The 72089-nt window shown below is 35.5% G+C and overlaps 2 protein-coding genes and 1 pseudogene across 3 annotated transcripts in view; 1 reads left to right on the forward strand and 2 right to left on the reverse strand.

Moving 5' to 3' along the window:
• LOC130233397 (selenoprotein Pa-like) overlaps positions 1–8266 on the reverse strand; it is a 234583-nt pseudogene extending 226317 nt beyond the window's left edge.
• Positions 8267–22546: 14280 nt separating this feature from the next.
• syn1 (synapsin I) lies at positions 22547–51371 on the reverse strand. 2 transcript variants are annotated; one of them, XM_056463429.1, is made up of 14 exons: positions 50935–51371; positions 50324–50845; positions 48929–48986; positions 48168–48259; positions 47700–47856; positions 41312–41401; positions 39747–39809; positions 39454–39596; positions 39262–39336; positions 33749–33851; positions 33514–33645; positions 29887–29959; positions 27064–27637; positions 22547–25191 (listed from the first exon to the last, which is right to left on the reverse strand). In XM_056463429.1, the coding sequence occupies exons 2-14, from the start codon at positions 50632–50634 to the stop codon at positions 25161–25163; spliced, it is 1902 nt and encodes a 633-aa protein (XP_056319404.1). In that variant the 5' UTR covers positions 50635–50845; positions 50935–51371; the 3' UTR covers positions 22547–25160. The 2 variants fall into 2 exon arrangements, with proteins under 2 accessions (XP_056319404.1, XP_056319403.1); XM_056463428.1 differs by having other exon boundaries at positions 22547–25229.
• Positions 51372–65736: 14365 nt separating this feature from the next.
• vgll4l (vestigial like 4 like) overlaps positions 65737–72089 on the forward strand; it is a 7917-nt gene continuing 1564 nt past the window's right edge. The window contains exons 1-3 of the mRNA XM_056463430.1: positions 65737–65892; positions 68467–68590; positions 69474–69705. Coding sequence (XP_056319405.1) covers positions 65826–65892; positions 68467–68590; positions 69474–69705 — 423 coding nt within the window. The 5' untranslated portion in view covers positions 65737–65825. The remainder of the gene's footprint in view (positions 65893–68466; positions 68591–69473; positions 69706–72089) is intronic.

Below are 72089 nucleotides of genomic sequence, written 5' to 3' on the forward strand. Positions count from 1 at the left end.
CTTTGAAAAAGAAAAAACACACTATGCACATTGCAATTTTTGGCTTTTGCGTAGTTGAGGTAACCATGGATACTACAGGAATTCTTTACCGAGAGGTAGGAGACTTGTTCTTAATTGTACATTGTCTAGATCAGTGTTTCCCAACTAGTTTTGCTGCGTATCCAAGTTTTGGGAACAACACATAATAACTTGACTTCTAGTTGATCATTTGGTTAGCAGAAGTGGCTAATATGAAAGGTAAAGGCCTCTGGATTACGCTTGTTTTACCAAAATAATATATGATCATGCCTTGATTTTCAATTATTTAATTAGGACAGTAAGGTCTAACTTTGCTTAGACAAAAGTCTTGTCACTTAACAGAAATTATGTACAGTATAGAATATAAAGTCATGGTGCAGTGGAAAAAGAATTCATATTGTGTATGATTCCCTTGAGCTTGGACGACTCCATATATATCTGGAGTGGCAAAGAAAGCGTTTTTGCAGGACTCCCAGAGTTCATCAAGATTCTTTGGATTCATCTTCAATGCCTCCTCCTTCATCTTACCCAGGGGTGGGCAAACTCAGTCCTGGAGGGCCGGTGTCCTGCACAGTTTAGATCAAACACACATGCTTATAGATTTCTAGATCTTGGAGACACTGATTAGCATGTTCATGTGTGTTTGATTAGTGTTGGAGCTAAACTATGCAGGACAACGGCCCTCCAGGACAGAGTTTGCCCACCTCTGATCTTACCCCTTACATGCTCAATAATGTTTATGTCTGGTGACTGGGCTGGCCAATCCTGGAGCACTTTGACCTTCTTTGCTTTCAGGATCTTTGATGTGGAGTCTGAGGTATGAGAAGGAGTGCTATCCTGCTGAAGAATTTGCCCTCTCCTGTTGGAAAACACTCATCTAGATTACAATAATTAGAATGTTTTTGAGGAAAAGCGTGAATGATTTTCGCACCTTAAAGTACAGACTTTTTTCTTCACCATCTGCTGTTTAGCTGCTATTACTCAAGTAAGAGCTATGACCAACTCAGTTCAAAAAAGAGAGGGATTTTCACCCATCATTGATTTTATGGCTGAGAGGAAAAAGGAGTTGGAAACACAATCTTGCTCTCTGTCCATGCGCCAAATCACCCTGGCAAGATATTTCACCACACATCACCAACCGTCAACCATGGACAGAGGTGGCTTTCATTGACCACTGCTGCATATTCTACGATTCAGGATTCAGTAAGTCATTAGGCTTTCTTTAAAGGCTAAATGATTAACCAAATGTCCTGACAATCAAAGAGATGAAGGAAAAGAAAGAAAAACAGACAGATAGACAGAAATATAAACAGACAGAAAGAGAGAGAGAGAGAGAGAGAGAGAGAGAGAGAGATGAATGGATAGAAAGATTTGAGGGACATTTTGTTTATTTTTGTTTCTTTTATTGGCAGATAGATAGATAGATAGATAGATAGATAGATAGATAGATAGATAGATAGATAGATAGATAGATAGATAGATAGATAGATAGATAGATAGATAGATAGATAGATAGATAGATAGACGGACGGACAGATAGAAAGACAGACAGTTGGATGGAAGGATGATTGGATGGATAGAAGGAAGGATGGATGGATGGAGGACGGACGGACGGATGGACTGATAGATAGATAGATAGATAGATAGATAGATAGATAGATAGATAGATAGATAGATAGATAGATAGATAGATAGATAGATAGATAGATAGATAGATAGATAGATAGATAGATAGATAGATAGATAGATAGACAGACGGACGGACGGACAGATAGAACAGACAGTTGGATGGATGGATGATTGGATGGATAGAAGGAAGGAAGGATGGATGGATGGATGGACGGACGGACGGAAGGACGGATGGACAGATAGATAGATAGATAGATAGATAGATAGATAGATAGATAGATAGATAGATAGATAGATAGATAGATAGATAGATAGATAGATAGATAGATAGATAGATAGATAGATAGATAGATAGATAGATAATTGGATGGATGGACGGATGGATGGGTAGATAGATAGATCATGAACATTATATGAATTTTGAGTGACATTTTCTTTATCTGTTTCCTTTACTGGCTGTTGTCCAGAAGGAGGGTAAAAATACATGCAAATGAAATGCTGCAGAACCGAGTCCCCGGTGAATCCTGTGATCTTAGCGCAGAGCCTAACCTTTACTGGAACACATTGGGCTTTCTGTGTTCCCACTCTAATGCACTTTCCCTGTTCATTCTCTTCATAACGCTCTTGCAGCTGTGGATGGAAAAAAAAGTATCACATTTAAATAAAACATGTTGCATATTCAGCATGCTGTTCTCATTCAGCATGGCTAGCCAATTAGGCTATGGGCAATTATATAATATCATGCTGGTGTTTAATAAATCTCATTCTGGAAATATCTCAGAAAACCATTAGTAGAGAAAAGGAGGAAACTTGTCAGCTCTGTTCTTTTTTTACTACCATCATGCACCTCACTACACAAGGTAGTCATTAGCAAATGCCCTTGTGATGTTTGCACCCAGCAAGAGCTCCTCTTAAAGAAACAGCTCGCCTTTTACTAATGCTACAGCCAATGCACGATTAAAAGCACCTAATGAGAGATATATTTAAAGTAAGCATTTCTAATAAACCAATAAATGTGAAATCTTTCTAATAACGAAGCATGTCAGAAATCTTAACAGGCGGGAATGTGATATTATAATGTACTTAATCAGATTAACAGGCTTAAACATAATGACTCAGCATGAGGAGAAAGAAAATCAATATACCCAAAACCCTTCAAGGCATCACTGGCTAATTCCAGATCATCTGGAAGTTTCTAGCTGTGATTTTTGCTTGTACAGCTGTTGGGTGATTAAGTAACTGCTTGTGAAAGGAGTAAATGGCTGTAATTACTGTTCTTGTCAGAGAAATGGAGTCGTAATCTGATTATCGAATCAAACTCATTGTAGAATGTGGATACTTTGTTAATAAATCATGTCAAGGTCGATCAGACATGTGACGAATACTACTTGACCTGAATACATATTTATTGTGATATGATATGAAATAGCATACATTTAATTAAAAATATACGTTTGTCATGATCAATGATACAAGAAAAGGAAAATCATTAAAATGTAATAAAGGAAATCATACATTATGCATCTTTTTCATACATTTATAAAGTGTTTACAAATATTTTTTAGCAACAGATACTCATTTTTTTCTCCTTTTCTCAGCATATATCCAAAAATTCAGATTTAATATTGAAATGTGGCAAGATGCACACATTGCATTTCACAATCTGAACTCACCTGCATGCATTGCCATCAATAAAAAATATTTTTAGGGAACCTATTAGTATTATTGCAGGGGTCCTATTATGAATTCTACAGTATTTCTATTTTTTCAGCTTGTTTCTTCACATTAGCCGCACTGCATTATTGTAGTTTTCCACAGCATATAGAAGAATTTAGCTACATGCATTCAATAATGTTCAATAATAATCCCATACAGTGCTGATGATGAACATCATGTCATATGCATTCATCTGTTTTAAAGAAAGATTTCAGGTCACTAAAGACCCAATATGTAACGACGATAATTTGAAACATGCAAGCAGTTATATATAATATGACATCTTTTACTTTCATCTTTGGGGAAAAAAAGTAAATTTACATTAATGTTCCAAAAAAACAGTGCACGCTCTCATTAACTGGTGTGACAAAAGCCAGAAATTACACACTTCTCAGATATCACTCTACTTCATCATTACAATATTAGCACCCTTCTGGTTATATTGTATTGACTCAACATGTTAAATTGTTCTCTGATATCTACGTAGTAAATATGTGGCTTAGGGCAGGGGTTCCCAAACTTTTCAGCTGCGGCCCCCAAAATAATAATGCCAGCTACTTGCGATCCCCAATATCCTCTGAGGTGGTTATAAATATACAAATGTGCACACACCAATAGGTCCATTTCTGTTTTTTGTTTGATTTTGGAGAACGCCACTTGAAGACCTCCATGTTTAGCCATGGCCTGTATTCATTTTTAATGTGAGTGCCGCAGAGGTGTTCGAAATTTTAAACTGGTGCCATAAAATTAATCTGCTGCATCTGACGCTATGTCTTTGTCAATCATTAATTTTCTTTTCGGCTTAGTCCCTTTATTAATCTGGGGTCGCCACAGTGGAATGAACCACCAACTTATTCAGCATATGTTTTACGCAGCGGATGCCCTTCCAGCTGCAATCCATAACTGGGAAGCATCCATACACTCTCATACACACACATACACTACGGACAATTTAGCTTACATAATTCACATATACCACATGTTTTTGGACTGTGGTGGAAACCGGAGCACCTCGAGGAAACCCACTCCAACACGGAGTTCGCAATCAAATAAAAAAAAATAATAATTGAAACACTTTTTATTTGCATGTTGTAGTTTTTTTATGTAACTATAGACTACTATTTTGTCTCCTGTATATTATGGATAAATTATGGTCATGATAAGAGTTTAATAAAAAATTACATTTTTGGAAATCACCAAGCAACCCCTCGGGTGGTCCTGACCCCTACTTTGGGAACCACTGGCTTAGGTAACTGCGAAAATAGCAATTCAATATAAGAGTCCCACATACATTGTATGTTTAATACAACCTTAAATAAACATTAAAACACGGGGAAACATATCATCCCCTGCTGAAAAATCCAGCTTAAACCAGCCTTGGCTGGTTGGCTGGTTTTAGCTGGTTAACCAGCCTGGTTTTAGAGGGGTTTTGGCTATTTCTAGGCTGGTTTTCAGCCATTTCCAGCCTGGTCTTAGCTGGTCAGGCTGGAAAATGGCCAGCTAAATCCAGCTAAAACCAACTTGACCAGCCTGGTTTAAGCTGGACATAGCTGGTTTTGGCTGGGCTCCCAGCCTTGCTAGGCTGGTCAAGTTGGTTTTAGCTGGTCATTTTCCAGCCTGACCAGATAACATCAGGCTGGAAATGGATGGAAACCAGCCTGGAAATGGCCAAAACCCCTCTAAAACCAGGCTGGTCAACTAGCTAAAACCAGGCAACCAGCCTAGGCTGGTTTAAGCAGTTTTTTTCAGTAGAGATTGTTTGTTAACATATCATCATACCAAACATCTCATTAGAAAACATTGTGGCCAATCAAATGAAGCCTAGCATGTGCATGCTAATAATACTTTGTGAAAGTCAGTGTGTTCCGATTGGCCTGTTTTCACCTGGATTTTACACTCACTGGATTCACATGAGAAGGACAATTGTGTTTGAGTGCTCATAGAAAGTCATTTTCATATCCAGGTTTTAATTCCATGGCACCTTTAAACAATTAACCAGAGTAATGGTATGCTAATGCTAATTATTTATGCTAATATTGTAATATGCTAATATTATTTCTAAATGGTGCAAGTTTGAGTAAATGTGAGGATTTGACACCATTTTCCACACTTGCAAACTCTGAATGTAGGTAAGAATAGCATCTTTCTCATTTTGTTTACATATCGAAACAGATTACCACAGTTCAAATGGCTGCAGACTTGGTTTAGAACACTAATAGTGTAAACCTGATTGATCTTCTATAGTACAGGCATCTTATTAACAAGAGCAGGATTTGCAGCCAGAACATTGATCTTCCTCTTCCTCCTAAGAGTCTCTGGAGCGGCTCTGACACCTGCTAGCATTCAGCTGATGGACGGCCTTTAATGCCTGTGTGCTTCTTAGAAGGAGTTGCATCATTCATGCCTTGAAGGATCAAAGCCTGTAGCCGAGTTTGTCTTCATGGCCCCGGGTCTTCACACCTTGTGCATTATGGGATTGACTCCTGTCATGCTGCATCATTTCAAACCCATATGGGAGCAGACAGATGGTGGGCAGGCTAAACCAACGGGAAGCTGGGTTGCCATGCCAATAACAGTGCACTATAACAGAGAAGGACAGAGTAGCCCACAGGATGAACGATGATGGATTTTATTGTGCATGTAAAATGTGAGGAATAAAAGCATTGAGTGCAACAGTCACCGCCCACATCTTCAGCAGCCTGACTTCTGTAAATATTGTTTTTGTGATTTTTGTATTTTCATTGGAATTTCTTTAAAAAAAATATTCAGAAAGAGCTATATGCCTTAAACCAAACCATCTAGCTGCAAGATGAATTACAATACTGGAATGCTTCTTGTAAAGCAAACGCGCATCAGTGTTTTTTAATCAGAGTGAATGATTTCAAGAGTTCACACTTAGATAATGCTCGACTATAATAGCAGGTTTGGCATGCTGTCCCGCGAGAAAACCCGGAGCTCGGAGATAGATGAGCCCAAGGTTCCCGCCTGGTCAATGAGCATTAGAAGGGATAAGAGATCTGGTATTTCTCGAGTGCCCCCGATTATGCTTTGGCCAATATGTTGGTTCTGATTGATTCAGTATATATATATATATATATATACATACATACATACATACACACACACACACACATATACACACACACACATCTTTATATACAAGCATATTTTTATATTTGAAGAGTTTAGATGCAAAAACCTCTAAATGCCATTTAATATTTTTTCTAAATTAAGTATTTTTCTCCAACTCCTGTGTGTGGACTCCATTGCCTTTAAAGTGAAATAGCTGAACATAAATATACGAAGATGAGAAAAATGCTCATTTTACATGGCATTTAGAGGTTTGGGCATCTGAACTCTTCATTTCTTTAATTTGAGAATTTAAAGTTCTAATTTCTATGTGCACATGTGTAAATAAAGCAATTTGACAAAATGGTAGGAAAAACTTTGGTACATCAAAAAGTGTAGTTATAATAACTATCCAACTAGATAATCCAGCAAAAATGAGTTCTCAATATGTCAATAAAATGTAATATTTATACCTCAATTAAACAGAAGGAATAATTAATCAGGTTAATAACTGCAAAAAGGTTCAGTTTTTCAAAAAACAAATAACCCCTCCTTTCAATAAGCTGGCTACAGGCCTGAAAGTGTCATGTTAAAATAATGTTTATTAACTGATAAAGAGAGAGTTTAATAAAGACTTTCGTTTATTTTTCGTACAAATTAAACATGTCTCATAGTATTATTAAAAGATGGAGCACAGGTTGTAGTTTTTCTGACAAATTGTTTCTACCGAAATTGGAGATATTACTCTAAGAGATTAGGGGAACTGGCAGGGTCATTTACTTTTACATGTAGGTTTTTATTCTGCAGTTAGTTTCAGGGAATATTGTTCACAGACAGTCTGCTATAATGTTAGATTGACTGTAAAAGCAGTGAAAAACACTAGCAAAGCGGCATTATCATGATGGACTCATTCAGTAGCGAAATTGAGTTTATGTGACTTGCACTTTTCATCGAAAAAAGCACTTTATGTCCACCTCTTTTTGCTACCACCATCCTCACCTGTGTGTGTGTCACACCTCACACACATCTTACAGGAAAATTCTCCCCGCGCAGTTGTTTTGGTGCTGCTTGTATCTGAAAGCAGCCTCTCATATGACAGCAGGGAAAGGCACAGCCAATCACAATGTTCATGTGTTTGGGGGGCGGTGCGACTCGAGGAGAGATCGTGATTTAACCCTTTCGGCATGTCTACTTTTATATTGACAGCGCAATGTTTTTAAGTGAATTAAGTTATTGGTGGGGACATTTCAGTAGTTGGTGGATATTGGTGGGGACACGTCCCCTCCGTCCAAACTAAATCTATACCCCTGCATTCAGTACACCAAATTAGCTTCGCAGGGACATCAAACATGAACCATCTATGATCTTGATTAGCTGTGGTAAAGTTGAACATTGATTGCAGAAGTTTTAAAACCATAATATTAATACATGAGTAAGAGACTTGTTGCAAAACACCCGATTACACATAAAGAGAGAATAAAACTTTACAGTCTTAAGCATGTCTTAAGCAAGTCTTAAGCATGGAGCTTATAGAAGTTGGACCAGGTCTCTGTGTGTCCATTTCTGAGCATTCCTTCGTGTCGTAAATACCTTGGAAACAGATTACACACTGATCATCCAGTCTTTTCCTGGGTAGCAGAGGTTGATGGTGTATCATTTGTGGAATAAAGCGTCTGATCGGCCATATTCGTTACACTGTATTGCAACTGTAAACTGTCCATGTATTAGTCCAATGATGAAAGATGAAGATTCAGTTTGGAGTGTTAGTGACCTGAGCACTAATTGAAGAAGTGAAGAGGACGGCAGGGTGACTAAGGCAGTTAAAGAACTTGTTTTCTTGCAGATCTGCTACTCAGACTAGAAAGTTGTGGTCTTGTCTCATGAAATTCTATAACAGCTCTCAGGGTCTGATATCATGGAGAGATTTAGCCATCCTTACACAAGAAATAAATTCTAAGTTGTGAACTTTTTCTTGCAATTCTGTTATTTTGCAGTACTAGTTTATTTACCAGAATTGTTTATGTCTCAGAATTGTGGATTTATATGACTTAATTTTTTTTCTTCTAAGTTGTAGGAATTGGGAGATACACCTGAAGACATATCATTGAGAATGACACTGAGAGAGAAAAAAACAATATAAAGAGTACTCTTAGTATCAACATACTTTGTTTCTGATTTATTACAAGTGAAATAAACTGGTATGAAGTTATTCCCATAACTTTACAACATTTTACAATCAGAACTGCAATAAATGTTAAGAGAGTTTTTATCCTGAAGTTCTGATTTTATTTGTCATTTGTCAGGGTGTTGTGACTGATTTTGTATCTCTTACTCTTACTCGGACTCTTTTTATTAATTCTAAGAACTTTGTAGTGCATTAATGATTGAAAAAAAAACTGTTAGTTACTTGTAAATGCCTTCATGCTACAATTGGCCTATGGAACTTATGTAATAATTGGCTGTTTGGCTTGAAAATGTTCTCCGGTTCGTTCTTTCTATTCTGATGCAAATAAATAAATAAAACTAACACTGAGAAAGCTGCTTTCTTTTGGAAAATTGGGTTGTAATTCAAAATGACTATAAAATTCTATATTAGTAAATGTGAGATATGACTAGCTTACATTTATTAAGCAAAGTATACATCGCATATTTATTCAACTAGACTCATTTAAAAATTTTAATCAAGAACAAAAAGAACTTCATTGTGACTGTATCTGGACTTTATGGAGGTGTAAGTTTGCTGCTCGTATCCACCCTTTTCATTTGCATAATAATGAAAACCAAGAAACCAAATCCTGTAAATCATTGACCACTAGCTGTTGCTCACTCCTTGTTCCTTTTGGTAAATGACCCTATACAAGTCATTATTATCCTCAATATAATACAAGTTCAGGTATACTCGCCTCTCAATCCTGTTTAACCTGCATCTGTTTGAAAAATCTGCCTGTTTGCCTACTTTTATATTTGTGTCTTGAGTGGGACTCGCTGTTTCACATTTACTCATTTGGCAGACATTTATTTAAAGTCAATTACACACGAAGAGGATACACTATAAAAAAAATGCTGGGCTGTTGTAACACAATATTGGGTCAAATATGGACAAACCTAACTTTTGGGTTAAAAAGTGACATTTAAATTTAATTGGAAAAAATAACCCAACGTTGCTTTTTGTCCATATTTGACCCAGTGTTGGATTATGACAACCCAGCATTTTTTAGAGAGTAAAAGTAATCAAAATAAAAAAGCAACAATATACCATTGTGATTTAAAATGTTCTATCCCTTGGTGATTCTTTAAAAATATATAAACATGTTACATCTACAAGGCCAGAGTATATTTAATGCTTTTATAGATAGTATATAATTATAATGTTGTGAAAAAGGGAATTTATTTTTTATTACTTTGGTCTCTTTTCTTTTTATTAAACATTTGTATAGCTTGAGGTGATATAGTAACCAAACGTCTTCTTTGAGTGTGATGCGCCTTGCATACTAATGAAGCATTTTTGCAGAAGCTGATAGAAATGCAAAGGCCTGAATGTTGAAAATTATCGTGAGCTCTGCAGCTAAACTTCCTGTGAGCAGAGATGGGTTGAAAATGAACAGAATGTTTGCAGTTAAGAAGTCTTATGCTTTTAAAGTTGCGCAGAGAATTGGTAGAAAAAGAGGAAGTATGTATGGGTGTGACCAATGGAGGACTGGTGAATGATCAACAAGTGACGAATTCCACTAATCTCCACCTGTTAAAATCAGCTGTGTATAAATTCGAGTCAGGAAATGCAGAGGGGTTACGCACCTCCTGAATGTTATTCTTGCTTTGCATTGAGAACACCAGAATTCCGTTCATCTAATTATTCATTTGTATCCAATAAATTACTAATATTTTTGACATTGAAGAAAACCCTCTCCTCAGTGCTTAATTTCTGTGTTATCTTTAAGAATCTGTTTTACGATGGGCAATATTAGAATTTTAGCAGAGCAATTAACTGACAATTTTTCTTTACACTTGGAAAAGTACACGGTCAACCCTTTGAACTTTACTGTTAACACTGCGACCTCTAACCTGGATTTCCGTTTACTTTGCATTGCATATAAAAACCACCACCCATAAACCCATACAACATACACACACACACACACGCATCACTTCAGTCAGTGTTATGTCCCGATAAACATGTCAAAGTCTCCTTCAGACTACTAAAAGCCTTTATATCCTCTATGCCCTTTCTAAATATCTTTCCGGCTATAAGATATGATGAACATGGCAGGCCTTAGCTCAGCACTCTTGTCTCTGCCAATTCATTTCTCCTGTGCTTTCCTAAAGCTAGCAGAGACGCTGTCATGTGATCTCTCACTGGTGACACTGTAATGAGTTTGCTATCAGCAGGGCAGAGCCATAAATTCATGTTGGACAAAGAGATAAAGCACACAAAAAGAAAGAGAGAGAGGGGGGGGGGACTCAGGTGTAGCTGTGGCTTCAGTTAGCCTCTGAACAGCTTAGGGGTCATCAGCTAAAATCTTATCATTATCTCACTCTTTGAACGGTAAAATTAATTAAATAAAAATGTCCCTCAATACTTAAAAAGTGAAATCAATGTGTTTAATAGAGACAAGTGGTGTGAACTCAAAATTCGATTTGTATTAGGATCCTGAAACAGAAGCTGTCCTTTTTTCCCACTATCATGAAGCACATCCGCTTGAAACGATCCTGAAAAAAAGTTCAAACGATCCAAAAAGAAATGTTTGGCTTTGCATGATTTAGTTCTGTGGGAACTGATTGGATTGTTGCATGATTTGTGTTGCTAACAAAATGAAAGAATATTGGAGAATGGAGGAAGGCAGGGCGGAAACGAAACACCCACTGATATTCATCCCCTAAAGGAATTCAACACAATCTCACGGCAATTCGTAACTTTTTGATTTAGTGGCGAATTCGTATGATCTAATTCGTACAATTTAGTACGATTTGCTCATCCCCCAATGACGGTTGGGTTTAGGGGTGGGGTAGGTGCCACGCCTCCTTTTTAAAATCGTACAATTTCGTACGACTGAACTCGTACGAATTCGTACAAATTAGCCACTAAACTGACAAAACGTAAAATACTTACGTTTTCTTGAGAGATCAGGCTGAGGAATTCCATGTGACCAGGCAGTGTAGTCATTTGGTGGGGAGAGGGAAGGTTATGGTATTTGATTAAAGTTAATGGGGGCAAATAACTTTTTTACAAAATAATGAAGTACACAAATACATTGTTGTTATATATATATATATATATATATATATATATATATATATATATATATATATATATATATATATATATATATATATGTGAAGAATATTTTGACTGCGTAGAAGCAGAATTCTATTTTTTTGTGTGTTTCAGACTGTATTAAGAAAAGAAGTGTTGAATTTTACCAACACAAGATTACTAGAAACTCCTGTTTCTGCCTACATATTTGTGAAACATAAATAAACATTTGCTAGACTACAGTTTCTAGGTAAGATGAACATTATGGGGCAGTAAGATGCCAACAACATTTGTTTTGTTTTTTCACACTAATGATGGTTACAGAGGGCTGCACGGTGGCTCAGTGGTTAGCACAGTTGCCTCAAAGCAAGAGGTTCACTAATTTGAGTCACGGATGATAATGTTTTCAATAATGAAAACATTGTTGGTTGGGTCTAGATCAGTGGCTTGCTAGATGATCTGTACAACATGCACTAGTTTCTCATGAATGTGTACAAGAAGGACATGTATGTGTCACAAACAGTTATTGAACCCAGCTCTCTGGTGTAGAGAATTGTGAGTTGAACCAATAAGCCACAGAGGCTGTTGTGTCAAACCCAAACCAAACCCTCAAAGTAGGGATCCAGAAAGCAAGGATTTATTTAAAAAAAGTCAACTTAGATTCTTCTCAGAATGAGGTAGCAAATCAGGCAACAAAGGTTCTTCTCAGATGAGGTCAAAAAGGTTTTATCAGTATTATAAACATACAAGGAAAACCCCACGATTGGTGAAAACAAGCAAACAATAAGGCAGCAAGCAACAGGGGAAAACAAAAGAGTCTTACTAGATGTAGATCAGGAGGTCAAGGGAACGCTAGGCAAATTCACAGGGTACTGACTCAAAAACCAAGTGAGGAAAAGAGAAAAGTGACAACTTAAATACACAGACTGGAACAAACCACAGGTGATCGAAATTAAGTACTGTCCTCATATCTTAGAAACGATCCTTTTAAAGGTTTAGATGTCATAATTATGTGGTTGATGTAAACATATATAAGTGGGCTATAACAGCATAAAGCCCTAACACAACTATACATAACGTTAGATGTTTTAGTCAGCAGTGATCCTGTTGTAGCACAGTACTGTACGATAGGCGGAACTAAGCCAGCAACCTCATATTTCACCGGAAGTAATCACGCTCTGCCGTGCATATAGTGCATTCTTCCCATTCAAATAAAAATGTTGTCATTTAATTTAAAACAGTTTTCAGACATGTTTATACTCATTTTTAGACATTATTTTATAAAAAAATTGTAAAAAAAATTATGAGAATAAATAAAAAAATATAATAGCTTTAAAATGTGCTCTGTAAATCAAGTAACTATATCAATCTAGAAATAATTTAACTCAATTAAAAAAACGAATTACTGTTATTTCTGTATTTTACCAGCTTCTGTTTGTATGAAAAAAATCAAGTAGGTTTCTCATTATTACACCAGAAAATCCCTTCATAAAAATTTCATACGCTTTTAGAAATAAAGGTACAGAAAAGATATCAATTGGCCAGTTGTACCTAAATCGTTGGACCTAAAAGGCCCTATCTAAAGTGTACATAAAGTACGTAAAAAGTACAAAGTCGCCACAGTAAAAACAAACCGTCCCACTGACAGCTTTTGTAGCTTTATTTTTGAGAGTCTACTTTAAATGGGATGGGGCCTTTGAGAACTGTCCTGAACACTGGGGAGCTTTCAAGTGAAAAAGCAATCATTTTATCCTTGCGTACCTTGCTGAGGATCTGTACAGTATGTCCTAGTATAACATTAACTTTCCCTCTTGCTTTAAAGTACCATCTCTGCAGTATGACTTTTAAAAGACTTAATTCATAGTCCAAATGAACAGAAAGGGTAAACAGAAACAAAAATTGATCTGCCTTCTAATTAAAATCGACCTCATCCACCTCCTACTTCCTGAAGCTGTTCGTTTTCTTGTCATTTATTAAGCTCAGAATTGAGCAAGACTATATTGGCTGTACTGGGATTTACAATAACTGCTGAGAGCTGCTGAGAGCTTGAAAGAACAGTTTCTTTTAATTGGAGATCGAAAGATAGTCATTTGTTAAAGTGAAATACATGAATATAGACAACGGTTCCATAGTGTTTACAATATTGAACAGAGGTTGCGACCTTTGAAGAATGTAATAATGAGTCTCAGCTCGCTGCAGTGAATCTGACAGTTTTCATGTGGTGCTCAGTTTCTGATTTTCAAAGAGCACAGAGCCTGTGAAACCACAGCACAGATGGGGCATTGCTTTTATTCTAGGTTCTAGTAAAGCCTCCCAGCAAGCACACGTCATAAGATGTTAATATTAGGTTAGATTTAGGTCGTAACTTCAGGAGACCAAAAGTTTATGTATCAACAATGTTGATATTTGGTTGATTTTAGGTTATTTTGGAAAGTGACCAAAATCCAGCAATCCAACTACTTAAATCAACATCGTATTGACGTCAAATACTGACACTTACTCATCAGTTATGGCAACCACAATATTACATCTGATAGACGTCATAGTAGTAATGTCAACGCATTGTCAAGCTGTAACATCATTAGATGTTGATGTTGGTTGATTTTAGGTTGTGTTGGAAACTGAAAAATATCCAATGTCGAGCCATCATCATAAACCAACATCATATTGACATCAAATACTGACATTTATTCGTCAGTTATGGCAACCAAAATCTAACGTCTGATAGACGTCATAGCGGTAACTTCCATGCATCTTCAAGCTTTAACATATTTAGACGTTGATATTTGGTTGATTTTAGGTTGGATGTTGGACATTGATGTTGGCCTGACATTTTCAATTCCAAACAAAGTGCAACGTCCCCACGACGTTGGGGTACAACGTCAATCTGACGTCATGTTGACGTTCTGTGCCTGCTGGGCTTGCATGCAACTGTAAAACATGCATCCTTAACTAGTGTTGGAGTAATGCATTACAAGTAATGAGTGTTTTGTAATCAGATTACATTTTCTAGTAAATAGCAAAGGAACACATTACTTTTTTATTTTGAAGAAAATATCTGAGTGTTTAATTTTCAAAAAAGTTCTGGGTGGCACAGTGGCTCACTGTTGCCTCACAGCTAGAAGGTCGCTTGGTTTGAGTCCCGGCTGGGTCAGTTGGCATTTCTGTGTGGAATTTGCATGTTCTCCACATGTTCGCGTGCGTTTCCTCTGGGTGCTCCGGTTTCCCCTAAAGTCCAAAGCCATGTGCTATAAGTGACTTGAATAAATTAAACTGTCCATAGTGTAGGAGTATGAGTCAGTGTGTGAATGAGTGTGTATGGGTGTTTTCCAGTACTGGGTTGCGGCTGTAAGGGCATCTGCGGCGTAAAACGTGCTGGAATAGTTGGCGGTTCATTTTGCTGTGGCAACCTCTGAATTAGAGACTAAGCTAAAGAGAAATGAATGAATGAATAATGACTGTTTTCCCATTTATTGAGGGAAGCACATTTATTACAAAAAGTGATCAAAACTGACTGGAACTATCTGTGCATTAAACAGTTTTATTTCACACTTTACAGACAATTAGAGTCAAGAATTTCAACAGACCACTTATGGAAGCTTAGTTTGAGTCAATCCCTCAACTGTACACACATAAATATCTTTTTTTTCAGGCTGAGGTTTGTTCAAATCATTTCACATTCGGTGTAGTAGGACCTGATATTTGTCAAAACATAGAAGTTTTATAACAAAACAAACAAGCTTGTCCATACAGCAGAAACAGACCAAAATGTAATCCAAAAGTAACTTTCCTTAAAAAGTAACCACATGACACATTTAGTTAGCTTTTTAAAGAAATAACTAGGGCTGTGCAATTAATCGAAATCGAATTGCAATAGCGATATTAAACATTGTGATTATGCATGTGCGCATGCATTATAGCGTCATATATATATATAAAATATTTACATATTATTTAATTTCGCCTGCCCAGAGCACATGCATGACTGCCATCTGTGTGACAGTCCTACTACGCTCGGTTTCATTCATTCATTTTCTTTTCGGCTTAGTTCCTTTATTAATCTGGGGTTGCCACAGCGGAATGAACCACCAACTTATCCAGCATATGTTTTTAAGCAGCGGATGCCCTTCCAGCCGCAACCCATCACTGGGAAACACCCATACACACTCATTTACACACACTATGGACAATATAGCTTACCCAATTCACCAATAGTGCATGTCTTTGGACTGTGGGGGAAAACGGACCACCCGGAGGAAACCCACGCGAACAAGGGGAGAACATGCAAACTCCACACAGAAATGCCAACTGACCCAGCTGAGGCTCGAACCAGCGACCTTTTTCCTGTGAGGCAACAGCGCTACCAACTACGCCACCGTATCGCCCCTAAGCTTGCTTTCAATCTACCCAATTAGAACTGTGCGACCGAACTATGTGGAAGGCCCAAAATAAAATAAAAAAACAAGCAAACAGGAAAGCGTGGATGAGCGGGACGATGGCGCCTTCACTTCAGAAGCATTAATAGACGAATTTATATCAAAGAAAAACAGCACGTCTTTAATATTTTGGTTTCAAAGTCACAGACACCGAACAAAAACAGGTCATTTGTAAGAGCTGTCACAGAATTGTTGCAGAAGGAAATACAACATCCAGCACCTAAACAAGCACCACAGGTGGCTATATGAGGAGTGTCTTGCTAAAAGTCAACTGAACGTATTGCCAATGACACTCAATCTAGTAGCAAACAACAGCAAAGTACAATTTCAGAGTTGTTTGCAGCTGTTACACGATATGAAAAAACATCACAAAGGCACCAGGAGATAACTAACACCAACACAATCTTACGGCAATTCGTAACTTTTTTGATTTGGTGGCTAATTCGTACGAATTCGTATGATCTAATTCGTGCAATTTAGTACGATTTGCTCATCCCCCAATGACGGTTGGGTTTAGGGGTGGGGTTAGGTGCCACGCCTCCTTTTTAAAATCGTACAATTTCGTACGACTGAACTCGTACGAATTCATACGAATTAGCCACTAAACTGACAAAACGTAATATACTTACGTTTTCTCGTGAGATCAGGCTGCTAACACCATAATTCACTACTGTTCGCTCTAGAGAATAATTTGTGTTTAATTTCTGAATATTTATAAACAAATTTGAATAAATGTTGGTGTAAATTAGTATCTTTTCAGTTCCTTTTTTTTTTTTACTAACATTCACTGCATTTTAGCAGTAAGAAGCTATGATACAGAATATTGAGCTGAAGCTTAACTACAAAATTAAATCACAAATCAAATCGAAATCGCAATATCTGTTTAAAAATGCAATTACAGTTAGTCATTTAGCAGACATTTAGTCATTTAGCAGACGCTTTTATCCGAAGCGACTTACAAATGAGGACAAGGAAGCAATTTACACAACTATAAGAGCAGCAGTGAACAAGTGCTATAGACAAGTTTCAGGTGTGTAAAGTCTAAGAAGCAAAGCATTAGTAAAAAATGTTAAAAAATTAGATATGTTTCCCAAATCCAACATCCCTAGAAGTAACACATTAAAAGTAAGTTGTCCCAACACTGCTTAGCTTCTATTTACAATTCATGCTTAACATATCAGTATCTTCCTTTCCAGTGGATTATTCTTCTAACATGAACAGTATGATGGTTGTGTGCATAATGGTGTTTGGCTGACTGAATGGGTGCGATGTCTCTGCTTGATTGCATTACATGATTCATACTGAGACGTTTAAAGAGACTTTCAGCAATAAAGAGTGAGTGTTAGTTCGATGTAAATGAACAAATGTCACAGACTAATATAAATAATTATACGCCTCCAAAGCACAATCAATGCCTTGATTATGAGTAGGTTGTGTAAAAGAAAACAAAGGAGTTGAATAGAAGCTTTGTTGGAGACCGGACAAAAAATACATAAAGAAAATGGCTTTAAAGTCAAGAAGGGTTCTTAGAAAATGAACTACTGCTGTATTGTGTTGTTGACAGCACTAAAAGCACTTCTGTGGTGTACATGTAGATCTTTGTGGAGTCTGACATTTATGACCAAATAAATTGTGTAAGTAGCCAGGGACTACCAAACTAAAGTAATGCACAATAATTCTCATTAACTGTGTCTGTTTGCATTTATGGTAAAATATGCAGTTACGAATGCAAACTGATCATCTGTTGTTTGTTAATTCAGCACAGTCATGCATTAATATATTAGAAAGCAGATCTCAATGTTTTAAAATAGATCACACATGATGCTGGAAAATGCTGCCGGCTTGCGCCACACTGTGGTCATACTGAGTAAAAGCTTGTAGTCCTTTGATTTAATTGTAAGACTGGATGTCACTGCATAGTGTAGTGTATATACGTTCTTCTGTAGCAAGTATTTCAAATATTGTTGTATCCAACACTCAGGGGCGTAGCAACCAGGGTGACAGGGGGATATGTCCTCTCACTTTTAGAAACAGACCATTTAGAAATTAAGAATTATATGAACATAAACTTTTGGATCTCATTGGAGAGGGGTCTGGATGCAGACCTGGTGCAGTGATATCGGAGATGCATCCAATGCTTTTTAAAGCGCTTACCTAACCCCACCTCTAACCCTACTTGACACAGTGACGTCACTCACAGTGCATTGTGTCTGACATTGCAATGATTGCATCGCTAGGATTCCAGATACTATTGTCAGCTGTTCCCCTTCACACACATTTAAAATAACCACTACGCCCCTGCCTACACTGCAGTGTAATTATAACTAAAACCTACATTACTAAAAACAGAATTAAAGTTTTGGGATTACATTCACAATTACTTTTTGCTTTAGGCTAAAATCTTTAGGTTTCTCTACTGGAAAAACTGCTTAAACCAGCCTAGGCTGGTTAGTTTTAGCTGGTCAACCAGCCTGGTTTTAGAGGGCTGGTTTTGGCCATTTCCAGCCTAGTCTTAGCTGGTCAGGCTGGGAGATGACCAGCTAAAACCAGCTTGACCAGCCAATAACCAGGCTGGGAGCCCAGCCAAAACCAGCTATGTCCAGCTTAAACCAGGTTGGTCAAGCTGGTTTTAGCAGGTCGTTTTCCAACCTGACCAGCTAAGACCAGGGTAGAAATAGCTGGAAATTGCCAAAACCCCTCTAAATCCATCTAAAACCAGTCAACCTGCTTAAGCTGGTTTAGGTTGTGGTTTTTTCAGCAGGGTTGTAATTTAATTGTAATAAAATTGCTACAATATTGTTGAATGCTTTGTTCTGCACAGCTAAAGTTCCAGTCAGGTTTTGATTGAAGTTCAAAATACATAATGCCACAATGTTTTCAGTCTATTTGAGTTTCAGTTGTTTACTTTACAACTATTTTATCAAAAGAACAGTATTAACAAAAAAAAAAAAAAAAAAAAAAAAACCACAACTGAAGACACTTAAATGCTTGTCTTTGTTGTATTTGCAGCAGATCGATGATGTCCGTCCACAACTTCATGCATTGGGTTAAATTAGGCTGTCCAGTGTCTCTGTTCAGTCCGTTACAAACCCAGACAGGCTGTCAGGCAGCATAATACAGAGAGTGAATCAAAGCGCATCAAATGATTGGTAATTAAAAGGGGAAAAAAGAAAACTAGAATAAATATATATACTTTTATATTAGACACACATCTGATGCTTGTATTTGCAGCAGTTCCACGTCTACAACTTCAAGCATTGAGTTAAATTAGGCTTTAGTCTCTTAGTGTTTCTGTTCAGGGCAGGGAACTCAACCAACCCCGTGACGTCAGACACAGCGACATTCCAAGATGGCTGCGCCCTAGGTCTAAAATCTATAGTCAAACATGCCGTTTTCTGCTAAATGGTTACATGAATAATTTAATATATTTTCATTGAAGTGGAATCCAATGTACAAAAAAAGGTAAACATGACTGAGTGCTTCATTTCCCCTTTAATAGTAGCTGTATTTAAAATAAAACACCTAAGACAGACATGTTTACATATTATTAAGTGTATTTGTCCGTTCACACACTAGAATCTCAAAGTAACCACTTTCTACAATCAGTCTGCTTATTAATTTAACTAAAGAATTAAAAATTGGTGTAACAATATGTTCGAGAAAGTTTCATTTTTGCTTTCTAACATTATAATAATATTATATAATACTATAATATTATTTGAAACGTAGCAGATACCATTTTGGTCTCTTCCTGATCAACTTTATAACGTGCTAGTTTGGTCTTCAAAACGTCCTCACCACGTTCGCCACACCGAATATGGGAATCATAAAATTACGTGTTGGGACGTTATTTGGAACGTCGCAACGACCATTACAGTTCCTTCCCAATACGTCTTCTTCAGCACTACAGCTCCCTTTGAAATCTCAAATGAAAGGAAAAAAGAAAAAGTTTGAAAACTCACACAGCGTCTCCAAGCACTCCTCACTCACACCGCCCGTCTCACACTCACGCCGCACATGCGCACGAGAGAGATAGAGAGGTTTAGAAATCTTTAATAAATCTATCATTATGATCTATAAAAATAAAATAAGCAGTTTATTCACAAACCTGATACATGCCTCTTTTTCCCATTGTTTGGAAATTTAGCCCCTTTAATCGCTCTAAATGTAACAATTTTCCAACCTGGCTTCGAGAATTACTACAAGTGATAAGCATAAATTAGGAATAGCATGCGTGCTCGGTCTTTCTTGTGCACAATGTTTAAACTTAATTCATACCTTACTCCAATTTTATTATGAGATGGTTTTGAATTTTAATATATTTATCTTTTGTTTTATCTGACTCCAGTTATAAAAGATTACGAAGGTTATTCCACCGCAACACTGCCAATTCTCTTTAAGTTTGTTTGATATATTTTTAGGTGGTTCCTATGAAAATGAATAGTACATCAAAGCACATGAGCACATTATGGTCCCTTCCTGATACGTCTTCATAACGTGCCAGTCCGATGTTCAAAACGTCCTCACTATGTTGGCCATGAACAGTATACAAGCATTAATATTTATTTGAATGGCATATTTAGAGTTTATGAATTGGGTTTGTTTTGGGATAGTTTGATTGGCCATTGGGCTACTTTTGTTGTGAAAACCTGTCATCAAATTACATCTGAAGTTATCACGTTATGTTAGTTATAGCAAAAAGTTGCTGGGACATAATTGTCCAATAAAGAACCTAATTTTAGGTTGTTTTGGGAAAAAATCCCCACGTTCGCTTCCAATATAGGAACATTAAAATAAGTAAAACTATCTTTACCTATTGTCGCATTGAAAATATAAAGTTCTATCTGCATTAAATGATTTTGAGATATTGAGCTTCAAAGTTTTTGCATTCTATATAGCAGACTCTCAGAAATGAGTTGTCACTGGAGTGGTACCTTTTGAAAAAGTACACATTTGTACTTGAAGGGTCCAAATTGGTACCTCAAAAGTAAATATTGGTACCTACAAATTTTAAGAGGAACACTTTTGTACTTTTTAGGTACTAATATGTACCCTTGAGGTATTAATATGGGCCTTTTAGGTACAAATTTGTACCCCTAGAAAAGATACCACCACAGTGAAAGCTTGCGTACCTTTATTTCTGAGAGTGCAAACAATATGTGTGTAGCAGTTCTCTTTCATAAATTAATATGACAGAGACCCTAAAAGTACTCAAAATGTAAATGAGCAAAATTCTTCTCAATTTGCAAGTTGGGGAAAACAAACAGGGCAATTGCAGATAGAACCTTCTAATTCTAAAAAGTCATTTTTCGATTGGAATTATAAGGTTCTATCTGGCAAATCATTATTTGAAGCATTACTTTTCAAGAAATACAATCAGTCTGCTTATTAATTTAAAGGAAAAAAAAATTGGTGTAACAATATGTTGATGTTCGAGAAAGTAAAATTTTTGCTTTCTAAAACATTATAATAATATTATATAATACTATAATATTATTTAAAACGTAGGAAATATCATTTTGGTCTCTTCCTGATAGGACTTCATAACGTGGCAGTTTGGTCTTCAAAACGAATCATAAAATTATGTTGCTGGGACTTTATTTGAAACATCGCAAAGACTATTATGGTCCCTTCCTGACATGCCTTTGTCACGTGCCATGGTCTTCAAAAGTTCCACACCACGTTCGCCACAACGAATATGGGAACCATAAAATTACATTGCTGGGACAAGTTTTGGCAAAAAAGACATGTAACCAAATTTTAGGTTATTTTGGGGCCGTTTGCTTCCAATATTGGGAGTGTAAAAAAAAAAAACTATTTTCACCTTTAACAGAAGTGTAATATTCATTCATTGATTCATTTTCTTTTCAGCTTAGTCTCTTTATTAATCTGCAGTCGCCACAGCGGAATGAACCGCCAACTTATCCAGCTCATGTTTTACACAGCGGATGCCCTTCCAGCTACAACCCTTCTCTGGGAAACATCCATACACACTCATACACTATGGACAATTTAACCTACCCAATTCATCTGTATCGCATGTCTTTGGACTTGTGGGAGAAACTGGAGCACCCCAAGGAAACCTACACGAACACGGGGAGAACATGCAAACTCCACACAGAATCTGACTGACCCAGCCGAGGCTCGAACCAGCAACCTTCTTGCTGTGAGGCAACAGCACTATCTACTGCGCCACTGCGTCGCCTAAAAGTGTAATATATCAATTATTAATTTCTAATCAATAGTATACAATTTACCATTCATATATTCAGACAGAGATCCTCATTAGTCTTTTATCTTTTAAAGAACTCACAATGAACTCTGTAGACTGTCAAAACTGCAATCAATGTGATGCGCTGCCTTTGTACTTTGACTTTCAACTTTATTAATATTCCAAAGTGAGCCTGTAAGAAAAATGTGATGCATATTTATTTGATAGACTTTATTGATTATGTGCACATTTTAGCATAGTAATTTGACACCATTATTAAGCTACATTGAAGATCACATCAAAGTTGCATCTGTTTGTGTAATACTACACAATGTTTAACAATATTTCTCATTTTCGTAGGATTTAAGACTTATTCTCTCTATATATTTATATATCTGTGATTTCATTTTACATCTTCCTTTCTTTATACAACTGGCAGGCATGAAACAGACAATAAAATTCACTGAGTTTCAAACAGTCAGAACAGGATAAACCTATTTAGAAATTATAACTCATTTCAACACATTTTCTTTAAAAGGACACAATTCCTTTGTATATACTGTATAAAAAAAGTACACAAATGTAAATGCCACAAAAAAATCAAAGTATGAACTACAAACCTCAGGCATGGGTTCCCCGCAGGTACTGCAACATTCAGATAAAATCACCCACATTTCATTTGCCTCCAAACTTGATTGGATCAGTGAAACAGTTATTCGTTAGACATTCATTAAAGCCATCATTTAACATACATATTATACTAAAAAACATAAACCACATAGAAGAGCACTGAAAGTTTGCCTGAGCCACAATAAAATCATGGTGGACCATCTACATTACCACATATGTGAACCAATCAAGCCACTTACAATCATATCAATGGACACACTGAAGATTGACAACTGCAATTGACACAAAATGAATAAAGTAAAGAACACGTACCTGTTAGGTTTAGTTTACAGTGGAGATACTGCACAACCTAATTCTTATCTGATTGAGGAAAATCCAGTCACACAAGACCCACAACAATCACCTTTTTGGGAGTAAAATCAAATACAGGACGTTTGCATCGTTTGTTGAGTTAAGATCTGTACAACACTTCTATTTGGTTTAGACAGATTACGGTACAACATTACATTATACATATATATATATACACATTAACGCACCATTTGTCACAAAAGGATCACTGTGAATACACAACAGGCTGGTGAGCGGGAAGCAGGGCAGGTTTCGGGATGGGTCGGGACTCCTGGAATGACCTTGACTAAATATATTGCCTAAAACACACCAGTGTTGGGACGTTTCATCCTCACTTTGTGGAAGACACCGCCGACTGAGCTCTAAACTCCTTGGGTATGGCGAAAAGTTTCAGGAGTGTGTACCACATTGTGTAACTACGATCGCACTACTAGCTGCGGTTTAGTCTAAAACCCAACACAAGACGAGCATCTTTTCATCAAAAGATGATCATTTTATGAAGAGGTTTGCATCCTTGGCTTTGTAGTTTGGCTTTGCGTTTTCATAGGGCCCCAAGCGCAATGGACAAGCAGCTCCAAACCCCTACATGCTCATCCAGGCATGCAAAATAGACCTTCTCTTAATGCAACAAACCTTCCTGAGCTGTTCACCCATCTCATATGTTCTCAAGTGTTCCAGTATTAGTGTGCAAACATGTTTATGTAGCAAACGAATACATTCGACAGATTCCTCCCGTTACTGGCTTTCGCAGGCGGTGACACTCTTCAGTAATGGGTTGGAAGACCTGATCAATGACGCCTAAACAATTGCGTCGTTCTCTTCAGGACATCCCTGAGACATATGCGATTGCACAAAACCAATCTCTTTATGTTTGCCTGTCTGGCTAAGGCATGTTAAACACGTCAAAGGGTGTGTATTTAGTCAGGAAAAGGGACGTCGGGGAAGCAGCGACAGTTTGCTCACGAAAATGAAACAACGTTTTTTACTACAACTACCTTATCTAGGCGCAACGACACGACACAAAGCAAGACCACCCACATTGTGCGACTACGTTCTCCTTAAGTGACATGCAGTTTCAAAGTAGCGCTAACAGCCGCGGGGGTTCATTTTTGATGATGGAAGCTTATGCAAAATTTCATACGGTGGTTCACAATCATTGCAAAAATCCAAATCTTAAGCGGGTACGATAAACTGTTTGCGTTACAATGTGGCGCACAGCGAGTAAACTCATTAGATGGTGCCCCTTGTTGTAACAGAACATGCTTCTGAACAATTAGCAGACATATTTCAGATATCTTATATATCTGAGAAAGCGTGGCGGTGGATGATTCTACAACAAAATGTCCACCAAAAACGTTTCATTTGCAAAAAGAATCTAAGATTACCAGCAAGTTAATCATAGGAGACCGGAATGGATAGGCAAGTATTAGCACGTGTCCAGTCACTGTGTAGGTAGTGTAAAAGTGTGCGTGCGAGTGTGTTCAGTGTGTGTTATTTTATTTTCACACCTCCCTCTATGAGTTGGACTCCAAAACTGGGAATGTGTCTACAGAATTAAGTCGTCTTAAAAGATTTCATTGCAATAATGTTGTGATATCTCACCTCATATTGCAATCTTTAGCAGTGCAGGCAGTGTTTGATCAGTGTTGCATTGCAAATTGACATGCACCGCAATGTGCGATTGGTCCTTTCTTTGTGTATTTGTTAATATATTTGTGTGTTTTTTTTGTCGGAAAGACTCTCTGTGTATGTGTGTTTGTGTGTTCATGTGTGTGTTTATTCCACGGAGAAGAGGCTTGCAAAGGATTTCCGAAGGTTGCGGATGGTCTCAGCCTTGGCTTCGTCCTGACTAGGACTTTGGTGCTGGGCGGCCGGCGTTTCTGGAATGTTGAATGTATTGGTAAGAGACTGGGATTTGCTACAAAGAGAAGAAGTGGCAATAAAGGAGAGGAAGAGGCTATTAAAGTCATGCAGCAAACCCATGATGATGATGGCTTTATAAAGGTATGGCAGAGATAAAAATAAATAAGCTGTGAGAGAAAGAGAGAGAATGAAATCCATGTGCTGTCTTTTGTGTCGATCTTTTAAGAAATCATGACTCAAGTGCAATGTTTACATCAGCCCTTATGGGAAATGGCATCTCTGGATGTAGATACATGCACTTATCGTCATTATTTATTCTCGTGCACTATTCCTAAATGAAGAAACAACTGCGTATGCATTTAACAGTGATGTAAATTTGGAAAATTGTGGAACATTTTCTTAGTCTTCATTGAGGAATAGTGGGAATAAGATGATCACATTCATACTTGTTGACAAATGCTTGAAGGTGAAAATAGATTGAATGCACATTTCCATTGAGAAAAAATGCAATTTCCACAATCAAGTGCATGAATGGTTTGGGTGTAGGACTGAAGGAAGCCATCTTTGGCATGCAAAATACCAGATCTAGTGTGCATACTTCTGTATCTCCTTTGTTTTAATTTTGCATCTGCCTATATGTATAAGCCATATTTACTGTTATCATCATTATAGTCAAATGTCATTATTATTATTATAATCACCATAGTATGATTTCTAGAATCTGTTCAGGAGCCTTTGGACATGTTTATCAATTAAGCTGATGTGCAGTTTCGCCTTTGATGCCAATATATGGTATAAAGATTGGTTTTATAATTATTTAAGGCCAAGTTCTAGTTGATTTAGGCTTTATCCAATTATTATACAGTTTAAAAGTTTCCTATTTTGAGTAAGGTTGATGGCTGTGTGAATTAGATTTCGTTTAAAGAGTTGAAGAAAGTAATGCAGGTTTTTTCAAAGTGCCAACAGCTAATCTGGCATGCATGATACATTCGTTTTAGTTATTTTACAGGGATTGATTTGACAGTGTTGTTGCTTTATTGTTGCACTTTTTAAAAAAAAAGGCATTGCTAATACATTATTGATGTGTTTTTTTTACTTCATACAGCACAATTAGTATAGCTAGATTTTGTTTTATTATTATTATTATATAGTCCCAATGCTGTATAATTATTCTTTACTGAAAAGTTTAGGGTTGGTAAGATTTTTTTTCAAAAATGAAGATAAGGGAGAAATACTAGACGGGATATTTATGGTGAGTTGGAATTAATCTGATTGGTTTGCTAATGATTAAGGATGGGAGACCAGCCGCGATCAATCATATCACGTGCTCCTCTCGAATTATAAATAGAACCAAATCAATCAAATTAGACTAGAACCAATTGAATATTAAATCAAATTAAATAGAGAGCTTGTGAATCACACTGTAAATTAAGTTTATTTATCAAAGTACAAGAAGACCAAGTTCAGGTATAATTCAAATAATTAGCACAAGAAGAGACCTGTATATTTAGCTATCCCTGACCTCTGTGTCCCATTTCGCATTATTTCTCCTCACCCCAAAATCTCACTTGTGGTTGTTCCGATCCCAAAATTCTGAGCTCAGTGCATTTAAATCTGATTACAGCTATTTTTGAAGTCTGTATTCATACCTAATAGCTTTACCCTAATTCACACAGCCACTGTCAATCATACCATCATCTTGTCATGTAATTTGAGGCAAGGCAGAGAAAAATGGGCACCATCTGGAGTATTCACTTGCATGGGTTACGAAACAACATCAATAAATGGAAAAACATGTCCAAATGCTTATGAATCATCGAAACCTTCACATCCAGTGAGTGGAACCAATAATTTCAAGCCGATTACACAGAGGACAAAAAACATCTTACTTAAGCTGCGGCGATCCACTCAAGGCAGGGTGATCAGGACTGGGTTTCTGTGGAGGTTGGGGTTTCTGCTGCAAGGGAGGGCGTGTGCCTCCTGGGCCCCCCTGTCCCGGTGCAGTAGGCCGTGGCTGTTGTGTGGTAGGAGGACGAGGACTGCCCTGTGGGGCTGGCTGTGGGGCGTCCTGGGTTGGCTGTGGGCCACCCTGGGTAGGCTGCCTGGTTGGCTGACCTTGTCTTGGCTGCTGAGGCCTCTGTTGAGGCTGACCGGCTGGTTTGGGACTCTGGCCACCAGTTTGAGGGCCGCCTTGCTGGGGCCCACCTTGCCTCTGTGACTGAGGAGAGCCACGCTGAGCAGGTATCTGTACTGCAGGAGGCCTCTGCGGAGCTGCTGACCCTTGACTGGCCTGTCGCTGGGGTGGTTGATTGGGCCGGGGTTGTTGAGCAGGGGGGTTCTGCGCATTAGGGCTGGTCACAGATTGGGTTTGAGCAGGAGGCTGACCTTGAGGAGAGGGCCGCTGCTGTGGCGGTGCTCCTTGACGGGCAGCAGCAGTGCTAGCAGCGGCTTGTTGAGGGCCTCCTAAAACCAGAGCTCATTTTTACTGGGTAAAATATGGTTGGAATATCTGCTTTATTTTGCTAGCGGAATAAACAGCTTTCTTCGAATGTATGACAATTCAAGACATTGAAGACAATGTCACAAAAGACTTCTACAATTCAGCAGAGAATATACAGTGGGGGTAATAAGTATTGTACATGAACATTTAAGTATTTTTTCCTGGGAATAATATTTCTAAAGGAGCTGTTGACATGGAATTCAACCAGATTTAGGTAAAAACACAAACATAAAAATAAAACAACAAAAAAATCTGACAAATGAGTTATGTGTAACAATGAAATGACACAAGGAGAAAGTACTGAACTACTAAAACGTATTTAATACTTTATATAAAAGGCTTTTTTGATGATGGCGGCTTAAAGACACCTTTTATATCGAGACTTCAACAGAGTGTAAAAATCTTGATGGTTCTGTGGGTCTTGTCTATCACATCTGATCTTTATTTTATATTTTATATTGGATTCAGTCAGTCAGTTAGTTTTACAGCTTGATTTTCTTTCTCTGAAGCCATTTGAGAGTTTCATTGACTGTGTTTTGGATTCCCGTCTTGCTGAAATGTCCACCCTGGTTTCATCTTCCTCATCCTGGTAAAATAAATATTGTACTGAAGCAGCTAATAATAATTTGCAATTACAAAAGTTGAGAGAGTTCAGCTGCTGTCTTGGCTTTCACTGCTTTTCTACAGTTCCCTTTCTTCGTGTGTTCAATACTTAATTTTTGCATCATTTAATTTTATTACACATAACTTAATTTGTAAAACAGCTAGTTTCGTAACTACGTAGACTTTCTTTGCATATATGGATTTTTTGGATTGTTACAAACATCCAGTGAAAATTTCAAGTCAACAGCACCTTTGAAAATATGTTTTCTGAGGAAAAAGGGTGACATGTTGAATACTTATTTCCACCACTGTAAATATAGGAAAAGATAACAGGTGCAGTAAAAGAACCAGTGATTCATGTTACTGAATTAAAATAAGCCCTCTCAAATAAAAACAAAAAAATCCTTCAGATAAAAGCTTAAACTCTGCTTCACCTCTAGAATAATGACATGAGCCTAACGTCCTCTAAAATTTTAATTCTGATATTAATTTCTCACCCCCCATGTTGTTTTAACCCGCTGAGACCTTAGTTTAACTAAGAAGCACAAATAAAGATATTTTGTTGCGCTGCTGAATTTAATGGCAATATATCATAATTCCACAGTAAACGTGCACCGTCATCTGATGCAGAAGACAAAGATGAACAAAATAATTTTAACAATTTTTGGTGCACAAAAGTTTTCTTGGCACTTCGTATGATTATAGTTGAACCACTGAAAAAAACATTCAATTGTTTGGAAAAACATATTCAACACATTTGGCTCCTTTGTATCCACTCTGGATCGTCACTGTCTATGGAGGCTCAGAGAGCTCTCGGATTTCATCAGAAATATCTTAATTTGTGTTCTAAGGATGTCTCTGAGGATTTAACCAACATGAGGGTTATTTAATAATTAATGAAAATATATCACACTTCTGAAGTAAAGTTGCAACATCTGGTTCATAGTTAATACTTCTTGGCTTTTGTATTTCACTCTGCGGCAAAGGCTGTTAGAAATGGAAAACTGGAAGACTCCTTTTAGAGAAGTAACTGGAGTCATTTGGCTTTCAATATGCAGCATTCACTGTCAGAGAGTGAATTAGCATTTTCAATAAACCCATCTGTCATTTTCTTTTCTGCGTTGATCTGAACAGACAAATCGTATGCACATATTTCAACAAATTTGCATTATAAAATCCCTCAAAAGTCAAATAAAAGATACATTTCAAGACTAGTTACAACTAACAGGTCAAATAGTCCTCATTTACTAAAAAAATGAATGCCTATTGAAATCAGCCACAAATAATATTGAATTAATAGTGTCAAACCTTCATGTGGCTTGCAAATATGAAGGCTACAGGAGATAAAAACTACTGTATGGCCTCATATATATACTTTTTATAGTGAACATATGAGTTTTTTGCAGTTGGACAGTATAAATCACTTCTCTAATTTACAACGGCATCCTAAAATTCTTGCTGAACATAATGTTATGTGCTCAACACAAGAATGAAAGCGATACACATTTAGACTGACACAAAAAAACAAGTAAAAGATTACTGCATTATTATTCCTGGTGTGCTATATCTGAAAGTTCAGCTTTATTATTAAAGTATTGTAATCCCTTACCCTGTGGAGGAGGGCGCTGTTGTGCCTGTGGGACTCTAGACTGAGAGATGGGCTGAGGAGAAACAGCTGGGCCCTAAAACGGACATAAAATAGTAAAAACAATATCAGATATCAACATGCAATATTCTTAATAAACGAAACACTGTCCCCAAAAGTTTTTGTGCAAATTGAAGTATATTTTAAGATCACGTTTAATCGCTTTCATTCAAAAAATGAAAAGTTCTGCCTTAGATAGAACATTAAAACAGCTGCATCCTCCAAAATTGCTGAGCATCACTCTTGAAACATAAATAAATGACAAAACATATAGTCATTAATCTTCAGGCAGTCAGTTTAGCATAAATGCGGAGGGAATTAAACCAAGTGATTTAATTCAAAGTGGTGATGAGAGAAGATGTTTGAGTCTCTCTGGCTTGTGCATTAAAGGCAGTTCCTACTCCCAATTCTCTCCCATCTGTGTGACTATGCATCATTTCAATCACAGCTTTGGGAATAATGGAGAATATCAGTCTCTGCGCTGCAATCAAAGAGGATCTCAGACTCATGCTGTGAGTGTAAGTTCTGCATTCATATTTCTTTTCTGCTGAGCATCTAAATAGACAATAAATACTGACCGGTGGGTGGAAAGTATAGAGCTTTACTGTATTATTTACAGCATTGCACTATTTTATGATGCACCAGCAAAAATTGACGGTTTTGTATGCATGCTTTAAGCTCAGATATGCTCTAAAGCAATAGCAGTATTTCTGAGCTCCAAACATGCTGGTTCAAACTGAGAAGATCATTAAAATTTGATCTTTTGATACGCTGAGTTTTTATGCTGGAGTTTTCAAAGTCTCACATGAGATTATACAACTATTATTCTTTTCAAGTGAATTATAATAGGCAAAATCGTAGTTTAATAAATTCCCATATTATGTTGTGGACCATTTTGACTGTAGCACATGATTTTAAAGCACATAATGAACTCTATGCGTACGGCTTCTATATTAAGGTAAACTCAGTAGCCATCCCAGTACAGCACATTTGTAATGAAACATATAAATGAAACACAATTCCAGGACTTCAGGCAGCACATGATTGCATTTTGTGAAATGTTTCCTGTCTTGAGTGACTTTTTCAGAGGTCATGCTGGAGCCATAACCGATAACTGATCATCATGGGCATTTCTGTTGCATGTGAGAAACATTAAACACTAAAAAAAACTATTTAATGAAACTGTGGTATTCATTTGAATCCCAAACTGCACTGACCATTTATCAACTTGCCCCAAAAAGAGTGCAGCAAGATCCAGCTAGACGTGTTTTGTTTGGCACAGATTTAGTTTTATACATAGACAGCACAAATGTCTCTGTGATTTCAACTAGTTCAAAGCAAGATGAAACATTACAGAGATTCTCAAAAGAACTGATGTAAAAAAACATTGTTGCACAGTGATTCCATCCGAAGATGCAAATTAAATTTATGCGCAAAGCTGGAATATCCTATAAAAGACATGCGAATAAAGCAGGGTTTCCATCCAATGAGTCAAAGAGAGAAAAATCATCACTTCCTGATTATCTGGCGCCAAACATCAAAGATAAAAATGGAATTTATTGAGGTAGGAGAAGCTGCATCAATCTTTTCATTATTTCATAAATGACTGAAATTGTCAGAGGACAATGCCGACATGCAATGAACACGCATTTGAAGGCATCAGACGTGGAGCACAGATGCTCTTGACAGTTCTTGATGTAATTAATAATATAACACTAATCCTGAAATGGTTAAGGCGTTTTAGAATAACCAAAACAACATATGTTTTATAATGTGCTCAGCCTGCTGATTTGTCTATTCACACACGTTTTTATCACCACATGATCTCTTATAAAAAAAAAATCACATGACTTTTTTAATACGCATACTGGAATTTGTTCGGTAAACAAACTTGATTCCATCGTAGTTTATGTGCATCTTTTCTTATCAAATAAAAAGTTTATCCTACTAAGTTTTCTGCAAAAGTTTTTTATGCAAATTTTCAAAATTGATGCCATCTTGGCAATTCCATCTACCAATTTTTTTGCGCATTTCAAAAATGCTCATAAAAATAGATGAATGGAAAAATAGCTTTTGATTCACTTAGAAGACATTTTAGCCCAAAAATCAATTGCATTTACCATGGATTTACAACTAACACTAACCATGGTATTGTAGGCTGAAATACATTGAATATATAATACATTAGATCCAATTGATATTGAATATTCAGATTCAGAATTCTTATAATATATAAAAATATACAGTTGAAATCAGAATAATTTGCCGCCTTTGGATTTTTTTTATTTTTATTTTTTAAATATTTCCTAAATGATGTTTAACAGAGCAAGGAAATTTTCACAGTATGTCTGATAATATTTTTTCTTCTGGAGAAAGTCTTATTTGTTTTATTTTGGCTAGAATAAAAAGCAGTTTTAAGGTTTTAAAAGCCTTTTTAAGGTCAAAATTATTAGCCCCTTTAAGCTATATATTTTTTCGATAGTCTACAGAACAAACCATCATTATACAATAACTTGCCTAATTACCCTAACCCATCTAGTTAACCTAATTAACCTAGTTAAGCCTTTAAATGTCACTTTAAGCAGTAAAGAAGTATCTTGAAAAATATCTGGTCAAATATTATTTACTATCATCATGGCAAAGATAAAATAAATCAGTTATTAGAAATGAGTTATTAAAACTATTATGTTTAGAAATGTGTTGAAAAATCTTCTCTTCATTAAACAGAAAATGGGGAAAAAATGAAACGGGGCTAATAATTCAGGGGGGCAAATAATTCTATATACTATATATATAATATTATTTCTTATTTTTTGCATTTACCATTAATTAATTGGTGCAGTGTTGTAATAATTGTTATAGCCGTTTATTTATAAATATCCTGAAAAAAAAAATATTTTCTTGATTTAATTTTTTTTGTTCAGTTTTTGAGCCCTTAGGTCACAACAAAAGAGTTGAAATATTTACAAACAAGCTAAAATGGCAAGACAAATTGCACTTTTTTGCCATAGTTAACACTGTTGGTTAGGTTTAGGGTAGGGATTGCTAACATTGTGCGATTTCAGCCACAATTTGGTCATCAAGACCAATTTTGAAAATCATAAAAGACTCCTAAAATCTTAGGCTTAAAAATGGCCTTTGATCGTTGCTTTGACAGCTGCTGTGATCCAAATTTTCCTCCAATAAAATTCTGGCATTGTCAGTAGATTTCAGACAGTTTCCTGCATTGTGACTTCTCTTATGACAAATGTCAAGCCAAGAACTAATAGGAACACTCTGGGAAATGTCCAAAATGATTTCTGGTTTTATTAACAAGGCATGCTATGAGCTAAATAAACGGTTTTAGGTGGTATGTTATTTTCCGATGCTTTAGAGCATTTACTATTTAACGCAACTGGACATTTCATTTCCGAACCGCCTCTTTATGTGCAACAAACATAAGAAAGCATTCCAGATTTACATTCACTGGACATTGGACATTTCACTTTGTTGGCATCACAAAATGTGCAAAAAAACAACGTTATATAATTTAGCAAAAATGCATATATATCCAGTGAGCTTAGTTGCATGTTTTGAAGGGAGAGTGTTAACCTGAGAACGGACTGGAGCGGGAGCTGAAGTGCGTGGCACAGTCTCATTCATTTTAGCCACAACAAGGTCAGCCATGAGAGCCCGGTCCTCATCCTGCTGGTCTCCAATCAGAGGCATTGAGCAGCCCACCACCTAATAAACACACACAGAAAAAGAGGGAAATAAGCGCTCGCTCAGGGCACTAAGCATATTTTAAGTTCTTTTGAAAGCTGCCTGTTTTCGTAGATGTCATTACCTCTATGATGTAATCTCGACCGTCTTTACCATGCAGTGCTTCAACGGCGCATATATCAAGACCCCCAAAGACCTCTGAGCACACATCCACCCACATGCGATACCTGCAGGGGAAAAAGTGCAAATGATGACCTTGTGTGTTCCACTAAAAGCAGCCACCCACACCGAGACCACACTGCCCAAAGTAAACAAGGGAATCAGGATCACTGCAGTGCAGGATACTAATATTTGACTTGGCGTCATTGACTGTTTTGATTTAAATGTTATCTAAACATGGAACAAACTGAACTGATTTAAATGTGGGATAAACCTGTTTAAGAAAAAAGATGTGACATTTAATTTTGTGTTTAATAGACATCTAATAGACGTCTAGCGTGGATGTCTTAGCTAAAACTAGGCTCTCATAGATCGTTGGAGAACATTCACTTTCACTCGGACTACAAGTCTGTCACTATATGGACTACAAATCCTATCATGCACCACACACACACACACCTGTTCCAGTTCTCCTTTGATTACACACACACATCTGGGGGCTGCTCAAGGACTGATTACACAGACTGAATATACAGCGCACACACACACAGACAGACTTTGCTGAGTCTTGTTTATCTATTTATCTGTGAGCACTCCGACGCTTTTTTCCTCGTTTAGCCTAGCCGTGTTTTGACAATTGCCTTGTGATATCGTTTTGATTCATCACTGCCTGTTTTGACCACCACTTTAGATTGCTCTGTATGGATCCATTTGCTCCTGTGATTGACCTTTGTCTGCCTGATCATTCTTGTAATAAACTGCACGTGAATCCGGAACTCTGTTGTCAGCGCCCCTCACATAACATATATGTCTATTCGATTTTCACTGACAGCCCAAATTTAGCCTTGTTTTAGCCAAGATGTTTATGCTTAGACTTCTTTTAAACACAAAAAAATGCTTGCTGGGTTGTTCAGTGTAGGATTTTCCTAAAAAAGATAATCCACCAATTATATTAAGTCTTCATGTATAAATGACTTTCACATCCCTATGATAAATCAGAGCAGCATGACTGATCAAAAAAACAACCAAAATCACAAAACAGTTAAAGAGCCCATATTATGGCTTTTTGAAAATGCCCTTCCATGTAGTGTGTCACACAGCTCTAAGTGAAGTGAAATATCCAGCTAAGGCTTAAATCTGTAAGTGTACAGTGTTTAAAACTATTGATTCATCTATAAAAGAGTCGACTCCTAGTGCTTCAAACGAGTCGTCTTGATAACGAGTTATTAGGTGTTTCGCGATGACGCAGCTACGAAACACAAGTAGTTGCACGCGCAAGCCCGGGAGATTTGAAACCTGCGGCCCCGCCCACTAACAGAAAAAAGTCACACACACACACAGAGAGACACACACAGACACCGGTAGAATGAAGTCACGCTGTGCAGATGGAGATTATTGACAGTTCACCCAAAGATGAAACCTTAGCATATAGCCTAGCCTTGAGCAGATCGAGAGCCTCTGGAAACTACCTGCTTACAAAGAAGACTTCATCAGTTTGTTAAAGGAAGGATCGGTAAAGACTGTCAGAACAAGGATCAGTGGATCATGAATCAGTTTCTTCCCCCATTTCACCAGTGTAAGTACGTGCGATTAAAATTGTTGCCTCGTTTACTCTAGCTTGCAAATTATGCATTTAGTTGTGTTTTGTTACTTGTAACCGCGTGTGCTGTATCAGGTTAACTCTTTATATTCTCATATCGCGTGTAAAGCCACGTTGAAAACGCGACGCGTGCCGCTTTGTTTATGGATAGTCAGCTATGTGTGTGTGTGTGGCTCCTCTGAGGACGGTCGTTTGTGTGAGTGTCTCCTCTTAGGAGGTTGATGTGTGTGTGTGTGTGTCTCTGAATAGGGTAAAGCTCTAGGCAAAGGGTGATCAAAGGGACCCGTTTGTAAAGTGAGGACTTTAGGGGGTGTCGCGGTTGAAATCTTAGGGTTATAATCTCGGATGTAACTGAGGACGCGGAGGGGGAGGGAGGTGTCGCCGCCGCGCCGTCTCTATTCTGGACGCGCCGGCCCTGTGTGTGCGTGTGTGCATATCCTCGCCAGTTCTTGGACTTTTTGCTTGATAAAATAGTTAGTCGTCAGTATTTTCTAGTCCATCGTCTGTATTTACATTCACCCACTGGCAGCCAAAATCCACTATGAAGCGTGTGCACTGTGACTACTTTTATATTGTAGATTAGCAGCTGGGCATTTCACTCTGTCTCGCCCTGAAGCCTGTCAGTGTCGTCGACCAATCGCAGCAGCCTGTCATTGGTCCAATCAGCGCAGATTAGCTTCGCGCTGAGGACGGGTTTGGGTACAAATGAATCGCTGAACGATTCATATGGGAGTCGCTGGGATAACTAGGTAAAAATAAATGCATATTATAAGACCATCAAAGTGTTGTTTGACCTTGCATGCATATTAGACTGTTGTTGGAGACCCTTACAACCTAAATATGACCCTATTTCATCTATAATATGGGCTCTTTAAGTAAAAATCAACGCATAATGGGTGAAAATTAATTTTAAATGTAGCATGTTGGAACTGATATCCTCTAGCATGTAGTTTGTTGTTTATCATTTTAAAACACAATATGAACTGCACAATATATAGGCTGTATCAAATCTCCCGCTATACTCTTAAATAGTGCTTGAACAAGCCATTTGTAGTGGTGGCCCAAACCGTATGCAACCAGTGTACACTCGGTGGCTAAAGAATACCCACAATGCACTCTGAAAGTTTGTGCTCCGGAATAATTTTCACATCTGACCACAAAATGTCATCCACAGAGAAATTCTATCAGTGTATGTTTATACATAAATTAATAACTGTTAAATTAATGTTTGTATACATGACAGAAATCAAAATAATTAGTTTTCTCACTAATAGAAAGCTCGCTAAATGTTAAATACATATCACAGGCTCTGACTAAGAAGTTGAAAATCTAATCCATCTGACGGATTTATCAACCAGCAAAACACAAACAAAATGGCCTCCCTTCCGGTGCACTCAGTGCTCGAATTCACTTACTTGGTTTGTACTTACTCCTTTAAGTGGACTGTATTAGTGGGCTAATGTAGGGAATAGTGAATGAGGATATACAGTAGGGGGGAATTTCAGATACAACCTACTTTCATCACCAAAATTGTGATGTGCAGATGCATTATGTATCACAGTACTGTCATGTCAAAGTATATGCAATGTTAAGTATAGATACCAACTAAGTTCGAAATGCATGTGATTTCTGGAGTTTATAACTAGAAAAACATCAGTGTGCGCAAACCCGAAAGATTCTTGATCAAGCCAGACACAATAGAAAATGTAAGAAAATAGGCACACTGCCACTTTAGCTCTTAAAAACAGATTTATTATGACAACGTTTCAACCTGCATGGTCTTCATCAGGTCCTGTTTCTGAGAGCTAAAGTGGCAGTGTGCCAATTGTCTTACTTATTCTATTATTTCTGGAGTTTAAACATAGCAGAATTTAACATTGTCACAAGTTTAAACACTCCAGTAAAGTTTAAACGCTTCATGGCAATATTTAAGCTTTAAAAAAAGATGAATTATACTTGACTTACACAGTGAAGAAGACTTTATAAAACATACATTCGTTGTGGAAAGTCTAACAGTTTTCATGTGCATAATAAAATATACAAATTAATAAATTATCCCCACATAAAATCTTTTTAAATAGCAATTCTTTCCAAACAGAGCTTTTCAAGTAATCTAGTGAAAGTTTTACAAACTGTATTATATATAGTTTTCCCTAATAGTGCATTCGCATAGTAATTTTCATATACAATTACATTCCAAAGCCAACTGAATTGCCTCAAGATAAAGAAACCTTATGCATCCTAACTAAAATGATACATAATAATAAGTGTGGTTTATTTATAAACTAATTTCGAGAGGATCACGTGCTTATGATTGAACACGGCTGGTCCTGCATCAGCTCCGTATTTTGCACCAATCAGATAAATACTGACACACTATAAATAACCAGAGTTTTCCACTCCAGTCATCTTCATCTTAAAGAATCCCCCCTTCCACTTCTACTCCTCCCCTCTCTGATAGGGTGGCATGGCAGCCCAGTGGTTAGCACTGTTGCCTCACAGCAAGAACACCGCTGGTTCGGCCCCTCACCAAGCTGGTTGGCTCTCCCGGGACAGCATGCCAAATACGCTTTATTATCAATCATAAGTTAAATGTGAACACTTGAAATGGTTCATTTGGAACACTTTGGCCCAATCTCAATTCTATCCCTTAGCCCTTCCCTTTACCCCTACCCATCATTTTGCGTGTCCACGTGAAGGGGTAGAGCTGTCCCAATTCTTTTTAGTTTAAAGGCGTAAGGCTAGATAGCCCTCAAAACTGAGATTTTTCAAGACCACACTCAAAACCAAGGCATAAGAAAATTAAAAAAAAATTTAAACCAAACTTAAACTGAGCTAAACTGAACTGAACTTAAACACTGAAAACTGAACTACACCGTTCCAATTTACTATGACTTTTTATGTGAAGCTGCTTTGACACAATCTACATTGTAAAAGCGCTATACAAATAAAGGTGAATTGAATTGAATTATATCGTTATGATAACATGATATCGTTGCCTTCAGTGATTTCCTGAAGATAAATTCCAAAAAATACCGCAACTGGAATAACCACAGCAGTCGCGAATGTCGATCTCATATGAAGTAAGAGATCGCGATGACATGATGATGTGTGCAGGTGCTGTAGTGCTGTCCCATTTCTTAGATAAATTCTTAGGTAAATTTTGAAGCCCTTCCTCTTCACCCTCTGTTTCAATGGCCATGGGAAAGGGGTAGGGGTACAAAAACAGAATTAGAATTGTGCTTTTATGTGGTATGGAAAATGTATGATGTCCCACTCGAGACCCCAACTAGTTTCAATACAGGCAATGCAGATTTAAATGCTGCAAGAATAATGGGCTATATTTTCAGAAGTGTTTTTCAGCCACCAAAAGCTTGATGTAACTATTTTTAATTATGTTAGGAACCTTTTAAAGCATTACTAATGTCATTAAATCAAAATATAGTCAGCTAAATAGACATAAGCAGCTAAATAGACATTTAGTTTTTCAAGCATAAACTGAGATGAAAGGCTGTTTAAATTAAATCGAGCAGGTAAGAGTAGAAAATCCATTGAAAATACTGTGATAAAATAAATTTCCATATTTTAAAGACATGGCATAGAACAATAGACCTTAATGCAGTGCTTTTTGTCCAGTGTGAGATCCACTTTATATTGTGTCTCAGTCAGGCAGTGAAGATTACTGCTTATAAAAAAACAGATCTTACATGCGGTGAGTTTATAATGGCATGACACCTGCACCTTAGCTGTCATGGGAAGAAGCACACCATATAAAGAGCTATACTTCAGACAACCAAATCTCTAATAGGGCTATCTAATGTTATACTACAGAAGTTTTGCATAATGGCAAAATAAGATGTTTTATAAGATGTATGTACCTGTCAGACATGGCCACCTGCTCCAGCATGGCTGATCCTGTGTTGGTCTTCCAGTTGCCAGATATGGATGTCCTCCTGTCCAATAACACAACAGCAGAAATGACACAGTGTCTTACAATCCGTTCCAATTATAATTGAAGAGCAAAAGATGATGTTTGAAACCAGAATAATACTGCGGTTGCAATCTCTTACATGTAGGCCTTGTAATTGTCGCCAATTTTCTGGATTCGGATGTCATATTTGGCATCAATAAAAGGCTCAGATGTGGCATACGTCTTTGTCAAAGCCACGACACTAGCAATGTCTTGAAAGTCATACTGATTGTCCACTTTGACCTGTACAGGAAACAAGACAGAACTAGCCAAGTGGTAATAGATATTTTGTGCTTTGATTTAAGTGCAAATTTAATTAATGAAGTCAATAATGTAACTGGTCATATAAATAGCAGTTGATAGGAACATTAAAGAACATTATTTTATTCATACCTTTCCCATCCCAGAATGAGCATGACCCATCTTCACCACCACAGGAAAGCCAGGTGTAGTGATCTAATGACAAGAGAGAGTTTTTTTAATACATACATGTAAATAATGATACATAAAGCTGAACAGAAGTGTCTTAAAAATGTCTTGTAAAATATTATTTACTGTCACCATGGCAAAGATAAAATAAATCAGTTATTAGAAATGAGTTATTAAAACTATTATGATTAGAAATGTGTTGAAAAAATGTTCTCTCCCTTAAACAGAAATTGTTAAAAAATTAATGGGGGCTAATAATTCTGACTTCAACTGTGTATGTGTGTGTATATATATATATATATATATATATATATATATATATATATATATATATATATATATATATATATATATATATATATATATATATATATATATAGCAAGTTATTGTATATATTATTTATATAGTTTTATATTTATATATATTTGTATATATAGTTACACATATATAGCACATCTGCAATCAATTTGTGATTAGATTTATATATACAAAATAGTTTATTGTTGTTCTGTTGTTTTATTCAATTTTCTATATTTTTGAATATTTTGAGAAAATGCACTTACCTACAAAAGCATCCCAATCAATGTAAAATTCTGAATTCTTTACAGTCACTTAAGTCATATTGTGAAATTATATTCATATTGCAACATTTAATCGCAGAAATACAAAATATCGCAATGCCCATGTTTTTCCTGTATCAAGCAACTTTTATATAAATTACCTTTTTAACCTCATATATAATAACATTTTTAGTGGGTTTCTTCTGTAAATAACATTAAAATGATAATGTGTGAAAAAATATATTATAATTTTAAATATATTAATAAAAAAAAAAAATAAATAATAATAATAATAATAATAAACATATATATATATATATATATAATTTGGATTTGATATCAAATCCAGAATAATTATTTATACCAAAATTGACAGCTACAACAAGTTGTCAGTCTTCAAACTGTTTATTATCAGGAGAACATGTTGTATTTGCAGCCTCAATGGTGCTTGATAGGCATCTATTCTGCTGCAGTAGGAGAAATGCGAGAGCTAAATTCATCCGCTCAGGCACAAAATGAGCCTCCAGAATTGCGTCTGAGTCTGCTGTGCTTTATCTTAGAAAAAGCCCAGTGAGAGGAAAATATTCTGCCGGAGACTGTGTCTGGGATCATTTATGTGTGAAAATGCCTGCAGTGAAGAAATAGGAGGAGGTGGTGGCACTGCAGTAAGGCTTCCTCTCCTAATAAAACCTGAACTGTGTCTATAAGAACTATGATGTACCACGCAATTATACCAGTCTGGTGGTTATGAAATTTCCGGTCTAGACAGGACTGTGCTAAGTCAAGTGGAGCAGCGCTGAACTGGGGCACTGAATATACATGAACCTTTTAGATTTTACTGTTTACGGCGTCCAGGCACCGATGTCCCTACCACAGATGGGATCTTTGTATCAGGTCCAGTGGGACTGTCTAGTGCCCTATAGCTCAGGGTTTACTAGCGAGGAGAGAGACAGATGGTTAACACTCACCATCTCCTTGTGGTTGGGGTAATAAACCTGGTCGATCAGTGGGAACTCCTCTGGACCCAACTGCTTGTACAATCTGGACAACTGAGAGAACTGAAAGAACAAAAACACATTGAGACAAATAATATGAAGCAATATGGAATAATAAAGGTGTAACTATTACTAGAGATGCATCAGACAATGGTGTCAGCCTGTTAGATTCATGTTTAAGAAATAATTCTAGGCTCATGCTAAGCTTGTGATGGTATCAAATATTTTAAAAAGCTTTTATCCAGTATTATTGCATTATTGATCTAAGCTGCAGAAAAAGTTGCTTAAACAGATATAAGTGTGTGTTTGTGTTGCTTTATTGCAGGGGTGCCCAAACTTTTTCTTATGAAGGGTCGAAAAACAAACTTGATTGAGGGTGGTGGGCCGAAGCTGAATATATCTTAAACTGCATTACATTAAAGTTGCCATGATAACTTCCTAATTTAATAATACTTGAAATATATAGAAAAAATACTTGAATCATATTAATAATTATATATATTTTATAATGTACTTCTTACAATAAAACCATAAACAATCTTATTTATACCACAATGTGCCCTAAAAGTGTTTTAGCAACGTGCCACACATATATATATATTTTTTTGCAATTTTAGAAAACAGAACATCCAAGGCAATAACATAACATTAAATTGATATCAAAATAATTACAAATTAAAAAAAAAACGAAAAAAAATTATTCAATTATTTAAAGAGAAGATTTAAGGCTTTAAGATAATTAACAGTTCTTTTTGCTTTGGTATTTCTTGTTTCACAGGTTATGACCTATTTCTGTTTTAAAGTGAGTAAAATTAGGTGTTTGCACTGTCCATTTTTGTTTATGAATAAAAAAAAATCCATATACAGTTGAAGTCAGAATTATTAGAATTATTAATTGTTTTTCTTTTTTTAAATATTTCCCAAATGATGTTTAACAGAGCAAGAAAATTTTCACAGTATGTCTGATAATATTTTTTCTTTTGGAGAAAGTCTTATTTGTTTTGTTTTGGCTAGAATAAAAGCAGCCTATAATTTTTTTAAAAACCATTTTAAGGTCAAAATTATCAGCCCCTTTAAGCTATATATTTTTTTGATAGTCTACAGAACAAACCATCGTTATACAATAACTTGCCTAATTACCCTATCCTGCCTAGTTAACCTAATTAACCAATAAATCAGGTATTAGAAATTAGTTATTATAACTATGTTTAGAAATGTGTTAAAAAACTCTTGTCTCCATTAAACAGAAATTGGAAAAAAATAGACAGGTGGGCTAATAATTCTGACTTCAACTGTATAATGAGTAAATTAACAATATACCAAATTTATACATTAAAAATAAACATCTTTTTCTACGTACTTTGCTTAACAAAAAAGAAAAAAGAAAAGATCACACCAAAATAATTGGTGTGATCAATTATATATCTGATATGTGAAAACATATGTATATATTTTTATATAAATATACATATATATGTTTTCACATATCAGATATATAATCTGTTAACATCTTTAAAGAAATGTGTTTTAGGGTTTCATGACTCTTTAAAAAATCTGATTAATTCACATTTAATTGAAAAAAATATTTATATATGTAGCTCAGCAATTAAACAAACAAACAAACAAACAAAAGTTTATGTTAAATTAGAAGTGATGATCTCTGGTTGCAGGATTTGCCCCAACTTTCCTCATCATTTCTCCATCTCTTCTCTTATTGGTTGGCGGGCCCTAGAATGGGCATCTCTGCTTTATTGTAAATAAATGTTCAGAGTAAACAAATGTTTAAAATATGTTATTCAAAAGAATGATAAAGTATAATAGGTAACTCTTTTTACTAAGATCGATTAACTTTAGTTAATGCGTTAAAATCAACAGTTAGAAATAACCATATTTATTACAGTTACTAGTTCAATAGTAAAAGATATATATATAACTTAATTTTTGTTGATAACTGCATTTATTAAAACAATTATGATGTTTTATTAGGAATTAACAGATAACGACTGAATATTCTTAAAAGGCATTCTAAATTTTTAAATAATAATTATTTACGATATATTAAAGTGCGATAATAATATTGTGCATTTTATGATATTACTGAATATCAGCAAATCTAAATAAAGCAGCAATAAACTTTCTAAAATGACATAAAACCTGTGTTGTTTTTTTTCTCTGTCTTGTTTTCATTTTCTTTTCAGCTTAGTCCTTTTATTAATCAGACCACATGTGGTTTTTTTTATCTCTGCATATTTAAAGTCAAAACCTAAACATTTTTATGATAAAAAAATTAACACTTTTATCATAATAATTTGTGGGGTGGATTGTGGTCGTTTCATGACAATCACCTTGTTGGGAAAAAGGTATTACAAAGGAATTTTTAAACATATTGTCTCTTTTACTTTCATTAAACAATTGTATTTGTATTGCTTAAAGGTAATATATGAAGTGAACTTCTTCTCAAATGTGATATGTTTTGCATACTAATGAAGTATTTTTGCAGAAGTAGATGAAGCTTGTCAAAAAAAAATTTGCACAGAATTTGCAGTTAGAAGTCTTGTGCTTTTTGACATTGTGCAGAGAATTAGTAGAAAAAGAGGATGTATGGATGGATGCGGCCAATAGAGGACTGGAGAATCATTGACAAAAGACTGATTTCACTAAACTCCACCTGCTAATATCAGCTGCCAACTCTTGCATTGCATCGAGGAAAACAGTATTCTGTGAATCGAATTATTCACTATGTAGCCAAAAAATTGCTAATATGCTAAACCTTGAAGAAAAACCTTTCCTGACCTTTTTTATTGAACACGCATGGAATTGGTTAAATATTCAAACAACATGAAAATTCAAATGAATACAGATTTCAAGATTTTAAAAGAGAAACCATTGTAATATCTGTAAATTACTAAATGTTCAGCCACAACATCAATGGCAGACTGTGCACAGGCAAGTATTGATTACTTTACAAAGCAGCTTTGTCAATTACTGATGTAGCATGCATACAGCGTTTTTATACTGTATGTGCAACACCAATAATGCATTTATTTTCAATAATCAAAGAGTTCAATTGCACTAAGATGTTTACATGACATGAGCAAACCTTTTCACTCACGCTTACATGTAGCTTTTATTAATCTGCTTTATTAATCTACATTTGCTAAGAAGTGTGGTCATTTTTACCGCCATTATTCACACTGCTCTACTTACAGTGCCAAAAATGCAGATCTAATTTCTATGGATAATTCTAAATAATGTCACAGAATTCGTTCATGGAATTGTGAACAACACACGCCATCTGTGACTATCTGAGCACATGTACTCTTTAGTCAAACTGGTAATAATGGGATTAATCTTTAATTGCATGTTTATTGTGATTAAAATCTGTGTATGACACATAGTTTAATGCAATTATGATTACTACAATTATGAGCCTAATTACATTGTGCATTGTGTTTACAAAAGGCAAAGTTTTTCAAAACTCCTATTACAAGTTATGTTATATTATGATTGTGCTTTAAAATGTAATGTGGATGAAGGATATATGAATTCTGACTGGCTGTCAATTCTATAATTGCTCATTAGATAGGAAAAAAATATTCCAAAAATAGTGTTTCTTTATGTCGTTGTCTCTACAGTTGTGATGTGGACTTGCAGAACAAAGAACTTTATCATTATATTTTTCATTCTTTATTTGAAAGGCCAATAAGGACATTCAATATTGCTTAAATGCTAGTATGCTACTATAAAAATGCACTATTTTCGCATCGAAACAAGTTACTAGGCTTTCCGTCAGGCTTGCAAATCAATTGTGAACCTTCTTGGTTTAAAAAATTAGAAAGAATTGACTAAAGAAAGCAATTCAGTTAAGTCAAAGACTCGATTTATGCATTCCTCTCTAAACGAGAGCAAGAATAAACCATTGTCAACATTTACATGCAATCAAATAATCCAGTAGTAATTGGATTGACAGCCCAATCGGACTGAAAGTCCTTAATGTAAACACATCTATGGAACTGACTTAGCTCAATCTGAATGAAACTTCAATTATAATGGGTGGTTTCAACTTTTTTTCTCATCCAATGTAGAGAAAATGTAAACACTTGAATAAATTAAAACTGAACTGGTGAAACTACGAATGACGTTTGGAATGTGCTGCCTTGTTTTGTTGAAAGGTGAAGGCATTTTTTACGCTGACAAGTACAAGCTATGCAGAAATACCATAATTTCCCGATATTATGGCTGCACAATAAATCAAAATGGAATCAGATAATTCTGTGAGCAGTAGTAAATCTCCATGTAAAATTACAAATACACTATGAAGAAAAAACCCAAGAAATTCCTACAGTGATTATTGAACAAACAGAAGCTTTAACTGTTTTTATTGATTTCGTATTATTCTAATATAAGAAGATCATTCGCAGAATGATTTATTTCAAACACCTGCCTCAAGATTTAAAGCGAGTTTCAAGAGTTCACACTTAGCTGATGATTGATTATAAAGCTTGTTTGGCATGCTGTCCCGGGAGAGAGTGCTGAGCTCAAAAGATCCTCGAGCCCGGGGCTCCCTCCCGGTGCAAGGCAAGAGGGGAGTTTGAGCTCAGGTAGAACTCGAGAACTCCCCTTCTGTAGAAACTAATAAACAGATAGTGATTGCTCTTATGAGATAACTACTTACTAAATGCATGTCTATGGTGCTGATTTGGATTAGTCAATTAACTTACATAAGTTGCATGTTTTTGGACGGTGGGAGGAAACCCACGTGAGCATGGGGAGAACCTGCAAACTCCGCACAAAAACGTCAGCTGGTTTGGTAATGATCAGAGCCAGTGACCTTCGTGCTGTGAGGCAACAGTGCTAACCACTGGGCCACCGTGCCACCCATCTAGGAAAGGAGGAGGAGTGGGGGTGGAAGAGGGGATTCTTCAAACCTAGGCCATTTATAGTGGCTTAGGAGTTGCCTGATTAGTGAATGATAAATTGGATAATGCGGGGCCAGCTGCAAGCAATCATTAGCACGTGATCCTCTCGAAATTAGTTTAGAAATAAACTTCACTTAGAGTAAAAATGTGTTATTAAATGTTACATTTTTACATGCTTTCATAAGCAACAGCAACACAGAGTACTATTTCACTGAGAAGCCACGCAAACATGATTATCTTTAATTTCATTATTGCACAATTAAATCTTCTGCTTTAATAAAGGGATAGTTCACCCAAAAATTAAAACTTACCCATTTCTTTCTTAGGTTGAACACAAAAACATATTTTAAAGAAAGCTGAAAAACCTGTAATCATTAACTATGTTTTTATGCAAAAATAGCAATTAAATTTATGCGCAAAACTGGAATATTGCATAAAAGACAAGCAAATAAAGTAGCATTTCCATCCAACGAGTCAAAAATAACTAAATAGGCATTTCCTGATTAACTGGCGCCAAATATCAACAGTAAAAACGAAATTTGCTGTGGTAGGAGAAGCTGTGTGAATCTTTTCTTTATTTAATAAATTACTTGCGCCTCGAAAGACAATGCCGACATGCACTGAACACATGGTGGCGTTTGAAGGCGTGAGTCGCTGAGCGCAGAAGCTCTTGACAGTTTTAGAGGCAATAATAATATAATAATAACACTAATACTGAAATGGTTACGGCATTTTATAATGATCAAAACAACATTTCATATGTTTAACAATGTGCTCTCTCTGCTGGTTTATCCATTCACGCTCATTTTTATCATCACATGATCTCTTATAACAAAATCACATGACCTTTTTTAATACGCATACTGGAATTTGTTCGGTAAAAGTGTTTCCATTGTAGTTTATGTGCATCTTTTCTTATCAAATAAACAGTTTACCCCACTCATTTATGTTTTTATGCGCATTTTCAAAATTTATGCGAATCTTGACGTTTTATCTACCAATTTTTATTCGCATATCCAAAATGTGCATAAAAATTGGTGGATGGAAACGTAGCTAGTGACTTTCATAGGAAAAACTAATTATGTGTACAAATTACTGTATAATAAATGCTGCTTCATCTGAAACCACGCAGTGGAGATTTACTACTGATTACAGAACCGGCTTTACTTACAAATGCGAATGACAATCGCCTTTAATTGTGCAACACTACTGGAAACAGATTTTAAAACAAAGAAGGACACAGGGGATTTGTTAGAATGAATTCTGAAACACAACAAAAATCTGATAAAATCTGATCCAATTTGAATCTTGTGAATCATATAAAGGCCTTGTCACCCTCCTATCCCTCTTTATTTATTATATCATTCTCAAAAATATGAGAATACATACTAATATTGGATAGCAAAACATTCTCAGTATTTGCTGATGTGTGTAATGCTCACCACCCATGGTTTGTCACAGAAGTTGTAGACTGAGTGAAGGGAGTTGACACTTGGCAGACCAGCATACTGAAGTCCAATCACAATGTTCCTGTGGTCGCCGTTCTTAGCCATACTGAACGCATGCTGTCGCACCAGCACAAAATCTGGCTTGATACACCTAAATGACCAGAGAATTCATCAAATACAATCATCAGTAAATTATATCTATCTATCCATCCATCCATCCATCCATCCATCCATCCATCCATCCATCCATCCATCCATCCATCCATCCATCCATCCATCCATCTATCTATCTATCTATTTTTTTTGATTAAATCATGATTTAAATATTATAATATTATCATAATATTCTTTAATTATCTTCACACCAATTTTACATTTGCATAATTAGCTGCTGAATTTATTAATCATCTGTGAAATGGGGAAAACATTCTAGAAGAGTTGTAAACCAGATGTTAAACCTACTTTGTGATTTTGTTGCCACCCCGGATGGCTTCAATATCCACACTATAGCTTCCTGTTGCGTGAGCCACCAGATTCACCTCAGAAAAATCAGCCTTAAAAATCAATAGAAATCAGCAAATGGAATGAATGGATCAATGCATGTCGTCAGTAAAGTGATGTCATTAGAGCATATACGTTAAAACAGCACCTGAGGCCTGCTGGGTTGCCAGTGTGGCTGTGTATAAACTACTATAGGGATTTTTGCTGACATAAAATCAGAACACAAAATGAAATTGTTAAAAAAGGCATTTTGTTTTTCTGTGTTTGGTATTTCAGGATGTCACCAAAGTCTTCTAAATCTGTAGATTATGGTGTTCTGATTAATAGTTTCACATGTAAAACTCTAACCAAACAAGCAGTTGTTCAATAGCAAAATATTTCTTCTGGTAGAAAGTACTTTGGGCTTATTGTTAAGCTGTTATTAAGTCTGCTTTGTGCGTGACTAATTATATTAAAGGATAGTTTTTATTGACAAACAGATTCATTTTCTTTTATCCTCGTCTAGAATAGATTACATCTTGCATTTCATTAAACTAGCGGCATTTTACAAACATGAAAATAATTGGCACTGAAGAAACAGCAAAAGCTCTTGCAATTTCCTTTAAGACTTACAGCAGAATTATCTATCCAGTGAACGTTTTGCTGACATTTAATTCATTACACAAACACACTGTTAAGATGTACTGCCATGCAGGTTTAGAAGAATAAAGAAAAACTCCCACCTGTTCTACTTTGATGTCAAATTCACCATGAACCTTCTTGCCTTTGAACACCTTTGCCCTGAAGGGAAGAAAGACCCAAAAGAAAGAACATCATTTTGCACTCTTGTGAGTCATAGTTAACAAAAACACTTAAAGTGCATCCAAACTAGATTATGCAACACTGAAATGGTGTGAAAATCGTGTATTTCAAATTTTCATCAAGTATGAATTCTTTGTGCAGGGGAGGCTTAGGAGTTTTCAGTGTCTGCAAACTGGAACTATGTGACTTTATGATGTATTTTATCTTATGTATGTGCGACTATTGTGCCTTTTTAACCTCAAATGTTCTTTTGTAAGTATTGTTACAGAGATACAAGTGCAGAGATACAAAATCATTTCAAAACAGTGGTGGTGATGTATAAAATAATGCATTTCTAATTGGTTCATGTTTTCAGATAGATAGATAGATGGATAGATAGATAGATAGATAGATAGATAGATAGATAGATAGATAGATAGATAGATAGATAGATAGATAGATAGATAGATAGATAGATAGATAGATAGATAGATAGATAGATAGATAGATAGATAGATAGATAGATAGATAGATTGGTGGATGGATATACATGTTTCCACCAAATGCTTATGAAATGTTCTTTCCAGTGAAGTTAATAGTCCAGTAAATGTGTCACTAGCCCTCATGGGAAAAGTGAGAGCAACATCACACACTTTAATATGGTAAAGTTTCTTGAGGCAGAGTGTGGGGTTCCTCAGATCCCTGTAACAAGGAAAACCTCTGGAGAACCTCAGAGGTTGTTGCATCCATGAAAAAAGGGACAGTTCTCTGAGGAGCCCATAAACTGACAATCTATTAACCCTTTTAAACTGGAAATTTTGATAGTCATAATACATATTGAAATGCATATAGTTCTTTAAGTACACAATATAGCACATTTGATCCTAGTTGTATTCACCTTTCAGAATTCCAAAACAGCCTCAACTACATCGTTATTTCAAAGACTTCAAACCACTACTTATTTTCCAACCAGCGCAAGTCTACTATTGAAATCAACAAAGCAATCCTTTTTAATCTGGACTATACGGCTAATGGAAATTTGCCGTAGGGTCTCGCTGCTTCTCCATTAACCGGCCCAGGCTGAATAGTGAAATGCGCACAAACACACGCGCGGGCACACCCACAACTACACGGGCGCGCGTGCCAGAAAAAAGGCCCACAGACTAATGAGTCACGACATTAATATAGTGACTCCTTTTGGCCTGTATTAACACGAGCTGCACCTCAGGTGTGAGGCAGAAACGTGAAACAAACACCACCAATGCTCCGGTTATCTGTTCGTGAACCGGCTTTACGCCCACTGAAAAAGCACATATTTCCTTAATCATGCGACTTACCAGTCGGTCTGCTGGTCGTCAATGACCAGGAGGATCTTAGCACTGCCGGAGCCGATGCCTCTCTCGGTGGCCTCGTTGAAGGTGGCGGCGGCCGCGGCGGTGGTCTGTTTGACGGCGTTGGAAATGGAGGAGAAGAAGCCGGCGCCGGTGGACTGGCTGGGGGCGGGTTGACGCCTCTCCTGAGAGCCCGGCGAGAGCACCGGGGCTGGGCTCTGCTGCGGCGGATCGGGCCGCTGGAGATCGCCCATGTAGCCATTGGGCAAGTTGGACATGAAATTACTGTCCGATAGTCGACGTCGCAGGTAATTCATGGTGAAGATTAAAAGGGATGCGACGGTGAATTATCCCTCCGGAGGTTTTGCACCAGGAAAAAATATCCAAGAAGAATGGGAAACCGATAAACTGTCCAATACCTAGGATGCAGCCGTGTGTTTCAGTTAAAAAAATGAGACGCGAAAACGAGTCGATATACGCAATTCTCCAGGGTGCACCTCAAAGCAAAGGTCGTGCTTCACACTTGCACTGCAACACATGAAAGAAACCAAATCAACGTTTTAATCACGGTCACGATTAAACATGCATGAAGAAATAATTGTGGCTGATTCACTTACATCACCGGAAAGCTCGTTCAACAATTGGCATCAGGCTCTCCTTCCATTGATGTTGATGATGTTTAGATGTTATTCCACGGGCGTGGAGACAAACACGACCCTAATGAAGAGGCACTTGTTAAAAGAGTGCTGCTCGCTCGGTGACGGTACAATTGTCGGTGAGGCAAAATCTCCGGCCAGGTTATCCGCGATCCAGTTGGGGGTTCGGAGGATGCAGGGATTGCATCACTTGTGCCATCCAATCCTGGTAATCCGCCCAGTGTTTTCCCTCGTCACTTCTCCTGACCCATCAACTGTTTCTCCCGGTGCGCACGTTCTTTACGCACGGGACAGCTCCGGGATGTTGTTTAGTGATGAATGGGGAGGAAAGACGGCTTTGGCGTGAGCTCGTGTTGGTTTTAAGAAAGCGAGGGGCTTCGACTGAGCATCATTGACAGTGGGTGGTGCTGTCAGTGATTAAAGAGCTTCTGCAGGTGAAGATGCATAACTGTCACCATGGTGCCCTTCAGCAACACACATCAAAATCCCGCAGGACTGTCCTTGTACATAATGCATTGTATAGGACATTATGTGATATATAGGGTTTTTTACCTTTCATATATTTTATAAAATAACTTGTTTGCAAAAATAATTTAGTTAAAGGCTGATTTTGCAGTATAGGCCTCTCACGATTATGCATGTTGAATTGATGATTAATTGTCATATAATTGCAATGTAATTGCAAATATCGATTTCTTTCTGTTGTGTTTGTGCCATTGTTTTTTTTTTTGTATACTTTTGATAGATTACTATAATAAAATTATAATATTTATATTAAACAGCATTTATATACTCTATTTACATCATTACAGGCCTGTTTTGAAGCATTGTCAGAAAGATTATTTTTACCCCAGTGTCACATTATTTAACCACATTTGGAGATTCATTACAAAAATCATGACTAAATATATCGTTTTAAGATGTGTACGATGGGACAATGACCTGTTTCAATGTTTATTGCGGTTTGGAAAATCACGGTTTTAAAAATGGTCTGTTAAAGTGTTTCTTCTGTATATACGTTTGTTATGCATGGGCAACAGTATCTCCAGCAGCAAAGGACCATCCACATCAAAAGCTATTGGTTAGCCCATGATTCAGCAAACATTTGAAAAAACAAATCGCTTATAAACCAACATCCAAGCATGCTATAGACCTGAACAGTGCAGTGACTTACTTTATATCCAAAGAAAATAAAGATATCCAAAGATATCAGTGTTTTTGAAACTAATAAAGATAGCAGAAATCAATGATTAATTTTAATTATTTAGCCTGACATGTTTACGGTTCCAAAATATTTTAAGTGTTTCTTAAAATAAAATATAGTGTTCAATGGGGATTTTTTTTTCACCCAGACATTTAAAAGAACATATTTTAGAGCAGTTATCACAATACTGTGAAACCATGATATTTTATGTAAGGTTATCATACCATCAGAATTTTATACCGGCCCATGCCTAGCTAGTATAATAATAATTTAAAAAATAATATTAATAATATATACATTACATTCTATTAATATTCTATAATAATATCTATTTATTATATAATAACGAAACATTCTAATTAATTAATCATTTTAATTTTAGTGAAGTTTTTTAAAAGCATTTTGATTCTCTGTGAAGTGAGGATGGGTTTTCAGGACTCTGGACAGTTACTTTGGAAAAGCTGCTTCCTATCTGTGATTTCAGCACCATGGACAGAGGATCTATATGTTCATGTTAATATAGGGAAGCCACACCTCTTGCTCCAGTGAATTTATTTAGATTAAATGTCTATATAGGCACATACTTGAAAGCTGAAATAGAACTTTTTGAACATCTCTGGTAAAAGTGCATATTATAGATTTTATTGTTTGACGTTTTGTTTTTGTTGAGCCTGCAATGTTTAATGAAAATGTCAGAATTTTAGCCTCCCGCAGAAATTTCAGACATCTGTCTGGTGATGTATGTCAGACAGTCATCGAGTTTGTATAAAGCATGCCACTTTCTGACAATAGAGTGCATTAGTGCACACCCAGCAGCATTTTTCAGCAGAGCAGGTTCCAGAAGCATTTTCCCATAAAGATTTTTTTTTTTTGGTTAGAACATTACAAGCAGTAAACAAAATCAACCAGAAAAAAGGAGAGTTTTATATTATGATGATTCAAAGCAGAGGAATGAAAATCAGACCAAAAAAACATTCAAGACTGTATACTTAATGGCTTTATAATGAGATAAAGTTTCACAATTTCATGAAGCAATTTCAACCACACAACAATTTAACAAGGATGCAGAAATATGAAACCCTTATTTTAAAGTTGTTGGTTTGCTAATAATATATTTCAAGGTAATTCACAATATGTGAAAGAATGTCATGAGACTGACAATATCATTGACTGTGCTTCATGTGGCTGGGCGGAGCTAAAGATTTATTTTGAGGATACTTTGCTTGCTGTGACTCACTGGTTGGTGGAATTTTCTTCACAGCAACAATGGGTGATTTGTCTGAACATATTCTGTTATTATTGTTTTTAAAACAAGTTGAATGAATGCAGATGGGTCAAAAATGAAGCAACAAAAATGAACAACTGATTAAGAGCCTCAGAGCTCACAACATGTCTGTTAGTTTATCGGTTATTATAAAAACATCACTATAGACTGATTTCATGCCAATTTAAAAGCGAAATCGAGGCTGCGGTGGGAAGAAACCCAAAACTATCGCCTGAATCACAGGAACATTGCGTACCTGGCTATATATCTTATCAGCGAAGAGAAAGTGACACAAATGTATAATTTCACCACCTTCCGGGTGACCCGAAGGTCCGTTCTTAATGGATAGTGAAAATAAAAAGGCATATCAGACCTCATTTTCAGCTAAGGCAAATGGCACTAGTTAGCTAACTTTTCTTTCCCAAACACACATTTTAGATGCCATTTATCAAACTCAAGTTAATGAACTGATTCTTTCACTATATTGGACTTGCCACGATACTGAATTTCGGTACTGAAATAAAAAATAAAAAACATCAATTTTCCACAAACATTTAAGCACTGTTGAGCGCGTTCTTAAACACCGCTGACTTGCCATAGTATTCAACAGTGCTCAACAGAAATGCCTGTGATTGGCCATGGGGGTCATCAGTTTATTGCACTTCACCACTGTATTACTGAGTGCAAACACAGAAGAGGGATCTGCTGATCTTCGCAGCTTTAAAACCCTCCAGTGTCTCTACATGTGTGACCCTCGCTCACAGGGTTACATAGGCTGAAGCAGGGAAGCGTCCCCACTGTGCTTACCTGGTGCAATGAACTGAAGTCTAGGAGGACACTTAAGCGTACTACTCTTAAAGAGATTGTGATTTTGTTTGATGCCTAATATGCTTTTAATCATTTAAATTAAACTTAACCGAATGATATTAAAGTGATGTTTACACCATATCCGCATTTTGAAATCGTGGCAACAGCTGGAGGTTTGTAGTCCAGAGCATGTTGTTGCAATGTTTACCATGCCGATCCTCTACTTCCAGGTTTTTTCCCACCGCAGCCTCGCTTTCGTTTTTTAAAATGGCGGCCGCGTGAAATAAGCGTATAAGAGAGATAAGATCTGTTACTACTTGTTTATATCTGACATTCAAGTCTCGGTTATAAAAACTTTTGTACTATTTCATTCTACTGTTACTTAAAAATATTTTTAGCAGCATTTAATTATCAATTTAAAAATGTACAAAACAATAAATTGAGTTATTAAAAACTGACAAAAGCTGAGATGGTATACTGTAAAAACAAATCTTCCACAATTTAAGGTATAAATCGGCAGCTGTGGTTGCCAGTATTTTACCATTAAAATTATGGTACAAACTCATTCATTCATTTTCTTTTCAGCTTAGTGCCTTTATTAATCCGGGGTCACCACAGTGGAATGAACTGTCAATTTATCCAGCATATGTTTTACACAGTGGATGCCCTTCCATCTGCAACCCAATACTGGGAAACATCCATACACTCTCATTCACACTCATACACTACAGCTAATTTAGGTTATTCAATTCACCTGTACTGCATGTCTTTGGACTGTGAGGGAAACCAGAGTACTCGGAGGAAACCCACGCCAACATTGAGAGAACATGCATACTCCACACAGAAACACCAACTGGTCCAGCTGGGACTCAAACCAGCAATCTTCTTGCTGTGAGGCGACAGTGCTAACCACTAAGCCACCGTGTCGCCCTATGGTACAAACTGTAAAAGATATTTAAATTTTTCAATCATTTTTATTTTTAATACACCAATGTTTTAAAGTACTAACATCTACACATCATACCCTTGATACACAGACAAAAACACAACCATAGACATTTGTGGATGAGAAAGTCAAATAATGAACCAGAGCTCATATCAAACAACTTTCCCCACACACAGATAAACATGCTAATATAGAAGGCGTTCAGTGTTAGTCACACAACTACTAAACACCATCTTGGTAACAGACAGTTCAGCTGACATTAGATGTAACAAACTCTAATGTACATGATGAAAAAAACTACAAAGAACCATAGTATTGTCAACAAAAAGCATAAAAAGTGAAGTGTGTCATGCAGGGAAATCTGGAAAAGTCCAGTTACCTTAAGCCAGGGCTATTCAATTGGCGGCCCGTGGGCCACATGCGGCCCAGAATCAACCTCCGAGCGGCCCAGCCCGTGGTTTCACCCATAGATAATAAATTAATATATATTATTCATTAATTGTGATTTAATATAATTTAATATATTATATTGATTTAAATATAAAGTATTTATTATGTCTATGGTCCCGCCAAAAACCCAAATTCCTACGTAAATTACATAGCCTGCAACATGCAAACAATGCAGAGTGTGCCCGATTGGAAGAGGTGTGTCTGAGCACGGTTCACTTGGGCTCAGGCGCGGTACACTTGTAGGGTGCAAAGCTTACCTGAGCTCGAAACTGAAGACGAGACGTAACTTTTAAGGGCCTGTTTCATATGAATTTATTAATCATTCTTACTGTTTAATGAACGCAAACTGTCGTAGATTATTAAAGATGAAAACCTCTCACTGCACCACCGCTGCACCTTTAGCAAACCTCCTAAATCTGGCAGGATGAGGATTTTATGATTGTTTATGAGCGTTAAAACTGGCTTATCTGTTCGGCGAAATATTTGACTGCGTGTCGATGCATCCTAAACCACTAAAATGATATAACGATATAAAGAAATCTTGACTGTGCTGAGCAAGAGCGCTTCTTAAACTGAACAGCGCATCATCGATGACGTAAGCGTGCTCAGGCCCGAATGCAACGTGAGTGCGGGCCGTCGGGGGAGACGGGAGAGGGGACCAGCGTGCTTTAGCCCAGTTCAAGGCAACTGTACATCGTGTAAGAACGCCCTCAGATTCTATTAATTCAGCTGTTTTTGTAAGCACCTGTTGCTCTGCAAACTGACCAAAGTTAAAGGAGAAACAACAAATAAACCTTATGTTTTTCAATAAATTTGTTTGTGTTGGTTTTAGAATTTGTCCATATGAGCTGCTTTGCCGCTAAAATGACTGGCCCAGCTAACCTTCTTGGTTTGACAATCTGGCCCAACTAAATTTGAAATTGAAAAGCCCTGCCTTAAGCCATATATAGGTTCTAGATTTTTACTGTAGCATTTTGCAAGTTTTTTTACCGTAACATTGGACTTATTTGAATAAAGTGTTTAAAACCAACATCAATACCAGCTCTAAATCTTGCAAAACAATAATTTGTGTAAATGTTTGTGTAAAAACCACAATGTTGAACATGCAGGTAAACTTTTAAAATAGCCAAAAATACATTTTCAAAATTCATTCATTCATTTTCCTTCGGCTTAGTCCCTTTATTCATCTGGGGTCGCCACAGCGAAATGAACCACCTACCTATGTTATCCAGGACATGTTTTACACAGCGAATAACAAGCTGCAACCCATTACTGGGAAACCCCCATACACACTCATTCGCACATATACACTACAGACAATTTAGCTTATCCAATTCACCTATAGCACATATCTTTGGACTTGTGGGGGAAACTCGAGCACCTGGAGGAAACCCACGCCAACACGGGGAGAACATGCAAACTCGTGCTAACCACTGAACCATCGTGTTGCCCTATATTCTAATATTATTTAAAAATATTTTTTGCAGCATCAACTCAAAGTAAAAGGAATTAAATTATAATTTTTTTAAATGTTTAAAACAATAAATTAAGTTATTAAAAACTGAACATGTAACAAATGTTGAGATGGTACACAAAAAAAATCTGTAAAATGGTTGTCAGTAATTTACCATTAAAATGATGGTACAAAATGTAAAAGATATTTCTACTGTAATTTCTACAATATTTCCACGATAAATATATTTTTATGGTAAATTACCGTATTTCATTCATTTATAGTTTTAATACACCAATGTTTTGAAGTACTAACATCTACACATTATAGCGTTGTTACACATACAAAAACACAACCACAAGTGTGGATGAGAAAGTTATATAATGAACCAGTGTTCATCTCAAACAACATTTCCCAAACGCAGAGAAACATGCTAATATAGAAGGCTCTCGGTGTTATTCACACAACTACTAAACACCATCATGGTGTAAATCATAACATTTAAGTAACTGAATAAAAATGATTTATCAACATTAACTCGTAGATTAGAGTAACAAACTCTAATGTACATGACTGATGATGAAAAAACTAAAAAGAACCATAATAATGTTAAATAAAGCATAAAAAGTGAAGTGTCAGTGAAATCTGGGAAATTGATTTACAGTAATTCACCATATACAATCAAGCCCAAAATTATTCATACTCCAGGGGAATCATTTTGGACTTGACTGTATATTAAGAAACCTTACAGTTAACCAGGTTAGGAATTTTCACTATAGCATTTCTACAGTTTTTTACCGGAACTTAGGACCACTTTGAATGAAGTGTTTGAATATTAGTGTTAATTTGTGTAAATATTTGTGATTCTGTTACATAAAAACAGTCTTATGTTGCACATGCAGGTAAACGTTTGGAAATAGCCAAAAAATACATTGTCAAAATTATACTTTTTATTTTGTTCCAAAGATAATAATAAATAAGGATCATGTTCTATGAAGATACTTTGTGAATTTTCTACCATAAATATATAGTAGTTATATACAGTTTTAAGGGTGACCGTAAATATATATAGCTGAATTCAGAATTATTACCACCCCTGTTTATTTTTTCCCCAATTTTTAACGGAGAGAAGATTTTTTCAACACATTTCTAAACATAATAGTTTTAATAACTCATTTCTAATAACTGATTTATTTTATCTTTGCCATGATGACAGTAAATAATATTTTACAAGATATTTTTCAAGACACTTCTGTACAGCTTAAAGTGACATTTAAAGGCTTAACTAGGTTAATTAGGTTAACTAGGCAGGTTAAGGTAATTAGGCAAGTTATTGTATAACGATGGTTTGTTCTATAGGCTATCAAAAAAAATTGCTTAAAGGGGCTAATAATTTTGTCTTCAAAAGGGTGGTTAAAAAATTAAAAACTGCTTTTATTCAAGCCGAAATAAAACAAATAAGACTTTCTCCAGAAGAAAAAACATATTGTGTAATACTGTGAAAATTTCCTTGCTCTGTTAAACGTCATTTGAGAAATCAGAATCAGAAAGAGCTTTATTGCCAGGTATGTTCACACATACGAGGAATTTGTTTTCGTGACAGAGCTTCTACAGTGCAACAGGATAACACAGACATGACAAAAAACAGATAATAAATAAATATATTTAAAAAAAATTAATAAAAATAAATATTTAAAAAAATCCAAAAAAATCATAGGGGGGCTAACAATTCTGACAATATACACAGTTTTAAAAGTGATTTTCTCAGTATTTCTATTTAGTTATTTAGTTATTCATTTTCAAATAGTTGTATGTCAGCCAAATATTGTCCAATCCTAATAAACCATGCACAAATGGAAGCTTATTTAGCTTTTCAGGTGATGTTTGAATCTCAATTTAAAATATGGACACTTATGATTGATTTTGTGCAGGATCAAAAGTGACTTAAATGTTATACTGTCACACAGCCTGTGTGCGGCTAGTAGCCCTTAATTGTCTTTCCTGAAAGAACATCATGTTTAGAGGCTCCACCCGTTGAACACAATACATTAACAGCACATTTACAACCTTTGTGTTTCTAAGACTTTGTGCCTCATTTGAATTTTCAACTATTTTGTATTCATCTTTGTCATCCCATAGCTTTTGATATGACCATGTCTGTTTGATAATGAATTGCCTTGCACAGACGGCAGACCCTATCAATAAACAAAGCATTGTTCCTGTGCCTTCCTTGAGTGGTGAATCAGTTAACACCCACATTAGCAGAAAATGCTGCAGACACCTTCAGGCACACAATACAATCCAAGAGCTGCTTTACACCAGAGATTACAGGAGGACTGCAGTCTGTAATGGCTTTCCCCTCCCATACCGCAAGCTCCGTGTTTGCAACAAGGGAAAAAAATGTCTCTTTCTCAACACAATCTTTGCCTAATGAAAACTATGAAAAATCGTTAAAGGAAAAAGCAAACTCATACAATATTGAACATGTTAAATTATGTATTTGCTTTATTTGGCAATGCAATATAATATAGTTAAAATCTTAAAAGCAAACTAGATGTTGAATTTTAACAAAGCACTATTTATCTATCAGGAGATAGGATGTCTATTGTTATTTATATTTTCATTCTTTATTTCATAATTTTATTGTTAAATAATTTATTTATTCATCACATTTATTTCAAATGGCTGTATTGGATTTCAGTACATTTCTGTACAATAAATATTAGACTTCAGAACTTCAGCAGAGTTAAGAAATCAATATTTGAATAAATACCACAACAACATATGGTAACACCTTGTTTTGATGGTCCATTTGAGTATGAGCAGACTGTCTTTCTATAAGAAACTTTTCAAGTACATATCGATTTACCCTAACCCCGACCTAACAGTCTACTTATAATCTACTGAGAATTAGTTGACATGTAGATGCAATGTAACTTAATTCAACAACGGACCATCAAAAGTGTGACCCAACATATTACAAATATTTTCTATATTTCTAAATGTAATTTACTTTAATATAAATATGTAATATTTATCAAATTATTATTATTTGGATTTTAAAAGTTAAAAAGAATAGCATTTGTGTGAAATAAAAACAAAAACTGACCCCTTTATATATACTGACCCAAATATATATATGAATGTGTGTGTGTGTGTGTGTGTGTGTGTGTGTGTGTGTGTGTGTGTGTGTGTGTGTGTGTGTGTGTGTGTGTCAAATTATTCACTGAAATCCAGACTAGTTTTACCTGTTGAAAATACAGTAAAAGTATATTTTGAAATGTTGCTAAAATAAACAATAAAACAACACAAATATAAATGTTATTTATAAATTAATATATATTTTCAATTTTACTATTCTGAAATAAAAAAACATTTTGTTTTTTTGTATAATTTTTTTTATATATTTATAGTTTTTTTTTATTTTATTTTGAATTTATATTGAAATAGAAATAGAAATTTACCCTTTTGTTCAATTTAATACATCCTTGCTAAATATATGTGCATTTATTTATTTGTTTGTTTATTTACAAAAAGATTTATATTTTTTACTGCCCTCAGATCTGATTTAACACACAGTGCTGGTTCTAACAGATCCTTCCTAAATATATGTGAGTTTATTTTTTTATTTGTTTGTTTGTTTATTCATTAACACAAAAAATATTTATATTTTTTCTGCCCTCATACCTGATTTGACACACACTGCTGGTTGTAACTTTTGGCACAGTTGAAGTCAGAATTATTAGCTCCCCTGAATTATTAGCCCCGTGTTTGTTTTTTTCCCCAATTTCTGTTTTAAGGAGAGAAGATTTTTCCCAACACATTCCTAAACATAATAGTTTTAATAACTCATTTTATTTGCTTTTAGCCAAAATAAAAGAAATAAGACTTTCTCCAAATTAAAAAATATTATCAAACATACTGTGAAAATTTCCTTACTCTGTTAAACATAATTTAGTAAATATTTAAAAAAAGAAAAAAAATTCAAAGGGGGACTAATAATTCTGATCAAAATCAGAAAAATCAGAACAAACTGCAATGGTATACAATAAAACGCAATTATTCCTTACCACATCTTTTCCAAATATTAGTGGGTTCCCAATGAGTTGTTTTACAGTGAAAATGTCCCTTTCTCTTATGAAAATATGTGTTATACTCAGAACAAGTTGCTCAAGTCTGTCCATACAGTGCTGCACAGTATGCATGACATGAACTGAAGTGTCAATTTTTGGTGTTGACCCTAATTCTGAGCCATTACATTAACAAAGGAGGCTTATACCCGGCTTCACAAAGCTCTTCCATTAGTGAATGAGCAAAACTATTCATAAACAAGCTCATGAATGGCTCTGACAGTCAGTGCCATTCATGACAACAGACACCGTTTACACTTATCCGCCTAACATACATATGAAAACAGCCATCAAGATGCCACTATCTGATTATTTGATTAAATAAAAAAAAACATATTCTGCAATGTCTATATGAGTTTAGGCTACATAATGTATTAAAAAAACTAAATCATTTTTTATTATTCTTTTTGATTACAAAAACCCAAATATGATCGCCATCAAGGGATCCTCAGGTAAAATGAATCAGTTTCTTGTATAAAGACCTAGTTTATCTGTGAAAATATTTTTAATGTGTCTAAACATTTATTTGGAAATTATTTCGTTTTTTTTTAACTAACTCACTTTTTCATCTGTACCCTACTTAAATTTTGCAATTTTAATCTGATTTGTATAAATTCATTTCTTTGGTGTTATTCTTAATTGTTATTCCACCAAATATTTTTGATATTTAAATATTTTGAATAATATAAAAATGGTATTGGGCTGTTGTCTGAAAAAATTACACAATTTAATAAGCAAAACCTCTTCAAGAGCAAGTGCCAGTTTGATGCAATGTGACTACTGTGACTACTATTTCTAAAAGACATTTTTAATAGTGTTATGTATGTTAAACACACTTATTGTAGTGAAATAAATATTACTTGATTTAACGTAGTATCTGTACAACTGTTAAAAATCATATGCATTCCGTTTTTAACAAAACAGCTCCAATGACATTTGCTTCCCGCCACATTTTCCCCCATATGACACCAATCTCTAGCCAAAAACACGTTAAGTGGTCTACCTGTTTTGAAGCAAATTCTTCTTTTCTGCCTTTGGTTGACAAAAGAAGCACAAGCAGAGCTTCCATAATACTGTGTAAAGCGTATTTCTAGGATAAACACGTTGAATAAATTGGTGGTGACAAAATGCCGGATTTCTACCACAAGATGTCGCCACTACCTACGTGACGCTAAAAGCGTGTTTGATGGGCCTATATCATTCAGTCAGACTCAGCACAAAACATAGTCACAATTTGACCTTCAAATATACCTAGCCTTCCATAAAGAGGTCCACAGTGAACCATTTAACCAAATTGGAAACCTCAGCACTGGAATAATTGTGAGAAACTTTCTCACCGGTCTGTATTGAGTTGTGTGTGGCATCATGGGAAATGCGGTTTCAAAACAGATGACAATCCAATAATGATGGGGAGTAAGTACAGTAAATATTTACAGTAGTTGATTACAATGCTAAATCGCAGGTAGTGAGAGGCAATCAATCACAGCAGACTCACAGAGAACGTTACAAAATAAACAATGTGTGAGTGAGTATTCACACTGTACAAATAGTTCTAAGTAAATTGCTGTACCTATTGTCTGTATAATAGAAATCGAGAAACAGTTCAAGAATTACTCACTTTTAAATAATTCAAAATTTTCGGTTGAACACAAAAGAATTTAAGTTAAAGAATGTTACAAACAGGAACTGACATACACAGCTAAAATAAAAAATACATATTAAAATCAATGGCTATCGGTGTTCAACATTCTTCATAATGTCTTCTTTTGTGTTCAACATAAGAAACAATCTCAAACAAGTTTAAAACGCATAAAGAAAATATGACAAAAGTTTTATTCATGGGTGAACTATCCCTGTATATTAACTGTTTTAACACCTTAATGTGGAATGCTTTTTGAAAAGTTTGAATGCAAAAACCTTTAGGTGCAATCTGTGAATTTGTCTTCTAAAATGAGAATCTTTCTTATAATTATGTACGGTTATTCCACTGTAAAGGCACCAAAAAGAACCTATACATTGTCAAAAATTTGAAAATACTGAACCTACACATAAGAGCCTGAAAATTGTTAATTTAAGAGCATAATTTTAGATGGCATTTAGAAATATTTACATCTAAACTCTTTATTTATTTTATATATATATATATATATATATATATATATATATATATATATATATATATATATATATATATATATATATATATATATATATATAAGAAATTATATATAATATGCATAAGCTAATGCGACATTTGAGGGGTTAAAAAGTGTATGTTCAAAGGTTGTCCTTATGTAGTCAGCAACACTTTAAATGATTTCCTTGTAATGGAAATGTGGTTAACTGTGTGTCCAGAGGGAGTGTGTTTCAGTCATGTATGTAAGCATTTGTGGCTTTAGCATGCTCAGGCAGGATCACACCGTACAAAGCTCTCTTCAACACTCTCAAGTCTTTGTCCTTCTGCCAAAAAAGAAATAGGAGAAACAGATCTGTGGAAAGAAAAGGCCCAATGCATAAAGGTTGAAAACTCACACAACATAAGTGCATGTATGGGCAAGATGGGTGGAATGACTGCAGCTCAGGTGGGCTAAACACTCTGAAAAATGCAGTCGGGTGAGATTTTAGATTAGGGCCGGGGAGGGGTTGTCGACAGGTGCTGACTCTTAGAGAGGAAACAAAAGACAGAGCAGGACTTGTTTGTGGATTCTGAAAGGATCCAGGGAAGGAAAAGTGGGATGGTGAAGTTCCAAAAGTTTTTTTCAAAATCTAGTGGTTTTAAATAGTGTTTAGCATTTTTCTAATTCCATATGTTTATCGCCATAATAATGTTTATAAAAAAGTGGATTTTAATGATGTCACTTCTTAAGTTACTAAAATTTTGTAAAAACTGATGATCATATTCTGCATCATGATTTAAGATGATTCCAATAGGAATACTGAAGTTTAGTGGATAAAAGAAGCTGAGTTCACTGAAGTGCATTTTTTATTTAACTTGCTAGTAGGCATGCTGATAACTGGTTTCAAGGTTTTAAAAACACCAGATATTTCTATTATACCATTCCTACGGTATATGTACAGTTTTTTAACATGTTTTTACAACTATTTTATTTAGTTTGTTTGTTAGTTTGTTTTGTTTGTTGTTTTATTTAGTTTAGTTTGTTATATCAAAAGTTACTGTTCTAAAATATTTTAATTGTTTTAAAAATCAAATATTTTGTGTTCAACGGGGGGAAAAGTTCCAGACATTTAAAAAGAACTTGTTTTAGAGCAGTAATCAAAGTACCGTGATACCATGAAACTGTGATACTTTTATGCAAGGTTATCATACCGTCACAGTCTTATACCAGACCATGTCTACTTGCTAGTGTAACATGACTCTTTTTATATATATATATATATATATATATATATATATATATATATATATATATATATATATATATATATATATAATTTAAAATATTTTCAAAATACTATATTTGACATATTTGTAAGGACTGAAATCATAGAATACATACATCAAATGAATGAATGAATGAATGACGATAAAGACATTTATGATGCTGAAACAATGTTATATTTTAAATAAACATAACCTGTGTTTTCAAACTCTTCATTCAATAAAACGTTACCAAAAAAGAAGCAGCACAACACTTCATTAATAAGCACAGGAAATGTTTCTTGTGCAGCACATTAGCATATGATTGCTGTGAATTGTATTCACTATATTAAATGTAAATGACACATTTCTAAAGAATTGTGTCACACTAAAAAGTCTAAAGTACTGGCAGCTATGTGGCAATGTAGCTTTGAATTCAAGTGTTCAAAAACAATGTCATTATATGCTAAAACAAAATCACCAATTGAATCATCTTTGAATGGTATATCATTTTTATCAGTTTTAAATAAAAATGTATATTATATTATATTATATTATATTATATTTAATCTTCTGTATACAATCACTCATATAGAAGTGTATCTGTCAATAAATAGAAATCTTGCAATTTTAAGTTTGTAATGCCAGGAAATGCATTTCTCAAGAAGAGTCATAACCTGACAAGGAAACCATTCATTGCTCCCTGGCGTGTTGATACTTGGAGAAGAAGGTCGATCCAATGTACGACCTCATTGTTTTATTTTGAGCCAACTGCCTGCCACAGTAATCCAATGAGGCCACATAAACAGATACACATTTCTCTACATATTTATGAAATCTCATCCCACTTAGGATTAGTTTGTGTTTGATCAAAAATTAATAAACTAATATTACATGCATTTTCATTTTGCTAATTTTATATGCAAATCAATTTCACATGTCATTTGTTTTTATATATTGGGGTAAGGGGGTTAATGGACAACAGGCAATTCACAGCTTTTGGTTTGTCCCCTCCCATAAGGCACCTGTGTTGGAAGGTCGCCTCATGCAAACAAAAGCAGAGGGAGGGGCTTGGCCTTCAGCCAGCCAATAAGAAGCTGCAGAGGCATGTTGATGGAAAGCACAGAGCAGTGGAGCTCAGTGACAATTCAAACGCTGAGCGAGGAACAATTCACAACTCAACTCAGTTTTAGGAGAATTGTGCGCTGAAGATTCAGGAATGGCGGTCACTAATTTCCACTACATAACCAGGATGAGCAGTGGCTTCAAAGTGTACATTTTAGAGGGTAATTATCACTTTTTTTGTTACCTAATGTCAGTTTAAGTACAGTGTGTGTGCATGCTATCAGTAATAATTGTTTAATTATTATTATTATTATTTCGGTATTATTAGATTAATGCACAGTGCAATAGAAGAAAATGTATTGTGGCAATCATGTTATCCATGACTTATTATTTATGCAGCTTAAATAGCGCACTCTAAAAATGCTGGGTTGTTTTAACCCAACTTTGGGTCAAATATGAGAAAGTCAAATTGTTGTGTTAAATTTTTAATTAAACTTTTAACCAAATTTGTCTCAAATTTGAGTTAAAACAATGCAGCATTTTAAAGTGTAACATCTACATAAATTAATTTTGAAAGTATTCAAATATTTTCATATTTTAAATGTCAGTTGAGATTTGAAGAAGACTTGATGTGTGTTTTTAGACTGCAAATGAAAGATATAACAAGAGATAATGAAAAGGATGTGGGTTTTCTTTTCGTTTTTTTTTTTGGCCTTTAATCTCCCCTAGAAAAATATCCCTCCCCGAGGCACTAAAAATCAGTCATCAGTCAAGGTTTAAGGTGTGGTTTACACTCAATCCCCCATCCACTGTCATGCAGAGTCAAGCTGCCTTGTCACAGTCCAGCGCTCTGCAGATCTGTGAGTGTGTATGAAGGCTGTGCCAACAATGCCCCCTCATCATCCGAGCCATTTGAGCATTTCGTGAACGTTATCCGCTTGAAGTCCAATAGCGCCTACCGCTTCACTTCATTCAGGCTGGAATACCTCAAGATGCTAATCAGCTATCAAATCAATACAGGTCCCGACTGGTCTAATATATGTGCTTGATTTGATATTCACAGACTATGGGTCTTATCTGAGCACTTCTTTAGAAAGTTAAGAGTGGTGTGTAGCAAACGTTCAAGTGTAAAATCTGACAATGCTAATGGTAATGAATGACTCATTACTGAGTTACTGAAAGTTGCACAAATCTCGAACTTTATTCTGATGTAAATTGTTGTTAGGAAATCCTCTAAGGATGCTAGAAAATATCTTGAGAGCAGATAATGAGTCATATCTATAACCATTTTATATGTTTTATACTTAAACAACTGTATTTTATAACTAGTAAAAATCATTTTATAACTAGCAAAACTAGTATTTTATAACTAGTATTTTATAACTAGTAAAAAAATAAGTCATTAAAATGTTGACAAATAATAAGCATTTTTACCATGCTTCATTTATTAATTACTCATTTAAAATTAATTTCAGGATGTCAAATTGCACATGCATGTTTCATAAATGTTTCAAACTCAGCAACTTAAACTGGGTTTAAAATGAGACCTTAAAATTTTATGAATAAATACATATTTTTTTACATTTTTTGTAATTATTATTTAAGTATTTATTTAATTTAATATTTGTGACAATTTTGTCTTAACATTGCCAGAATTTTGCAAATGTTTTATACATGGTTAATAATCAGCCTGGTGCAAAATGGTTATTGCAAATACTTCAAAACCAAGATTTGTAACATTTTAGTGAAATTATTTGGCAAAATGTTAATATTGTAAACACAATTTTTTAAATAATAAAAAAATAGTAATAAAATATAAAAATAAAAATATAAAAATACAGATATATAAATAATATGTGCTGTTTTATATTTAAATATAAATAAATTTATAAAACGTTTAATATTTTTTATATTTAAAAAATCAATTTTCATTTAAGAATTAACATGTCATTATAAACATTACACAATATATAAATATATGTTAAATATTATCCTAAAAGCATTGTTTTTGCTATAATATTGTACTAGCTATGTATGGGTAATGTTGTGAAGTAATAAACAATGGATTAGTCAGGGTGCATAAAGTAGCTTAAAAGTTTGCACTTTGTAAATAATCTGCAAAATAGTATAAAGATGTTTTATTATTTATCATTAAATATTAAAAAGAATCAAATCCAGCATAACACATAATTTAGAGACTAAAAGTTGAGCTCTTAATAGGTATTTTCAGTCTCAACATGTGACATACACTGTGACAATAATGGCAACCTTTGCATGACACTGTTGACAATATTAGCATGTGAATGCCGAAGTGTATTTCAGTTTGGATTAGTCTGTTACTATCGTTATGTTGGGTAAACATGCTGTGAACCACATGCTTTAACCTACAAAGCCTGTTTTGCCCCTCAACGCAGTGTGAACAACAAGCCAGCGATATCATCATTTGTTTTTTCACTGATGTCGTCGTTTTTTTTTGGCTCGTATGTTTTCCAAATGTGAATGACATTTACCGTTAGCGGTGAATCAGCTGGGTAGTTCTCCAGTAATACTCACAGAGCCGGTCGGGCTCGCTCTGCCACTTAACGGAGTTTACATTTAACGGTGGCCCGACAACGTTTTTTCCCACAATTAAGATACACACGCAGTGATGCAATTCCAAGGATTAAGAGTTAGTTGTTTACTTGTTTGCCACACCTTTTCACAAGCAAGCGAGTCGGTGACTGGCAGTGACCGTGTGAGCACCCTGAAGCGATGCCATTCATCATAACTGAAGTCACACGCTCATCTTTTTACAGGACAGCCCAATCTGAGAAGCGAAGACAGATTCCGACACATGACTAGCGACAGAGTGCGCATGCGCCCCGCACACCCCATGAAGCGCAAACACAGTTCAGACAGAGGACGGACGCTTGAGGAGAGGTAAATTAATGACCTGTGTACCGTCCACCACAGATAAGCTGCAGTGAAGTAGTGATGCACCGCTATTATTTTATTTTTTTAGATTTTAGATTACTTTTTTATACTAGTGAGTTGACTGATTCGAATAGGCTACTTATTTCTGATTTATTTTAAAATATTTTTTGCAATCAAATTAGATTGTATAATTTCAAAACAAAGCAGAAAGATAATGATTTCACTTTAGCTTTGGGAAAATACGCTACATTAAAATATACCGTAGACAGGCTGAATAAAAGTGCAAATTCGCTATCTGCCAGTAGGTGGCGCTTAGAGAAGAGCAAGAATAAAATAATTTTTTTCTGGTTAGTGGTGATAGCAAAGCAGCTCCGCTGGTGTTTAATATGCACCGTACACAGATAATCTATAAAGAAAATATCTGAACTTTTCTGAAGATGGTGGGTTCCCTTTGTGGATACTTAAATAAATAACCTTCTATACTTATTAAGCTTTGACATATGAAAAACTATTTCCAAGTCCAAGCCTCTACTCATTTGAATTAAGAAAACTTAATTTCAATAACCGTTTATGACCACAGTTTAGTCATATCACACATTAAAGACAATCATTTACAAAATCAGGCCGTTCACTCAGTCTCTGGACTTGCTGCTTCCCACTCACTAATAATTACTATTTATAACTTCATGTCTGACATTAAGATATTAGACAAGGATATAAACATGACGATCATGATTTTCAATAGTGTTACGGAACACTGCGTATATTAGTACCATTTTGTATTGGCTTTCAACATTTGATACAGTGTATAGACCCAGAAACTGTGACATGTAATGCTCAATATAATAAAGGTTAGTTTGGTCATTCATTCTTGAACTTTGTGTTTCAGAAGAGAAAGGGCCCTCAGTAAGTGTGTGGCCAACAGTGCCCGCAGGTCGTCTGGGTTCAGTATTCCTGAAAGCCCCACGTCCACATGGAGCCCGGCAGCAAGCCCCACTCACCTGATCCCCAGCCCAGTGTTCTCCAGCCCGGTCATGGACGAGCCTCTGGCCCTGATCAAGAAACCACGGCCAGAACCAGAGAAAACAGAGAGCCAAAACAAAGCCACAACACAAATACAGGTGATTATCACTATTCTTATTGTTATATTATGATATTATATACAGTAGTCAACAATTGAAGTGGATCATCACCTTTCCTCAAAGTTGTCCTAAAACTATTGAACAGCACCCATTTATGATTAATATTTTAATATTTCAATACTAACAAAAACATATTGAAAAGTGTGATAGATTTTATCAGTATCTTCAAAGTCACTATCGTCTGTTGGAATTATACCATTGATATATTTAGTATTGTATATGCATATGTATTTTAATTTATTTAAAAATTATTAATTAACATCATTACAAATAATATTAATAGTAATAATATTGTACCAAAGTCCTTGAATATTACCAAGCAGTGTTCAAAGCTACATACTAATCCATAATAAAAGACCAATTTGTGTCCTCTCATCCCCTTCTTCATCAATACGTGCTGAATGACATGTTTGCTGTATTAAACCGTCCACTGCTGAGAATCTGTCCCGAGGCCACATCAGCCTGTTCATCCTGACTCTCCATCTCAGACACAACACTTCTGTGTTCCTGAGAGAGTGGCTCTTTAGACTGCGGACAGGCCTCTGCCTGCCTCAGATATGCAATCCAGCCGGATTCAGGGAGAAAATGTGAGCAATGGGTGGAGGAATGTTGTCAACAAGTCTCAACACACCACACCAGTGCTGTTGTTGACCTGATAGTGGCATCAGGGTTGATGGAGAAATCGTCTTAAACCCCCAGCTACCCAGCCGTTTTAATAATTTGCCATGCCAAAAGCTCCTTTAAGCAATATTTTTTTCTATGCCCCATCATGCTATGTGTGAATTATGAGAGTAAATCAGTTAAACTGTAAACATCCAGTGAAGTATTTTAAAAACTGGTTACAAAAAGGTGTCATTATTCTCATTATAGTTCATCCATCCAATATTAGAAGGTAACCTGCAGTAGTCGACATTCGAAGTGAATCAAAAATGTTTTTCAAAATTGTCCTAGGACAAGATGAGGTGTTGTTAAATTGTTTTAGGACAATATATTAAACAATTATACCGTATTAAAACCTGTATTACAACCTAAAAAAATTTCCAATAGCAGATCCTGAATGACCCCCAAAACTCGAAATGAGTTTATCCATTGAAAACGTATATTGGATATTGCTGGAAAACTTTACAATAAGGTTACATAAGTTAATGCTAGTTTATGTATTTACTAACATGAAAACATAATGAACAATGCATTTATTACAGTATTTATTCTTCTTTGTTAATGTTAGTTAATGAAAATATAGTCATTCATTGTTCATGTTAACTTACAGTGCATTAAATAATGTTAACAATCACAACTTTGGATTTTAGTAAATGTTGAATGATGATTAATAAATGTGGTAAAAGCACAATGTAAAACCCAACAGTCAAGTTTATCAAATAAAATGAGTGAAATGAAAAATTGAGTGTAGTTAACTCAAAATTGACTAAAAGCTAATTCTACTCATATGAAAAGAGTTTTGTACTCTTGTTGAAGGTAACAAGTTAATTAAATACCTCATTACTTCAACTTAAATGGAGTAAGTTCACAGTAACTTAACTCATTGGGTTTTACGGTACTCAATTGATTTGAGTTCTCTTCATTTATTGGGGTTTACTGTGCTCAAATGGCTTTGTTTACTCAAATGGAGTTCATCACTCATTATGATTAGTTTTCAACTTAAATGGTTTGTTGCAATCGGTTTCCTCAAACGGTTTGAGTTGTCTTAACTTTTTGGATCTTACAGTGTATTGTTCATTATTAGTTCATGTTAGTAAATACATTAGCTAAAATTAACTAATGAGACCCTATTTAAAATTGTGACCACTATTACTGTACTGTAGGAAATGCAAAGAAACTAATGTGGAGGAACATACTTATGTCACATTAAAGTATCAAGCACAACATTATTTTCATGATGAAACAAAAATGAAGCTCAAATCCCTAAGCCCCTATTATTATTTTACTGTGTATGTGGATTATTTGTAGCACAACCTTAAACTGTAAAAAAAATTATAGTAAAATATAGTAAATTAGTAAATATTAGCAAACATGTCTTAAAATTATTACATAAATAAACAAAGTTTATAAAAATTTGGTTAAGTCAACTTAAGTTACAACAAATTTATTTAAAATGCTGTTTTAATTACTGGTTTCACATCAAAAGCTAAATTAAGTATTTGCACCAGTAGATTCCATACAAATTCAATACATTGTAAAACCCAATAAGTTGAAAATCGTTTGAGGAATCCGATTGCAACAGACCATTTAAGTTGAAAACTAATCCTAATGAGTATTGTGAACTTAATCCATTTGAGTAAACGAAGCAATTTGAGCACAGTAAAACCCAATAAATGAAGAGAACTCAAACCAACTGAGTACTT

This window comes from Danio aesculapii, chromosome 8 (assembly GCF_903798145.1).
Source record: "Danio aesculapii chromosome 8, fDanAes4.1, whole genome shotgun sequence".
In the NCBI taxonomy this organism is placed as follows: domain Eukaryota; kingdom Metazoa; phylum Chordata; class Actinopteri; order Cypriniformes; family Danionidae; genus Danio; species Danio aesculapii.

Coding starts and splice junctions, on each gene's coding strand:
- syn1 (XM_056463428.1), bottom strand. CDS start 50,634: ATGAATTACCTGCGACGTCGACTATCGGACAGTAATTTCATGTCCAAC. Junction 39,810..41,311: donor ACCCCAACCACAAGGAGATG/GTGAGTGTTAAC, acceptor TCTTGTCATTAG/ATCACTACACCTGGCTTTCC. Junction 39,597..39,746: donor CTCATTCTGGGATGGGAAAG/GTATGAATAAAA, acceptor TTTCCTGTACAG/GTCAAAGTGGACAATCAGTA.